General features: G+C 53.8%; 1 protein-coding gene across 1 annotated transcript; it reads left to right on the forward strand.

The window, feature by feature from the left end:
* Positions 1–32,119: 32,119 nt before the first annotated feature.
* LOC141574918 (tensin-3-like) lies at positions 32,120–46,483 on the forward strand. The gene is made up of 8 exons (XM_074352303.1): positions 32,120–35,116; positions 37,998–38,093; positions 38,392–38,469; positions 39,188–39,265; positions 42,800–42,968; positions 44,395–44,463; positions 44,551–44,577; positions 45,783–46,483. The coding sequence occupies exons 1-8, from the start codon at positions 34,993–34,995 to the stop codon at positions 45,859–45,861; spliced, it is 720 nt and encodes a 239-aa protein (XP_074208404.1). The 5' UTR covers positions 32,120–34,992; the 3' UTR covers positions 45,862–46,483.
* The last annotated feature ends 23,908 nt before the right edge of the window (positions 46,484–70,391 follow it).

A 70,391-nucleotide genomic window follows, 5' to 3' on the forward strand; every position in this document is an offset into this window, starting at 1 on the left:
TGCATCCTGCCTTGGCCTACCTGTGCCCCACATACACCCCGATGCTTCCCTCCCCGTTGCCTGACCCCGAGCCTCCCTGCCTGCCTTCGACCATCCCCAGAACCCCCATCGTGCCGTGACCTACCTGCACCTGGGGCTCCATCCTGCTTCCCTGCTGGGGACTGCCCTTCTTGGACATGTGCGTCTCCTGGCAAGCTCTGGAGCCCTGAAGTACCTGAAATAACCTTAAGTTCAGGAAAAGAATAAAGCTCAATGATAAAGAAAATCTCTATCATTTTATTCATTGAATCATGTTGTTTATGTTTACATATAAAATATGCATATCTCTGTGCATATGCATGGCTATATTTTGGGTTTTTATATAATAAAATTACATATTAACATTTTATTTCTTTAAAACGTTGACGCATTGTGGCAAAACGTTAGCATTTAAAAATCTTTCTTTTCAGAAATCAGATCGTATACAAATGCTTGAAGTTTCTTTTTCACCTTTCCTTTATCCCATTCCCTTCTTTGCATCCAAAGAGGTAACCGTTATCCTGAAGTCAGTGTTGTTTTACTTTCCCAGCTGTTTTTTTTTTCGCCAGTCCCGCGGCCTGGGGAGGGTGGGGCTCCGGCGAAAGGACGAGGGGCGGGTTCCCCTCCCGATCTCAGAGAAGCTCCCAAAAGGGCAGCGGCGTGCCCACCTGCCGCCACCTCGGGCGGCCGCGAACCATTCAAATCGCCCGCGCCAAGAGGTACCCGGCGCTCGCGATTGGCTGAGCCGGACCAGCGCCCCTGGGCGGGGCCGGCCCCCTCGCAGCGGCCGCGGGTCCCGCCCCCACGCAGGGGCCGCGGGTCCCGCCCCGCTCGTGCGCATGCGCGCAGTCCCCAGAGGACAGAGTCTGCGCACACCCCCGCCCGGCCTCCGACTCGCGCCGCGGCTCCCTCCCTTGTCCGCGGAGGCTTGTCGGCTGGGCGAGACAGCAAGAGCTGCGGCCGGCAGGGGGCTGTGCGGACCCAAGGCGGCTGCGGTGGCGCCGGCCTGTGGAAAATGCCACCAGGCGGCGCTTCGGTTCGTTGCTCGTGTGACGGCCGTTCCCCGCCCCCCCATCCCTGAACCCCCTGCGACCGCCGGGGAAGAACCGGCCCGCGCAGTGAGTACCGCACCGAGACGCTTCGGCGGGAACGAGGCCGACGGCCGGCTGTGCCGGTTGCGCCCCTGAGGTGAGTGCGGGCGGCGGCGGCGGCGGCGGCGGCGGCGGCGGCGGCGGCGGCGGCAGGGCGCGGGGCGCGGGAAGGACGGGGGTTGCGGCGGCTGCCACCCCGGGTCCCCGCGGCGGAGGGAGGCCGCGCGGGCCTCTGCGGGGCGGGGAGGGCCGGCGCCGTCAGTGTTTAGTCTCAGCTATTCTGATGTCTAGTTTTGTGCCCTTTGCTATGTCCAATCCTATATGAATTTCTGTTTTTATCTGATCGCATGGGACTAGCCCAGTGGTTCTCCAATTGGCTGGACATTCAAATTGCTTGGAAAACTTTTTAAAAACATAGGGGCCTGCAGCCTTCCCCAGACAAGTTAATTCAGAATTTCTGAAGGTGGGGCTGAGGCATTAGTATTTTCTTAAGCTCCCTGTGTGATTATTATGAGTCCAACAATCACTCCCAACTCTAATAAAATGTTCTGACATTTTATAAAACTTGCCGATTGAGAACCTCAGCATGTGTTTCAAATGAGTTCAGAGGAGAGAGTTTCCAGTGTTAGGTGTTGGTGTTTGTTCTATCAGTTGCATTCACAATGTAGGCTGACAAGGGGAAAAAAAAAAAAACAACAACAACAAGAAAAAAAAATTCAAAGGGAAGGTAGACAGGCCGTGCAAAGGAGAGCTCAATCACAGAAGAGCTGTCTCCAGGAGACCAAAGTCATGCTCTTTAACATTCTAAGTGATTGGTTTGTGCAGTGAACCAAATCTGAGCAGTTCCAATGTTTGAAAATGTAATGACTTACATAGAAATACTAATATACCCTTCAAGGTCATGGAACAGTTCCTTGGCCTTAGGAAACGTGTAACTTCTGTGAGCTCATGTAGGTCAATTTGATGGGCCTCTTATAACCTTAAGATTCATCTTGCTCCTTATCTTTCCTCTGCATTAAAATATGTTAATACCAGCTTTGGAATCAAATCAATTCTTTTCTTTTTAAATCTGCCTTTTTAAAAGTTCCTTTGTATTTGCAGAATTACCAAGGAGTTGTTAAAAATTAGCGTATTTTCTACCTCTGAATGAAATTAAGCAAAGACCGAAGTACGAAAAGGTCATCGAAACAAGAGACTATAAAAGAAACCTGAGAATAGCGGTACACTGCTAATGATAGCCTAAAATTTAATTTAAAGTCAGTCCTGAAACTGTGTAATGGTTAAGGATTGAGTTTCTATCCTCATCCACATGTTTAAAGAATCTTCTGTATTGGCTATCTCTAACCAAATTAGTGGGAATGGGAGAGGGCGGGGAACAGCTCACTAAGAATCTACTCATCTATAGTCCTTTTATCTTTTCATTTAGAAGGGTAAGCTACTGAATGTCATATATATAATGCGGTACATAAAATGTGATAAATGCTGCACCTAACACACAAAGTCTACAATAGACCATAGATCTACAAAGGACTATGATCTATGGAGCAGAACTAGCAGAGTTAACATCAACCCAGTTCCTAGCAAACGTTGCTAACTTATGGCCATAGCTATCATTTCAGGCCCAATACCCCCTTTATAAAAGCAAATATTCTGTAGACCCCCTTCCCTTCCAAATGAGGCACTCTATCTTCAACTATAATTTTTAAGTAAATTTAAATCAATTTAGAATAATGGAATATATGTTATTGTACATTCATAACTATACTATATTCCTATTCCTACACCCCGCTTAATTATAATAAGTAAGTTAGGATCAGGGAAAGCAATATGAGAAATTATCCCACACGGGAAGTTCAGGAAAAATGGAAGAGCAAAGGCAGAGATGGACTCTCAGCTACTAGCAGGCCAGTTTTCTCTGTAGACGATCACAGACAAAGGGGGAAAAATACTTAACTGGAGTATGTATAACATGCTAAGATAAATTACAATCTGTCAATGTTGACCAAGAGTGAGGAAGTTTGATATTCTTGTGAATGAGCTATTTATAAACGTACTTATAAAACAATTCAGTGTGTTATGACACGAGTTAAGAGTGCCAAAGAAGTGCCCTGGAAACATTTCATCCCAGAGCCAGCCACATGTCCAAAGATGCATTCAGTCTGTGGTGGGAAAGGAAAGTGGGCCGGGGGCTCCAGATGAGGGGAGCCGTGTAGCAACGTGGGGCAAGGACGCAGATGCCAAAGCTGGGCCTGTCCGACAGGGAGCTCAGGAGGGACTCAGCTGCTGCTTTGGGAGGTGGCAGGAGGTGGGGGGAGGGGATAGCCCGACCCTGGCTCCTGAAGCACCCCTCCCCTCCCTTCCTACTTGGGTCCCACACAGCGCCCCTCACTGCATCCTGCCTTGGCCTACCTGTGCCCCACATACACCCCGATGCTTCCCTCCCCGTTGCCTGACCCCGAGCCTCCCTGCCTGCCTTCGACCATCCCCAGAACCCCCATCGTGCCGTGACCTACCTGCACCTGGGGCTCCATCCTGCTTCCCTGCTGGGGACTGCCCTTCTTGGACATGTGCGTCTCCTGGCAAGCTCTGGAGCCCTGAAGTACCTGAAATAACCTTAAGTTCAGGAAAAGAATAAAGCTCAATGATAAAGAAAATCTCTATCATTTTATTCATTGAATCATGTTGTTTATGTTTACATATAAAATATGCATATCTCTGTGCATATGCATGGCTATATTTTGGGTTTTTATATAATAAAATTACATATTAACATTTTATTTCTTTAAAACGTTGACGCATTGTGGCAAAACGTTAGCATTTAAAAATCTTTCTTTTCAGAAATCAGATCGTATACAAATGCTTGAAGTTTCTTTTTCACCTTTCCTTTATCCCATTCCCTTCTTTGCATCCAAAGAGTTAACCGTTATCCTGAAGTCAGTGTTGTTTTACTTTCCCAGCTGTTTTTTTTTTCGCCAGTCCCGCGGCCTGGGGAGGGTGGGGCTCCGGCGAAAGGACGAGGGGCGGGTTCCCCTCCCGATCTCAGAGAAGCTCCCAAAAGGGCAGCGGCGTGCCCACCTGCCGCCACCTCGGGCGGCCGCGAACCATTCAAATCGCCCGCGCCAAGAGGTACCCGGCGCTCGCGATTGGCTGAGCCGGACCAGCGCCCCTGGGCGGGGCCGGCCCCCTCGCAGCGGCCGCGGGTCCCGCCCCCACGCAGGGGCCGCGGGTCCCGCCCCGCTCGTGCGCATGCGCGCAGTCCCCAGAGGACAGAGTCTGCGCACACCCCCGCCCGGCCTCCGACTCGCGCCGGGGCTCCCTCCCTTGTCCGCGGAGGCTTGTCGGCTGGGCGAGACAGCAAGAGCTGCGGCCGGCAGGGGGCTGTGCGGACCCAAGGCGGCTGCGGTGGCGCCGGCCTGTGGAAAATGCCACCAGGCGGCGCTTCGGTTCGTTGCTCGTGTGACGGCCGTTCCCCGCCCCCCCATCCCTGAACCCCCTGCGACCGCCGGGGAAGAACCGGCCCGCGCAGTGAGTACCGCACCGAGACGCTTCGGCGGGAACGAGGCCGACGGCCGGCTGTGCCGGTTGCGCCCCTGAGGTGAGTGCGGGCGGCGGCGGCGGCGGCGGCGGCGGCAGGGCGCGGGGCGCGGGAAGGACGGGGGTTGCGGCGGCTGCCACCCCGGGTCCCCGCGGCGGAGGGAGGCCGCGCGGGCCTCTGCGGGGCGGGGAGGGCCGGCGCCGTCAGTGTTTAGTCTCAGCTATTCTGATGTCTAGTTTTGTGCCCTTTGCTATGTCCAATCCTATATGAATTTCTGTTTTTATCTGATCGCATGGGACTAGCCCAGTGGTTCTCCAATTGGCTGGACATTCAAATTGCTTGGAAAACTTTTTAAAAACATAGGGGCCTGCAGCCTTCCCCAGACAAGTTAATTCAGAATTTCTGAAGGTGGGGCTGAGGCATTAGTATTTTCTTAAGCTCCCTGTGTGATTATTATGAGTCCAACAATCACTCCCAACTCTAATAAAACGTTCTGACATTTTATAAAACTTGCCGATTGAGAACCTCAGCATGTGTTTCAAATGTGTTCAGAGGAGAGAGTTTCCAGTGTTAGGTGTTGGTGTTTGTTCTATCAGTTGCATTCACAATGTAGGCTGACAAGGGGAAAAAAAAAAAAAACAACAACAACAAGAAAAAAAAATTCAAAGGGAAGGTAGACAGGCCGTGCAAAGGAGAGCTCAATCACAGAAGAGCTGTCTCCAGGAGACCAAAGTCATGCTCTTTAACATTCTAAGTGATTGGTTTGTGCAGTGAACCAAATCTGAGCAGTTCCAATGTTTGAAAATGTAATGACTTACATAGAAATACTAATATACCCTTCAAGGTCATGGAACAGTTCCTTGGCCTTAGGAAACGTGTAACTTCTGTGAGCTCATGTAGGTCAATTTGATGGGCCTCTTATAACCTTAAGATTCATCTTGCTCCTTATCTTTCCTCTGCATTAAAATATGTTAATACCAGCTTTGGAATCAAATCAATTCTTTTCTTTTTAAATCTGCCTTTTTAAAAGTTCCTTTGTATTTGCAGAATTACCAAGGAGTTGTTAAAAATTACCGTATTTTCTACCTCTGAATGAAATTAAGCAAAGACCGAAGTACGAAAAGGTCATCGAAACAAGAGACTATAAAAGAAACCTGAGAATAGCGGTACACTGCTAATGATAGCCTAAAATTTAATTTAAAGTCAGTCCTGAAACTGTGTAATGGTTAAGGATTGAGTTTCTATCCTCATCCACATGTTTAAAGAATCTTCTGTATTGGCTATCTCTAACCAAATTAGTGGGAATGGGAGAGGGCGGGGAACAGCTCACTAAGAATCTACTCATCTATAGTCCTTTTATCTTTTCATTTAGAAGGGTAAGCTACTGAATGTCATATATATAATGCGGTACATAAAATGTGATAAATGCTGCACCTAACACACAAAGTCTACAATAGACCATAGATCTACAAAGGACTATGATCTATGGAGCAGAACTAGCAGAGTTAACATCAACCCAGTTCCTAGCAAACGTTGCTAACTTATGGCCATAGCTATCATTTCAGGCCCAATACCCCCTTTATAAAAGCAAATATTCTGTAGACCCCCTTCCCTTCCAAATGAGGCACTCTATCTTCAACTATAATTTTTAAGTAAATTTAAATCAATTTAGAATAATGGAATATATGTTATTGTACATTCATAACTATACTATATTCCTATTCCTACACCCCGCTTAATTATAATAAGTAAGTTAGGATCAGGGAAAGCAATATGAGAAATTATCCCACACGGGAAGTTCAGGAAAAATGGAAGAGCAAAGGCAGAGATGGACTCTCAGCTACTAGCAGGCCAGTTTTCTCTGTAGACGATCACAGACAAAGGGGGAAAAATACTTAACTGGAGTATGTATAACATGCTAAGATAAATTACAATCTGTCAATGTTGACCAAGAGTGAGGAAGTTTGATATTCTTGTGAATGAGCTATTTATAAACGTACTTATAAAACAATTCAGTGTGTTATGACACGAGTTAAGAGTGCCAAAGAAGTGCCCTGGAAACATTTCATCCCAGAGCCAGCCACATGTCCAAAGATGCATTCAGTCTGTGGTGGGAAAGGAAAGTGGGCCGGGGGCTCCAGATGAGGGGAGCCGTGTAGCAACGTGGGGCAAGGACGCAGATGCCAAAGCTGGGCCTGTCCGACAGGGAGCTCAGGAGGGACTCAGCTGCTGCTTTGGGAGGTGGCAGGAGGTGGGGGGAGGGGATAGCCCGACCCTGGCTCCTGAAGCACCCCTCCCCTCCCTTCCTACTTGGGTCCCACACAGCGCCCCTCACTGCATCCTGCCTTGGCCTACCTGTGCCCCACATACACCCCGATGCTTCCCTCCCCGTTGCCTGACCCCGAGCCTCCCTGCCTGCCTTCGACCATCCCCAGAACCCCCATCGTGCCGTGACCTACCTGCACCTGGGGCTCCATCCTGCTTCCCTGCTGGGGACTGCCCTTCTTGGACATGTGCGTCTCCTGGCAAGCTCTGGAGCCCTGAAGTACCTGAAATAACCTTAAGTTCAGGAAAAGAATAAAGCTCAATGATAAAGAAAATCTCTATCATTTTATTCATTGAATCATGTTGTTTATGTTTACATATAAAATATGCATATCTCTGTGCATATGCATGGCTATATTTTGGGTTTTTATATAATAAAATTACATATTAACATTTTATTTCTTTAAAACGTTGACGCATTGTGGCAAAACGTTAGCATTTAAAAATCTTTCTTTTCAGAAATCAGATCGTATACAAATGCTTGAAGTTTCTTTTTCACCTTTCCTTTATCCCATTCCCTTCTTTGCATCCAAAGAGGTAACCGTTATCCTGAAGTCAGTGTTGTTTTACTTTCCCAGCTGTTTTTTTTTTCGCCAGTCCCGCGGCCTGGGGAGGGTGGGGCTCCGGCGAAAGGACGAGGGGCGGGTTCCCCTCCCGATCTCAGAGAAGCTCCCAAAAGGGCAGCGGCGTGCCCACCTGCCGCCACCTCGGGCGGCCGCGAACCATTCAAATCGCCCGCGCCAAGAGGTACCCGGCGCTCGCGATTGGCTGAGCCGGACCAGCGCCCCTGGGCGGGGCCGGCCCCCTCGCAGCGGCCGCGGGTCCCGCCCCCACGCAGGGGCCGCGGGTCCCGCCCCGCTCGTGCGCATGCGCGCAGTCCCCAGAGGACAGAGTCTGCGCACACCCCCGCCCGGCCTCCGACTCGCGCCGCGGCTCCCTCCCTTGTCCGCGGAGGCTTGTCGGCTGGGCGAGACAGCAAGAGCTGCGGCCGGCAGGGGGCTGTGCGGACCCAAGGCGGCTGCGGTGGCGCCGGCCTGTGGAAAATGCCACCAGGCGGCGCTTCGGTTCGTTGCTCGTGTGACGGCCGTTCCCCGCCCCCCCATCCCTGAACCCCCTGCGACCGCCGGGGAAGAACCGGCCCGCGCAGTGAGTACCGCACCGAGACGCTTCGGCGGGAACGAGGCCGACGGCCGGCTGTGCCGGTTGCGCCCCTGAGGTGAGTGCGGGCGGCGGCGGCGGCGGCGGCGGCGGCGGCGGCGGCGGCGGCGGCAGGGCGCGGGGCGCGGGAAGGACGGGGGTTGCGGCGGCTGCCACCCCGGGTCCCCGCGGCGGAGGGAGGCCGCGCGGGCCTCTGCGGGGCGGGGAGGGCCGGCGCCGTCAGTGTTTAGTCTCAGCTATTCTGATGTCTAGTTTTGTGCCCTTTGCTATGTCCAATCCTATATGAATTTCTGTTTTTATCTGATCGCATGGGACTAGCCCAGTGGTTCTCCAATTGGCTGGACATTCAAATTGCTTGGAAAACTTTTTAAAAACATAGGGGCCTGCAGCCTTCCCCAGACAAGTTAATTCAGAATTTCTGAAGGTGGGGCTGAGGCATTAGTATTTTCTTAAGCTCCCTGTGTGATTATTATGAGTCCAACAATCACTCCCAACTCTAATAAAATGTTCTGACATTTTATAAAACTTGCCGATTGAGAACCTCAGCATGTGTTTCAAATGAGTTCAGAGGAGAGAGTTTCCAGTGTTAGGTGTTGGTGTTTGTTCTATCAGTTGCATTCACAATGTAGGCTGACAAGGGGAAAAAAAAAAAAACAACAACAACAAGAAAAAAAAATTCAAAGGGAAGGTAGACAGGCCGTGCAAAGGAGAGCTCAATCACAGAAGAGCTGTCTCCAGGAGACCAAAGTCATGCTCTTTAACATTCTAAGTGATTGGTTTGTGCAGTGAACCAAATCTGAGCAGTTCCAATGTTTGAAAATGTAATGACTTACATAGAAATACTAATATACCCTTCAAGGTCATGGAACAGTTCCTTGGCCTTAGGAAACGTGTAACTTCTGTGAGCTCATGTAGGTCAATTTGATGGGCCTCTTATAACCTTAAGATTCATCTTGCTCCTTATCTTTCCTCTGCATTAAAATATGTTAATACCAGCTTTGGAATCAAATCAATTCTTTTCTTTTTAAATCTGCCTTTTTAAAAGTTCCTTTGTATTTGCAGAATTACCAAGGAGTTGTTAAAAATTAGCGTATTTTCTACCTCTGAATGAAATTAAGCAAAGACCGAAGTACGAAAAGGTCATCGAAACAAGAGACTATAAAAGAAACCTGAGAATAGCGGTACACTGCTAATGATAGCCTAAAATTTAATTTAAAGTCAGTCCTGAAACTGTGTAATGGTTAAGGATTGAGTTTCTATCCTCATCCACATGTTTAAAGAATCTTCTGTATTGGCTATCTCTAACCAAATTAGTGGGAATGGGAGAGGGCGGGGAACAGCTCACTAAGAATCTACTCATCTATAGTCCTTTTATCTTTTCATTTAGAAGGGTAAGCTACTGAATGTCATATATATAATGCGGTACATAAAATGTGATAAATGCTGCACCTAACACACAAAGTCTACAATAGACCATAGATCTACAAAGGACTATGATCTATGGAGCAGAACTAGCAGAGTTAACATCAACCCAGTTCCTAGCAAACGTTGCTAACTTATGGCCATAGCTATCATTTCAGGCCCAATACCCCCTTTATAAAAGCAAATATTCTGTAGACCCCCTTCCCTTCCAAATGAGGCACTCTATCTTCAACTATAATTTTTAAGTAAATTTAAATCAATTTAGAATAATGGAATATATGTTATTGTACATTCATAACTATACTATATTCCTATTCCTACACCCCGCTTAATTATAATAAGTAAGTTAGGATCAGGGAAAGCAATATGAGAAATTATCCCACACGGGAAGTTCAGGAAAAATGGAAGAGCAAAGGCAGAGATGGACTCTCAGCTACTAGCAGGCCAGTTTTCTCTGTAGACGATCACAGACAAAGGGGGAAAAATACTTAACTGGAGTATGTATAACATGCTAAGATAAATTACAATCTGTCAATGTTGACCAAGAGTGAGGAAGTTTGATATTCTTGTGAATGAGCTATTTATAAACGTACTTATAAAACAATTCAGTGTGTTATGACACGAGTTAAGAGTGCCAAAGAAGTGCCCTGGAAACATTTCATCCCAGAGCCAGCCACATGTCCAAAGATGCATTCAGTCTGTGGTGGGAAAGGAAAGTGGGCCGGGGGCTCCAGATGAGGGGAGCCGTGTAGCAACGTGGGGCAAGGACGCAGATGCCAAAGCTGGGCCTGTCCGACAGGGAGCTCAGGAGGGACTCAGCTGCTGCTTTGGGAGGTGGCAGGAGGTGGGGGGAGGGGATAGCCCGACCCTGGCTCCTGAAGCACCCCTCCCCTCCCTTCCTACTTGGGTCCCACACAGCGCCCCTCACTGCATCCTGCCTTGGCCTACCTGTGCCCCACATACACCCCGATGCTTCCCTCCCCGTTGCCTGACCCCGAGCCTCCCTGCCTGCCTTCGACCATCCCCAGAACCCCCATCGTGCCGTGACCTACCTGCACCTGGGGCTCCATCCTGCTTCCCTGCTGGGGACTGCCCTTCTTGGACATGTGCGTCTCCTGGCAAGCTCTGGAGCCCTGAAGTACCTGAAATAACCTTAAGTTCAGGAAAAGAATAAAGCTCAATGATAAAGAAAATCTCTATCATTTTATTCATTGAATCATGTTGTTTATGTTTACATATAAAATATGCATATCTCTGTGCATATGCATGGCTATATTTTGGGTTTTTATATAATAAAATTACATATTAACATTTTATTTCTTTAAAACGTTGACGCATTGTGGCAAAACGTTAGCATTTAAAAATCTTTCTTTTCAGAAATCAGATCGTATACAAATGCTTGAAGTTTCTTTTTCACCTTTCCTTTATCCCATTCCCTTCTTTGCATCCAAAGAGGTAACCGTTATCCTGAAGTCAGAGTTGTTTTACTTTCCCAGCTGTTTTTTTTTTCGCCAGTCCCGCGGCCTGGGGAGGGTGGGGCTCCGGCGAAAGGACGAGGGGCGGGTTCCCCTCCCGATCTCAGAGAAGCTCCCAAAAGGGCAGCGGCGTGCCCACCTGCCGCCACCTCGGGCGGCCGCGAACCATTCAAATCGCCCGCGCCAAGAGGTACCCGGCGCTCGCGATTGGCTGAGCCGGACCAGCGCCCCTGGGCGGGGCCGGCCCCCTCGCAGCGGCCGCGGGTCCCGCCCCCACGCAGGGGCCGCGGGTCCCGCCCCGCTCGTGCGCATGCGCGCAGTCCCCAGAGGACAGAGTCTGCGCACACCCCCGCCCGGCCTCCGACTCGCGCCGCGGCTCCCTCCCTTGTCCGCGGAGGCTTGTCGGCTGGGCGAGACAGCAAGAGCTGCGGCCGGCAGGGGGCTGTGCGGACCCAAGGCGGCTGCGGTGGCGCCGGCCTGTGGAAAATGCCACCAGGCGGCGCTTCGGTTCGTTGCTCGTGTGACGGCCGTTCCCCGCCCCCCCATCCCTGAACCCCCTGCGACCGCCGGGGAAGAACCGGCCCGCGCAGTGAGTACCGCACCGAGACGCTTCGGCGGGAACGAGGCCGACGGCCGGCTGTGCCGGTTGCGCCCCTGAGGTGAGTGCGGGCGGCGGCGGCGGCGGCGGCGGCGGCGGCAGGGCGCGGGGCGCGGGAAGGACGGGGGTTGCGGCGGCTGCCACCCCGGGTCCCCGCGGCGGAGGGAGGCCGCGCGGGCCTCTGCGGGGCGGGGAGGGCCGGCGCCGTCAGTGTTTAGTCTCAGCTATTCTGATGTCTAGTTTTGTGCCCTTTGCTATGTCCAATCCTATATGAATTTCTGTTTTTATCTGATCGCATGGGACTAGCCCAGTGGTTCTCCAATTGGCTGGACATTCAAATTGCTTGGAAAACTTTTTAAAAACATAGGGGCCTGCAGCCTTCCCCAGACAAGTTAATTCAGAATTTCTGAAGGTGGGGCTGAGGCATTAGTATTTTCTTAAGCTCCCTGTGTGATTATAATGAGTCCAACAATCACTCCCAACTCTAATAAAACGTTCTGACATTTTATAAAACTTGCCGATTGAGAACCTCAGCATGTGTTTCAAATGAGTTCAGAGGAGAGAGTTTCCAGTGTTAGGTGTTGGTGTTTGTTCTATCAGTTGCATTCACAATGTAGGCTGACAAGGGGAAAAAAAAAAAAAACAACAACAACAAGAAAAAAAAATTCAAAGGGAAGGTAGACAGGCCGTGCAAAGGAGAGCTCAATCACAGAAGAGCTGTCTCCAGGAGACCAAAGTCATGCTCTTTAACATTCTAAGTGATTGGTTTGTGCAGTGAACCAAATCTGAGCAGTTCCAATGTTTGAAAATGTAATGACTTGAATAGAAATACTAATATACCCTTCAAGGTCATGGAACAGTTCCTTGGCCTTAGGAAACGTGTAACTTCTGTGAGCTCATGTAGGTCAATTTGATGGGCCTCTTATAACCTTAAGATTCATCTTGCTCCTTATCTTTCCTCTGCATTAAAATATGTTAATACCAGCTTTGGAATCAAATCAATTCTTTTCTTTTTAAATCTGCCTTTTTAAAAGTTCCTTTGTATTTGCAGAATTACCAAGGAGTTGTTAAAAATTAGCGTATTTTCTACCTCTGAATGAAATTAAGCAAAGACCGAAGTACGAAAAGGTCATCGAAACAAGAGACTATAAAAGAAACCTGAGAATAGCGGTACACTGCTAATGATAGCCTAAAATTTAATTTAAAGTCAGTCCTGAAACTGTGTAATGGTTAAGGATTGAGTTTCTATCCTCATCCACATGTTTAAAGAATCTTCTGTATTGGCTATCTCTAACCAAATTAGTGGGAATGGGAGAGGGCGGGGAACAGCTCACTAAGAATCTACTCATCTATAGTCCTTTTATCTTTTCATTTAGAAGGGTAAGCTACTGAATGTCATATATATAATGCGGTACATAAAATGTGATAAATGCTGCACCTAACACACAAAGTCTACAATAGACCATAGATCTACAAAGGACTATGATCTATGGAGCAGAACTAGCAGAGTTAACATCAACCCAGTTCCTAGCAAACGTTGCTAACTTATGGCCATAGCTATCATTTCAGGCCCAATACCCCCTTTATAAAAGCAAATATTCTGTAGACCCCCTTCCCTTCCAAATGAGGCACTCTATCTTCAACTATAATTTTTAAGTAAATTTAAATCAATTTAGAATAATGGAATATATGTTATTGTACATTCATAACTATACTATATTCCTATTCCTACACCCCGCTTAATTATAATAAGTAAGTTAGGATCAGGGAAAGCAATATGAGAAATTATCCCACACGGGAAGTTCAGGAAAAATGGAAGAGCAAAGGCAGAGATGGACTCTCAGCTACTAGCAGGCCAGTTTTCTCTGTAGACGATCACAGACAAAGGGGGAAAAATACTTAACTGGAGTATGTATAACATGCTAAGATAAATTACAATCTGTCAATGTTGACCAAGAGTGAGGAAGTTTGATATTCTTGTGAATGAGCTATTTATAAACGTACTTATAAAACAATTCAGTGTGTTATGACACGAGTTAAGAGTGCCAAAGAAGTGCCCTGGAAACATTTCATCCCAGAGCCAGCCACATGTCCAAAGATGCATTCAGTCTGTGGTGGGAAAGGAAAGTGGGCCGGGGGCTCCAGATGAGGGGAGCCGTGTAGCAACGTGGGGCAAGGACGCAGATGCCAAAGCTGGGCCTGTCCGACAGGGAGCTCAGGAGGGACTCAGCTGCTGCTTTGGGAGGTGGCAGGAGGTGGGGGGAGGGGATAGCCCGACCCTGGCTCCTGAAGCACCCCTCCCCTCCCTTCCTACTTGGGTCCCACACAGCGCCCCTCACTGCATCCTGCCTTGGCCTACCTGTGCCCCACATACACCCCGATGCTTCCCTCCCCGTTGCCTGACCCCGAGCCTCCCTGCCTGCCTTCGACCATCCCCAGAACCCCCATCGTGCCGTGACCTACCTGCACCTGGGGCTCCATCCTGCTTCCCTGCTGGGGACTGCCCTTCTTGGACATGTGCGTCTCCTGGCAAGCTCTGGAGCCCTGAAGTACCTGAAATAACCTTAAGTTCAGGAAAAGAATAAAGCTCAATGATAAATAAAATCTCTATCATTTTATTCATTGAATCATGTTGTTTATGTTTACATATAAAATATGCATATCTCTGTGCATATGCATGGCTATATTTTGGGTTTTTATATAATAAAATTACATATTAACATTTTATTTCTTTAAAACGTTGACGCATTGTGGCAAAACGTTAGCATTTAAAAATCTTTCTTTTCAGAAATCAGATCGTATACAAATGCTTGAAGTTTCTTTTTCACCTTTCCTTTATCCCATTCCCTTCTTTGCATCCAAAGAGGTAACCGTTATGCTGAAGTCAGTGTTGTTTTACTTTCCCAGCTGTTTTTTTTTTTCGCCAGTCCCGCGGCCTGGGGAGGGTGGGGCTCCGGCGAAAGGACGAGGGGCGGGTTCCCCTCCCGATCTCAGAGAAGCTCCCAAAAGGGCAGCGGCGTGCCCACCTGCCGCCACCTCGGGCGGCCGCGAACCATTCAAATCGCCCGCGCCAAGAGGTACCCGGCGCTCGCGATTGGCTGAGCCGGACCAGCGCCCCTGGGCGGGGCCGGCCCCCTCGCAGCGGCCGCGGGTCCCGCCCCCACGCAGGGGCCGCGGGTCCCGCCCCGCTCGTGCGCATGCGCGCAGTCCCCAGAGGACAGAGTCTGCGCACACCCCCGCCCGGCCTCCGACTCGCGCCGCGGCTCCCTCCCTTGTCCGCGGAGGCTTGTCGGCTGGGCGAGACAGCAAGAGCTGTGGCCGGCAGGGGGCTGTGCGGACCCAAGGCGGCTGCGGTGGCGCCGGCCTGTGGAAAATGCCACCAGGCGGCGCTTCGGTTCGTTGCTCGTGTGACGGCCGTTCCCCGCCCCCCCATCCCTGAACCCCCTGCGACCGCCGGGGAAGAACCGGCCCGCGCAGTGAGTACCGCACCGAGACGCTTCGGCGGGAACGAGGCCGACGGCCGGCTGTGCCGGTTGCGCCCCTGAGGTGAGTGCGGGCGGCGGCGGCGGCGGCGGCGGCGGCGGCGGCGGCGGCGGCGGCAGGGCGCGGGGCGCGGGAAGGACGGGGGTTGCGGCGGCTGCCACCCCGGGTCCCCGCGGCGGAGGGAGGCCGCGCGGGCCTCTGCGGGGCGGGGAGGGCCGGCGCCGTCAGTGTTTAGTCTCAGCTATTCTGATGTCTAGTTTTGTGCCCTTTGCTATGTCCAATCCTATATGAATTTCTGTTTTTATCTGATCGCATGGGACTAGCCCAGTGGTTCTCCAATTGGCTGGACATTCAAATTGCTTGGAAAACTTTTTAAAAACATAGGGGCCTGCAGCCTTCCCCAGACAAGTTAATTCAGAATTTCTGAAGGTGGGGCTGAGGCATTAGTATTTTCTTAAGCTCCCTGTGTGATTATTATGAGTCCAACAATCACTCCCAACTCTAATAAAACGTTCTGACATTTTATAAAACTTGCCGATTGAGAACCTCAGCATGTGTTTCAAATGAGTTCAGAGGAGAGAGTTTCCAGTGTTAGGTGTTGGTGTTTGTTCTATCAGTTGCATTCACAATGTAGGCTGACAAGGGGAAAAAAAAAAAAAACAACAACAACAAGAAAAAAAAATTCAAAGGGAAGGTAGACAGGCCGTGCAAAGGAGAGCTCAATCACAGAAGAGCTGTCTCCAGGAGACCAAAGTCATGCTCTTTAACATTCTAAGTGATTGGTTTGTGCAGTGAACCAAATCTGAGCAGTTCCAATGTTTGAAAATGTAATGACTTACATAGAAATACTAATATACCCTTCAAGGTCATGGAACAGTTCCTTGGCCTTAGGAAACGTGTAACTTCTGTGAGCTCATGTAGGTCAATTTGATGGGCCTCTTATAACCTTAAGATTCATCTTGCTCCTTATCTTTCCTCTGCATTAAAATATGTTAATACCAGCTTTGGAATCAAATCAATTCTTTTCTTTTTAAATCTGCCTTTTTAAAAGTTCCTTTGTATTTGCAGAATTACCAAGGAGTTGTTAAAAATTACCGTATTTTCTACCTCTGAATGAAATTAAGCAAAGACCGAAGTACGAAAAGGTCATCGAAACAAGAGACTATAAAAGAAACCTGAGAATAGCGGTACACTGCTAATGATAGCCTAAAATTTAATTTAAAGTCAGTCCTGAAACTGTGTAATGGTTAAGGATTGAGTTTCTATCCTCATCCACATGTTTAAAGAATCTTCTGTATTGGCTATCTCTAACCAAATTAGTGGGAATGGGAGAGGGCGGGGAACAGCTCACTAAGAATCTACTCATCTATAGTCCTTTTATCTTTTCATTTAGAAGGGTAAGCTACTGAATGTCATATATATAATGCGGTACATAAAATGTGATAAATGCTGCACCTAACACACAAAGTCTACAATAGACCATAGATCTACAAAGGACTATGATCTATGGAGCAGAACTAGCAGAGTTAACATCAACCCAGTTCCTAGCAAACGTTGCTAACTTATGGCCATAGCTATCATTTCAGGCCCAATACCCCCTTTATAAAAGCAAATATTCTGTAGACCCCCTTCCCTTCCAAATGAGGCACTCTATCTTCAACTATAATTTTTAAGTAAATTTAAATCAATTTAGAATAATGGAATATATGTTATTGTACATTCATAACTATACTATATTCCTATTCCTACACCCCGCTTAATTATAATAAGTAAGTTAGGATCAGGGAAAGCAATATGAGAAATTATCCCACACGGGAAGTTCAGGAAAAATGGAAGAGCAAAGGCAGAGATGGACTCTCAGCTACTAGCAGGCCAGTTTTCTCTGTAGACGATCACAGACAAAGGGGGAAAAATACTTAACTGGAGTATGTATAACATGCTAAGATAAATTACAATCTGTCAATGTTGACCAAGAGTGAGGAAGTTTGATATTCTTGTGAATGAGCTATTTATAAACGTACTTATAAAACAATTCAGTGTGTTATGACACGAGTTAAGAGTGCCAAAGAAGTGCCCTGGAAACATTTCATCCCAGAGCCAGCCACATGTCCAAAGATGCATTCAGTCTGTGGTGGGAAAGGAAAGTGGGCCGGGGGCTCCAGATGAGGGGAGCCGTGTAGCAACGTGGGGCAAGGACGCAGATGCCAAAGCTGGGCCTGTCCGACAGGGAGCTCAGGAGGGACTCAGCTGCTGCTTTGGGAGGTGGCAGGAGGTGGGGGGAGGGGATAGCCCGACCCTGGCTCCTGAAGCACCCCTCCCCTCCCTTCCTACTTGGGTCCCACACAGCGCCCCTCACTGCATCCTGCCTTGGCCTACCTGTGCCCCACATACACCCCGATGCTTCCCTCCCCGTTGCCTGACCCCGAGCCTCCCTGCCTGCCTTCGACCATCCCCAGAACCCCCATCGTGCCGTGACCTACCTGCACCTGGGGCTCCATCCTGCTTCCCTGCTGGGGACTGCCCTTCTTGGACATGTGCGTCTCCTGGCAAGCTCTGGAGCCCTGAAGTACCTGAAATAACCTTAAGTTCAGGAAAAGAATAAAGCTCAATGATAAAGAAAATCTCTATCATTTTATTCATTGAATCATGTTGTTTATGTTTACATATAAAATATGCATATCTCTGTGCATATGCATGGCTATATTTTGGGTTTTTATATAATAAAATTACATATTAACATTTTATTTCTTTAAAACGTTGACGCATTGTGGCAAAACGTTAGCATTTAAAAATCTTTCTTTTCAGAAATCAGATCGTATACAAATGCTTGAAGTTTCTTTTTCACCTTTCCTTTATCCCATTCCCTTCTTTGCATCCAAAGAGGTAACCGTTATCCTGAAGTCAGTGTTGTTTTACTTTCCCAGCTGTTTTTTTTTTCGCCAGTCCCGCGGCCTGGGGAGGGTGGGGCTCCGGCGAAAGGACGAGGGGCGGGTTCCCCTCCCGATCTCAGAGAAGCTCCCAAAAGGGCAGCGGCGTGCCCACCTGCCGCCACCTCGGGCGGCCGCGAACCATTCAAATCGCCCGCGCCAAGAGGTACCCGGCGCTCGCGATTGGCTGAGCCGGACCAGCGCCCCTGGGCGGGGCCGGCCCCCTCGCAGCGGCCGCGGGTCCCGCCCCCACGCAGGGGCCGCGGGTCCCGCCCCGCTCGTGCGCATGCGCGCAGTCCCCAGAGGACAGAGTCTGCGCACACCCCCGCCCGGCCTCCGACTCGCGCCGGGGCTCCCTCCCTTGTCCGCGGAGGCTTGTCGGCTGGGCGAGACAGCAAGAGCTGCGGCCGGCAGGGGGCTGTGCGGACCCAAGGCGGCTGCGGTGGCGCCGGCCTGTGGAAAATGCCACCAGGCGGCGCTTCGGTTCGTTGCTCGTGTGACGGCCGTTCCCCGCCCCCCCATCCCTGAACCCCCTGCGACCGCCGGGGAAGAACCGGCCCGCGCAGTGAGTACCGCACCGAGACGCTTCGGCGGGAACGAGGCCGACGGCCGGCTGTGCCGGTTGCGCCCCTGAGGTGAGTGCGGGCGGCGGCGGCGGCGGCGGCGGCGGCAGGGCGCGGGGCGCGGGAAGGACGGGGGTTGCGGCGGCTGCCACCCCGGGTCCCCGCGGCGGAGGGAGGCCGCGCGGGCCTCTGCGGGGCGGGGAGGGCCGGCGCCGTCAGTGTTTAGTCTCAGCTATTCTGATGTCTAGTTTTGTGCCCTTTGCTATGTCCAATCCTATATGAATTTCTGTTTTTATCTGATCGCATGGGACTAGCCCAGTGGTTCTCCAATTGGCTGGACATTCAAATTGCTTGGAAAACTTTTTAAAAACATAGGGGCCTGCAGCCTTCCCCAGACAAGTTAATTCAGAATTTCTGAAGGTGGGGCTGAGGCATTAGTATTTTCTTAAGCTCCCTGTGTGATTATAATGAGTCCAACAATCACTCCCAACTCTAATAAAACGTTCTGATATTTTATAAAACTTGCCGATTGAGAACCTCAGCATGTGTTTCAAATGAGTTCAGAGGAGAGAGTTTCCAGTGTTAGGTGTTGGTGTTTGTTCTATCAGTTGCATTCACAATGTAGGCTGACAAGGGAAAAAAAAAAAAAAACAACAACAACAAGAAAAAAAAATTCAAAGGGAAGGTAGACAGGCCGTGCAAAGGAGAGCTCAATCACAGAAGAGCTGTCTCCAGGAGACCAAAGTCATGCTCTTTAACATTCTAAGTGATTGGTTTGTGCAGTGAACCAAATCTGAGCAGTTCCAATGTTTGAAAATGTAATGACTTGAATTGAAATACTAATATACCCTTCAAGGTCATGGAACAGTTCCTTGGCCTTAGGAAACGTGTAACTTCTGTGAGCTCATGTAGGTCAATTTGATGGGCCTCTTATAACCTTAAGATTCATCTTGCTCCTTATCTTTCCTCTGCATTAAAATATGTTAATACCAGCTTTGGAATCAAATCAATTCTTTTCTTTTTAAATCTGCCTTTTTAAAAGTTCCTTTGTATTTGCAGAATTACCAAGGAGTTGTTAAAAATTACCGTATTTTCTACCTCTGAATGAAATTAAGCAAAGACCGAAGTACGAAAAGGTCATCGAAACAAGAGACTATAAAAGAAACCTGAGAATAGCGGTACACTGCTAATGATAGCCTAAAATTTAATTTAAAGTCAGTCCTGAAACTGTGTAATGGTTAAGGATTGAGTTTCTATCCTCATCCACATGTTTAAAGAATCTTCTGTATTGGCTATCTCTAACCAAATTAGTGGGAATGGGAGAGGGCGGGGAACAGCTCACTAAGAATCTACTCATCTATAGTCCTTTTATCTTTTCATTTAGAAGGGTAAGCTACTGAATGTCATATATATAATGCGGTACATAAAATGTGATAAATGCTGCACCTAACACACAAAGTCTACAATAGACCATAGATCTACAAAGGACTATGATCTATGGAGCAGAACTAGCAGAGTTAACATCAACCCAGTTCCTAGCAAACGTTGCTAACTTATGGCCATAGCTATCGTTTCAGACCCAATAGCTCTCCATTTCCTTGCTTAGCCGTGGAAACTACCATTCTACTTTCTGTCTGTATGATTTGACTGTTTTAGGCACCTCATATACATGGAATCATACAATATTTGTCCTTCTGCTTTATTTCACTTAGCACAGTGCCTTTAACACCTGTCCATGTTGTAGCATGTGTCATAATTTCATTCCTTTCTCAGACTGTATAGTAACACTCTACTATATATAATACCACATTTTGCTTATCCAGTCATGTATAGATGGACATTATTTTCATCTTTTGTTTATTATAAATAATGGTGCCATGAAGATTGTTGTACAGATACCTGTTCAAGTCTCTATTTCCAATGCTTTTGTTTACATATGAGAGGTGGAATTACTGAATCATATGGTAATCGTGTGTTTAATTTTTTGAGGATATAAATATTTTAAAATTTTATATTTCAAGTGTTTGTTAGTCTTTAAAAGTAAAATGAATTTTGGGGTGTTGACTTTATACCCTGTGATACTGTTAAATTCACTCACTAGTCCTAACATTTTATAGATTCCTTTGGATTTTCTACACAGAGAGTCATCATCTTTGAAGAAAACAGTTTAACTTCATCTTTGATAATATTAATGCCTTTTTTTCTTTTTGCCTTATTTCATTGGTTCAGACCTCCAGTGCCATATTGAATAGAAATGGTGAGAGTGGATATCCTTGTTAAATTCTTAGCCTTGGGGGAAGGAATGTAATATTTCACTATTAAATGTTACCTTACCTGTAGAATTTTTTTAAAGCTACCTTTGTCTGATTGAGAGAATACTCTAATATTTCTAGTTTTCTAAGGAGTTTTAAAAATATCATGAATGGATATTAAATTCAGTAAATTCTTAGTGGTTTTTGATGATCTGAATATAATAATTGAATGTTATTTGTTCAACAAATATTTATTATCTACTAGCCAGTATACAGAAGTAAACGAAATGTACAAAATCACTACCCTCTTGGAACTTATGTTAAAATATATAGGGATAAAGTATAAACAACAAAAAAATAGATATTATATATTATACTAGAAGGTGGTAGTTGCTGTAAGGAAAACAATTAAACAAGGAAAGGGGATGGGGTGTCATGGTTAGAGGAAGCAGTTGCAATTTTAAACTAGAGTGGTCAGAGAAGGACGTACTGAGTGAGTAAGTATTTGAGCTGAAGGTGGTGAGTGAGGAAGTCCTGCAGATAGCCTGGAAAGGTCTGGATGATATCTGGGAAAAAGGGTGTTCTTGTCAAGGGGAACAGTAAGTGCAGAGTGTAAAGGCAGAACTCCACTTTGTGTGTTTGGGGGCAGCAAGAAAGGTGGTGTGGCTGGAGGGGAGCAAGTGGTGGGTGACAAAACAGTGCTGGGAGTAGCAGTAGCAGTAATGGAAATAATGCTAGTGATAACAGAGCCCGATACCCGTTGTCTAACAGCTGCCTTCTGCCAGACACTGTCCCAAGTTCATGAAACAGTAACAGCAAGAGATGAGGTCAGAGAAGTAAGTGAGATACATGGGACAAGTCACTCTTGTTGGCCAGAGTAAGAACTTGGGATTCTGAATGATGTGGAGCCACTTTTAGGTTTTGAGCAGATAAATGTTGATCTAACTTAAGCATTAGTAGAAGTGCTGAGGCTGCTGTGCTGACAGTAGATGAGGGTTGAACCAGCAAGGCCAGTGAGGAAGCTGTTGTGATAATCTGCACAGTCCCTGGTGGTTTGGAGGTGGTGAGCAGGTGTTGGGATCTGGATCCGGTTTAAGGAGAGAATGGGCAAGATTCTCTGTTGGATTGGAAGTGGGTGAAGGAGAAGGAACATACAAGAATGACTCTGAGGTTTTGGCTGAGGGGCTAAATGTGGAGTTTGAGGTGGAGTGGAGTAGGTTTATCTGAGTGGGGTGAGAACTAGATTTTGACATGGTAAATCTATTCTTTTGCTAAATTTTCAACTATGCTATGAGAAGGAACCATGGAAAGTTAGAAAAATAGGTTAAAAGTAATGGTGTTTAAATTCAGCACTTTTGAAAAAAAAAGTCTTTAGATGGATCATTTCTTTAGGAATCCAGGTTTGACCTTAGGATATTGGCTGCAACTTTTCCCCCCTCTGTTTCCTATGGCAGCTGCTTACTATTCTAATATTAAGTTTATAACTTGCAGATTCAGAGATCTGAATTTCACAAACAAGTATCCTTTAAAAGGGTTTGGAGATTGATACAAGACTGCCAATGTTTTATTTTTCCAACTCCTTTTTTACTAAAAGTTTTATTTGATCTCAACTTCATGTCATGAAAGGAAGGGTTTTTTTTGTTTGTTTGTTTGTTTTTTCCCCCCACCAAAAACTAAAAGACAACAATGGAAGGACAAAGTGTCATACAGCCATTTAACTTTTGTGACTTCTCTTCAACCATATACGTTCAAAAGTACACGCCTTAAAGAGTGTGGGACAGTCTGTCAGCTGTTTTGGTTCCACTTACTGAGCACGTACTCTGGACTGATGAAGGCATGGAAGGTGTGGATCTTCCCTTCTCCTAGCAGGTCTGGGTGTGCAGCGAATCTTCTGTTCCCCTGAGTCTACAGCCCCATGTCCCTCAGCTATGTGCCATTCAGGTCTTTAAGAGGTTTGTTTTTAAAAACATCATGACACTTAAAGGGAGCCCAATTATTTCATCAGATACACTCAACCATAGGATTAGCAATCTATTCCATGCTGTAGGAAAATTAGGCTGTGATTGGCTTGGACTTCATTTGTGTACATTCATAAGAAATTTTGAAGGATAATTTTGGCTGTATGCAACTTTTCCAATAAGGAATCACTTTACTCCATCTTAACATATTGTTGCACTGTGGTCTCAGAACAAAGGATAACCCTTTACATAGACTATTTTAGCCTATGGATAAATGCGTTTTGTTGCCCTTATTTTTCTTATTTTGTTGTAGATGGGTCAAATTTTCATTAGAGATATTCATCAATTCTCAGACCTGCAACTGAAAATCAGTAATTCAAGGAAGTGGATTAGTTTTCATGAATGAAAACACTTGGGATCTGGATGGAGAGAGTTATTTCCTAACCCAAAGTCACAGATAGTGGAAGTATCATCTCCAGCCTCCCTGGTGTTCTTCAGAAGTAGAGTTGAAAGATCTGATGTGTCAGGGCCGGGCCCAGAGCCAGGCACATAGTGGGGGAAAAACAAATGTTAATTCCTTTCTCCAGCTTTATCATCCTTCCCAACTTTATCCCATTTCTAAATGTCACAGTTGGGATTTTTAGCCCTGGCTAGATCAAGAGATGTCAGATGGTAGAGACAGCTGAGTCTTGAGACAAAGCTGAGGTCTCTTTGAGGTATCACAGTGGAGGACAGGCAAGTTCAATTTCTGGAAGGTGAGTTGAGCTGGTGTCCTGAGGCATAAAGGCAAAAGGCAAAAGGCAAGAAAAGTATAAACGATGGGTGGTTGTTGATATTAGGGAAGAATTGGCTATCAGGAAACTGTAGGCCCTGCCTGAAGGCTGTAGAGAAGAAGCCATGGGCTGAACTGATAAACAAGCTGTGAGAAATGTCAGGTAGCTGGCTGGATAAGAGATGGCCTATTCAGTGTGTCCAGCTTGGACGGCTGGCTAGCCAATGACGGGTAAGATCCTCAGAGGAGGACAACCTAAGACAGGCACAGCCGGCTGGACCACAGATGGCCTACTCAGTGTGTCCAGCGTGGACGGATGGCTAGCCAATGACGGGTAATATCCTCAGAGGAGGACAACCTACGGCAGGCACAGCCGGCTGGACCACAGATGGCCTACTCAGTGTGTCCAGCATGGATGGATGGCTAGCCAATGACAGGTAAGATCCTCAGAGGAGGACAACCTAAGACAGGCACAGCCGGCTGGACGAAAAATGGCCTTCTCAGTGTGTCCAGCATGGACAGCTGGCTAGCCAATGACGGGTAAGATCCTCAGAGGAGGACAACCTAAGACAGGCACAGCCGGCTGGACAAGAGACGGCGTACTCACTGTGTCCAGCATGGACGGCTGGCTAGCCAATGACGGGGAAGATCCTCAGAGGAGGACAACCTAAGACAGGCACAGCCGGCTGGACCAGAGACGGCGTAGTCAATGTGTCCAGTATGGATGGCTGGATAGCCTACGACGGGTAAGCTCCAGGGAAGCTCTGGAGCCCTGAAGTACCTGAAATAACCGTAAGTTCAGGAAAAGAATAAAGATCAATGATAAAATCTCTATCATTTTATTCATTGAATCATGTTGTTTATGTTTACATATAAAATATGCATATCTGTGTGCATATGCATGGCTATATTTTGGGTTGTTATGTAATAAAATTACATATTAACATTTTATTTCTTTAAAACATTGACGCATTGTGGCAAAACGTTAGCATTTAAAAATCTTTCTTTTCAGAAATCAGATCGTATACAAATGCTTGAAGTTTCTTTTTCACCTTTCCTTTATCCCATTCCCTTCTTTGCATCCAAAGAGGTAACCGTTATCCTGAAGTCAGTGTTGTTTTACTTTCCCAGCTGTTTTTTTTTTTCGCCAGCCCCGCGGCCTGGGGAGGGTGGGGCTCCGGCGAAAGGACGAGGGGCGGGTTCCCCTCCCGATCTCAGAGAAGCTCCCAAAAGGGCAGCGGCATGCCCACCTGCCGCCACCTCGGGCGGCCGCGAACCATTCAAATCGCCCGCGCCAAGAGGTACCCGGCGCTCGCGATTGGCTGAGCCGGACCAGCGCCCCTGGGCGGGGCCGGCCCCCTCGCAGCGGCCGCGGGTCCCGCCCCCACGCAGGGGCCGCGGGTCCCGCCCCGCTGGTGCGCATGCGCGCAGTCCCCAGAGGAAAGAGTCTGCGCACACCCCCGCCCGGCCTCCGACTCGCGCCGCGGCTCCCTCCCCTGTCCGCGGAGGTTTGTCGGCTCGGCGAGACAGCAAGAGCTGCGGCCGGCAGGGGGCTGTGCGGACCCAAGGCGGCTGCGGTGGCGCCGGCCTGTGGAAAATGCCACCAGGCGTCGCTTCGGTTCGTTGCTCGTGTGACGGCCGTTCCCCGCCCCCCCATCCCTGAACCCCCTGCGACCGCCGGGGAAGAACCGGCCCGCGCAGTGAGTACCGCACCGAGACGCTTCGGCGGGAACGAGGCCGACGGCCGGCTGTGCCGGTTGCGCCCCTGAGGTGAGTGCGGCCGGCGGCGGCGGCGGCGGCGGCGGCGGCGGCGGTAGGGCGCGGGGCGCGGGAAGGACGGGGGTTGCGGCGGCTGCCACCCCGGGTCCCCGCGGCGGAGGGAGGCCGCGCGGGCCTCTGCGGGGCGGGGAGGGCCGGCGCCGTCAGTGTTTAGTCTCAGCTATTCTGATGTCTAGTTTTGTGCCCTTTGCTATGTCCAATCCTATATGAATTTCTGTTTTTATCTGATCGCATGGGACTAGCCCAGTGGTTCTCCAATTGGCTGGACATTCAAATTGCTTGGAAAACTTTTTAAAAACATAGGGGCCTGCAGTCTTCCCCAGACAAGTTAATTCAGAATTTCTGAAGGTGGGGCTGAGGCATTAGTATTTTCTTAAGCTCCCTGTGTGATTATAATGAGTCCAACAATCACTCCCAACTCTAATAAAACGTTGTGACATTTTATAAAACTTGCCGATTGAGAACCTCAGCATGTGTTTCAAATGAGTTCAGAGGAGAGAGTTTCCAGTGTTAGGTGTTGGTGTTTGTTCTATCAGTTGCATTCACAATGTAGGCTGACAAGGGGAAAAAAAAAAACAAAACAACAACAAGAAAAAAAAATTCAAAGGGAAGGTAGACAGGCCGTGCAAAGGAGAGCTCAATCACAGAAGAGCTGTCTCCAGGAGACCAAAGTCATGCTCTTTAACATTCTAAGTGATTGGTTTGTGCAGTGAACCAAATCTGAGCAGTTCCAATGTTTGAAAATGAAATGACTTACATAGAAATACTAATATACCCTTCAAGGTCATGAAACAGTTCCTTGGCCTTAGGAAACGTGTAACTTCTGTGAGCTCATGTAGGTCAATTTGATGGGCCTCTTATAACCTTAAGATTCATCTTGCTCCTTATCTTTCCTCTGCATTAAAATATGTTAATACCAGCTTTGGAATCAAATCAATTCTTTTCTTTTTAAATCTGCCTTTTTAAAAGTTCCTTTGTATTTGCAGAATTACCAAGGAGTTGTTAAAAATTAGCGTATTTTCTACCTCTGCATGAAATTAAGCAAAGACCGAAGTACGAAAAGGTCATCGAAACAAGAGACTATAAAAGAAACCTGAGAATAGCGGTACACTGCTAATGATAGCCTAAAATTTAATTTAAAGTCAGTCCTGAAACTGTGTAATGGTTAAGGATTGAGTTTCTATCCTCATCCACATGTTTAAAGAATCTTCTGTATTGGCTATCTCTAACCAAATTAGTGGGAATGGGAGAGGGCGGGGAACAGCTCACTAAGAATCTACTCATCTATAGTCCTTTTATCTTTTCATTTAGAAGGGTAAGCTACTGAATGTCATATATATAATGCGGTACATAAAATGTGATAAATGCTGCACCTAACACACAAAGTCTACAATAGACCATAGATCTACAAAGGACTGTGATCTATGGATCAGAACTAGCAGAGTTAACATCAACCCAGTTCCTAGCAAACGTTGCTAACTTATGGCCATAGCTATCATTTCAGGCCCAATACCCCCTTTATAAAAGCAAATATTGTGTAGACCCCCTTCCCTTCCAAACGAGGCACTCTATCTTCAACTATAATTTTTAAGTAAATTTAAATCAATTTAGAATAATGGAATATATGTTATTGTACATTCATAACTATACTATATTCCTATTCCTACACCCCTCTTAATTATAATAAATAAGTTAGGATCAGGGAAAGCAATATGAGAAATTATCCCACACGGGAAGTTCAGGAAAAATGAAAGAGCAAAGGCAGAGATGGACTCTCAGCTACTAGCAGGCCAGTTTTCTCTGTAGACGATCACAGACAAAGGGGGAAAAATACTTAACTGGAGTATGTATAACATGCTAAGATAAATTACAATCTGTCAATGTTGACCAAGAGTGAGGAAGTTTGATATTCCTGTGAATGAGCTATTTATAAACGTACTTATAAACCAATTCAGTGTGTTATGACACGAGTTAAGAGTGCCAATGAAGTGCCCTGGAAACATTTCATCCCAGAGCCAGCCACATGTCCAAAGATGCATTCAGTCTGTGGTGGGAAAGAAAAGTGGGCCGGGGGCTCCAGATGAGGGGAGCCGTGTAGCAACTTGGGGCAAGGACGCAGATGCCAAAGCTGGGCCTGTCCGACAGGGAGCTCAGGAGGGACTCAGCTGCTGCTTTGGGAGGTGGCAGGAGGTGGGGGGAGGGGATAGCCCGACCCTGGCTCCTGAAGCACCCCTCCCCTCCCTTCCTACTTGGGTCCCACACAGCGCCCCTCACTGCATCCTGCCTTGGCCTACCTGTGCCCCACATACACCCCGGTGCTTCCCTCCCCGTTGCCTGACCCCGAGCCTCCCTGCCTGCCTTCGACCATCCCCAGTATCCCCATCCTGCCATGACCTACCTGCACCTGGGGCTCCATCCTGCTTCCCTGTTGGGGACTGCCCTTCTTGGACATGTGCGTCTCCTGGCAAGCTCTGGAGCCCTGAAGTACCGGAAATAACCGTAAGTTCAGGAAAAGAATAAAGCTCAATAATAAAGAAAATCTCTATCATTTTATTCATTGAATAATGTTTTTTATGTTTACATATAAAATATGCATATCTGTATGCATATGCATGACTGTATTTTGGGTTTTTATGTAATATAATTACATATTAACATTTTATTTCTTTAAAACATTGAAACATTGTGGCAAAATGTTAGCATTTAAAAATCGTTCTTCTAAGAAATCAAATCATATACAAATGCTTGAAGTTTCTTTTTCAACTTTCCTTTATCCCATTCCCTTCTTTCTATCCAAAGACATAACTGTTATCCTGAAGTCAGTGTTGTTTTACTTTCCCAGCTTTTTTTTTTTTTTTTTTTTTTTTTTTTGCCAGTCCCGCAGCCTGGGGAGGGTGGGTCTCCGGCGAAAGGATGAGGGGCGGGTTCCCCTCCCGATCTCAGAGAAGCTCTCAAAAGGGCAGCGGGCTGCCCATCTGCCCTCACCTCAGGCGGCCGCGAACCATTCAAATGGCCCGCACCAAGAGGTACCCGGCGCTCGCGATTGGCTGAGCCGAACCAGGGCCCCTGGGCGGGGCCGGTCCCCTCGCAGCGGCCGCGTGTCCCGCCCCCACGGAGCGGCCGCGGGTCCCGCCCCGCTGGTGCGCATGCGCGCAGTCCACAGAGGAAAGAGTCTGCGCACACCCCCGCCCGGCCTCCGACTCGCGCCGCGGCCCCCTCCCCTGTCCGCGGAGGCTTGTGGGCTCGGCGAGACAGCAAGAGCCTCGGCCAGCAGAGGGCTGTGCGGACCCAAGGTGGCTGCGGTGGCGCCGGCCTGTGGAAAATGCCACCAGGCGGCGCTTCGGTTCGTGGCTCAAGTGACGGCCGTTCCCCACGCCCCCCACCCCTGAACCCCCTGCGGCCGCCGGGGAAGAACCGGCCCGCGAAGGGAGTACCGCTCCGAGACGCCTCGGCGGGAACGAGGCCGACGGCCGGCTGTGCCGGTTGCGCCACTGAGGTGAGTGCGGGCGGCGGCGGCGGCGGCGGCGGTGTGAGGGGCGCGGGAAGGACGGGGGTTGCGGCGGCTGCCACCCCGTGTCCCCGCGGCGGAGGGAGGCCGCGCGGGCCTCTGCGGGGCGGGGAGGGCCGGCGCCGTCAGTGTTCAGTCTCAGCTATTCTGATGTCTAGTTTTGTGCCCTTTGCTATGCCTAATCCTATATGAATTTCTGTTTTTATCTGATCGAATGGGACTATCCCAGTGGTTCTCCAATTGGCTGCACATTCAAATTGCTTGGAAAACTTTTTAAAAACATAGGGGCCTGCAGTCTTCCCCAGACAAGTTAATTCAGAATTTCTGAAGGTGGGGCTGAGGCATTAGTATTTTCTTAAGCTCCCTGTGTGATTATAATGAGTCCAACAATCACTCCCAACTCTAAAACGTTCTGACATTTTATAAAACTTGCCGATTGAGAACCTCAGTATGTGTTTCAAATGAGTTTAGAGGAGAGAATTTCCAGTGTTAGGTGTTGGTGTTTGTTCTATCAGTTGCATTCACAATGTAGGCTGACAAGGGTGAAAAAAAAAAAAAAACAAGAAAAAAAAATTAACAGGGAAGGTAGACAGGCCGTGGAAACGAGAGCTCAATCACAGAAGAGCTGTCTCCAGGAGACCAAAGTCATGCTCTTTAACATTCTAAGTGATTGGTTTGTGCAGTGAACCAAATCTGAGCAGTTCCAATGTTTGAAAATGTAATGACTTACATAGAAATACTAATATACCCTTCAAGGTCATGAAACAGTTCCTTGGCCTGAGGAAACATGTAACTTCTGTGAGCTCATGTAGGTCAATTTGATGGGCCTCTTATAACCTTAAGATTCATCTTGATCCTTATATGCATTAAAATATGTTATACCAGCTTTGGAATCAAATCAATTCTTTTCTTTTAAATCTGTCTTTTTGAAACTTCCTTTGTATTTGCAGAATTACCAAGGAGTTGTTAAAAATTACCGTATTTTCTACCTCTGAATGAAATTAAGCAAAGACCGAAGTACGAAAGGTCATCGAAACAAGAGACTATAAAAGAAACCTGAGAATAGCGGTACACTGCTAATGATAGCCTAAAATTTAATTTAAAGTCAGTCCTGAAACTGTGTAATGGTTAAGGATTGAGTTTCTATCCTCATCCACATGTTTAAAGAATCTTCTGTATTGGCTATCTCTAACCAAATTAGTGGGAATGGGAGAGGGCGGGGAACAACTCACTAAGAATCTACTCATCTATAGTCCTTTTATCTTTTCATTTAGAAGGCTAAGCTTCTGAATGTCATATATATAATGCGGTACATAAAATGTGATAAATGCTGCACCTAACACACAAAGTCTACAATAGACCATATATCTACAAAGGACTATGATCTATGGATCAGAACTAGCAGAGTTAACATCAACCCAGTTCCTAGCAAACGTTGCTAACTTATGGCCATAGCTATTATTTCAGACCCAATACCCCCTTTATAAAAGCAAATATTCTGTAGACCCTCTTCCCTTCCAAATGAGGCACTCTATCTTCAACTATAATTTTTAAGTAAATTTAAATCACTTTAGAATAATGGAATATATGTTATTGTACATTCATAACTATACTATATTCCTATTCCTACACCCTGCTTAATTATAATAAGTAAGTTAGGATCAGGGAAAGCAATATGAGAAATTATCCCACACGGGAAGTTCAGGAAAAATGAAAGAGCAAGGCAGAGATGGACTCTCAGCTACTAGCAGGCCAGTTTTCTCTGTAGACGATCACAGACAAAGGGGGAAAAATACTTGACTGGAGTATGTATAACATGCTAAGATAAATTACAATCTGTCAATGTTGACCAAGAGTGAGGAAGTTTGATATTCTTGTGAATGAGCTATTTATAAACGTACTTATAAAACAATTCAGTGTGTTATGACACGAGTTAAGAGTGCCAATGAAGTGCCCTGGAAACATTTCATCCCAGAGCCAGCCACATGTCCAAAGATGCATTCAGTCTGTGGTGGGAAAGAAAAGTGGGCCAGGGGCTCCAGATGAGGGGAGCCGTGTAGCAACTTGGGGCAAGGACGCAGATGCCAAAGCTGGGCCTGTCCGACAGGGAGCTCAGGAGGGACTCAGCTGCTGCTTTGGGAGGTGGCAGGAGGTGGGGGGAGGGGATAGCCCGACCCTGGCTCCTGAAGCACCCCTCCCCTCCCTTCCTACTTGGGTCCCACACAGCGCCCCTCACTGCATCCTGCCTTGGCCTACCTGTGCCCCACATACACCCCGATGCTTCCCTCCCCGTTGCCTGAGCCCGAGCCTCCCTGCCTGCCTTCGACCATCCCCAGTACCCCCATCGTGCTGTGACCTACCTGCACCTGAGGCTCCATCCTGCTTCCCTGCTGGGGACTGGCCTTCTTGGACATGTGCGTCTCCTGGCAAGCTCTGGAGCCCTGAAATACCTGAAATAACCGTAAGTTCAGGAAAAGAATAAAACTCAATGATAAAGAAAATCTCTATCATTTTATTCATTGAATCATGTTGTTTATGTTTACATATAAAATATGCATATCTGTGTGCATATGCATGGCTATATTTTGGGGTTTTATGTAATAAAATTACATATTAACATTTTATTTCTTCAAAACATTGAAGCATTGTGGCAAAACGTTAGCATTTAAAAATCTTTCTTTTAAGAAATCAAATCATATACAAATGCTTGAAGTTTCTTTTTCACCTTTCCTTTATCCCATTCCCTTCTTTGCATCCAAAGAGGTAACTCTTATCCTGAAGTCAGTGTTGTTTCACTTTCCCAGCTGTTTTTTTTTTCACCAGTCCCGCGGCCTGGGGAGGGTGGGGCTCCGGCGAAAGGACGAGGGGCGGGTTCCCCTCCCGATCTCAGAGAAGCTCCCAAAAGGGCAGCGGTGTGCCCACCTGCTGCCACCTCGTGCGGCCGCGAACCATTCAAATCGCTGGCGCCAAGAGGTACCCGGCGCTCGCGATTGGCTGAGCCGGACCAGCGCCCCTGGGCGGGGCCGGCCCCCTCGCAGCGGCCGCGTGTCCCGCCCCCACGCAGGGTCCCAGACTGGGACAAGAAGCCTGCCAAGGCCTCGAGCGGCGGGGCCAAAGGCCGGGGTGGGTGGCGTCTCTAATTCTAGTCGTCACACCCCTGCCTTTGTCCATGTGGAAGACCAAGCACCCGAAAGGCGATGGGGCCTGCGGCCAGCTTCTCCCGCGCAGCCCTCACCCCTGCGTGCAGTCTCAGGACAGTGGGAGGAACTGAGAGCAAGTTAGGGTTGTCGGGCGCTGTTTCCCCAGAACCCGAGTGGAAGTGGGGGCTGGCAGCCTGTGGAGCTGTGGGCCCCCTGGGCGGACCCTGGGCAGCGGACTCCCTCCGAGAGCATGCTCTGGCCCTGGCTGGGGGGCTGGCAGGTGCCCGGAAGTATGAAACTCCTCAGGGGCTTCCCGGGGGCTCTGGGCTCAGAAGAGGGTGGCCTGGCTTCCACTGCTGCTCGGAGCCGGCCCTCAGCCTGGGGAGGAAGTCACCAGCTCTCGGGGTTACGTCCCCAAAGTGCCTGGATCTGAGGGGTTAAACAGGCGAGAGAACAGCTCTGTCCAGCTTTTTATTCAAAATTCTTCTACTCAATTAAGGAGATCATAAAAATGCTAAGCATGTCCCTTTCTTCCCGGGAGCTCAATGGACCGACCCATTGTGGTTTCATATGGGGAGCCCGTGGCCTGGGGGGCTGCCGAGGCCCTGAATTGGCCTTTGTGCCAGACTGAGCTCATGGCCGGGCTGCGCTGTGGCCAGATGCCCGGTCCAATCCCCTCCCTGCTCCGTTGGCAAGAGTCCCCGTGACCGTGGCCCTCATCCTGCCCACAGACTCTGCGGAGTGCTTGTCAAGGGCCCTGTTCTGGAACGTTCTCAGCAGACCCTCCTATGGGTCTGCGTGAGCTCAGCCCGTCATCCCAGGGCGGAGGGCTGGCCTGCCCCATTTTGGACTGGCACTCAGAAGAGGCAGGTGTGGCTGGCATTTGCCTGGCGGTTCCTGCCTGGGGGGGCCTGGGGAACAGTCCTGGGCAGAGGGCACCTCCTTGCTAGCCCTGCTGGGCACACAGAGGGTGGTGGAGTTACTGTGGTCGTCATTCTGAGCCACAAATTTAAGAACATTTCTTCTGGGCCGTCCCCCCACCTCAAAATAGCTGATATGCGGCCTGGGCATTGATTTTTTCCAGCTGAACCCCAGGAGCGGAGCTTCCTCTGTTTCCTGGGTGTTTTGTATGGACCCCTACTTGTTCTGTCGGGGGTGCCACTTCTCCCGAGGGAAGAAAGCCACCAGAGGTTCTGTTGTAACCTCTGGAATGTGCCTTTTCCTGGAAAGGCTGCAGTGAAATTTCAGGGAGGTGGAGGAGGGGAAAGGCCCCGGGGCTGTTTTCAGGCACAGCTGGTCACATGACTGTGGCACTTAGGGCCTTGGCATTTTTTAAAGGTGGACATAGAACTGGCGGGAGGTCAGGGCTCTCAGCCTCTGCTCCCCATCCTTAAACGCAGCAGCTGCAGGGAGACAGGTGGTGAGGGAGTGTCTTCTGCAGCCTGGTGGTGCCCTGGTGGGTGTGAGCTCCTGTCTGCTTCAGGAAACAGTGAGTCCAGCCCAGACCTCAGGCTGCCCTCCACATGTGGCCCCCGTGTCCCAGGCGGCCTGGCCTCTGGGGAAGGGGCTGGGAGCCGGGAGCCGCCCGGAGCAGCCCCAGCTGGCCATCTCTGCCCCCCACGAGTCTGGGCTGCTTGTCTCCACCCCCGTGGGGTGGAGTCACGACTTAGAAAGGCAGAGCTAGTGAGGTTGTCACAGTGGAAAAAAATACGACTTCTGTGAGTGAGATTCCCTTACTTAAAGAATAACAGTCATACACGTTCAGCCCCAGATCTGGAAAACAGCCTGTGACCCAGACCCTGCTCCGTCCGGTCCCCAGTGCAGGTGGGAGAGGCTGCCGGTCCCTCCGCCGTGTCAGGGTCACCCCAGGCCCGGTCCCTCCGCCCCTCCCCACATGCTGTGTGCAAGCCCCCACCTGGGGGCCCCGTCCCGCCCGCGGGGCTGGGGGCAGCCCCACGGAGAAGTGCAGAAGGAACCCCGTGTCTCGCCAGGCCAGGAGGTTGGGGCTGGAGTCGGTGCGTACGGGGCTGGGACAGGGCGTTTCCCAAGATGAGACAGGCTTCCTGCTCTCCCGGGTTTGTGTCCCGGGCCCTGACCCGCTGCAGACAGGGCTGCAGGCTCCACAGAAAGGCGGTGTTACAGCTGCCGTTCTGCACTGCATTACGCTTCAGATTGCTAGTTGTCTTTCTATAAAAGGTGCAGGTCTGTGAAGGAAGCTCTGGGCTCTGCTCCTCTCTGGGCACCATCAGGGTTGCCTGAGGTTACCACCGCCCTGACCCATCGCTCTTTCTTCCTGTGTCATCAGTGGAAGGCCTGCGAGAGCCAGGCTTCAACCCAGAGGCAAGGCAGGGAGGGATGTTCTTGTTAAGTGACAGTCAGCGCTCACCTGGGGCGGGTGGAGAGCGCGGGGCCAGGCTCAGCCCTTGGCCCTGACCAACAGGTGACCGCCACACCGAAAAGGGGCTCACAGCCCCACCTAGGTGGGAACCGCTGACCAGAGCAGCCACATCTTCCCCAACCACCGGATGGAGGGCCACCCGTGGCCACATCTTTACCGTTCCCTGGGGCAGAGAGGGAAATTTGTAGTAAACATGCAGTGACTTTGGGGTCACATGCGCAGACTTGGAAAGTGCGATCAGAAACTTCTTTCCTTCTGTTGAAAGTTGACAGTGTCCTTTCTAATATCGCAAGAAATGCCAGGCCGGGAGACGGCCCAGGTGGCCTCCCTTGGTGCTGGGCGCCACTGCTTGTGGGGACATGCGGTCTGGGCGTGTGTGCCTGTTTCCTGGTGGGGGTGTCACGGGGGCTTTGCAGGTGCTGTGGGGTTGACGGGGGTCATATGTGTACTATGTGTGTGTACATGAAAGCCGCACCTCTGTCTGGTGACCCTGCAGACCCCGGCCATCACCGGGTGTGGCCGTCGGAGAGGCAGGCCATGGTCCCCGCTGCGCACACACTCACACCTCTTTCCCTCCTGCAGCCATCGCCATGCTGAAGGACAAGGAGCCCAGGGCCTTCATCGTCAGGGACAGCCACTCCTTCCGGGGCGCCTACGGGCTGGCCATGAAGGTGGCCATGCCCCCGCCCTCCGTCCTGCAGCTGAACAAGAAAGGTGGGTCCCGGACGGCTCTGCTCAGCCCCACCTGCTGCTTAACCTTCCCGCCCATGCGGCCCTGGGGACAGGAACAGCCCTCACGGGTCTTCTCAGCATTTCCTGTCTCGGCTCTGTTTTAGGAAGTGCTGCCCAGCTCAAGAACGGAGGTTAATTGTCAGCTTTATTTTTCTGATTGCTCTGAGCAGGTGACCCAGCCCATGGGTCAGATGCCGGACACGGTGCCCACTCTCAGCCTGTCTGCCTCAGTCCCTCTGACTTCCGAGCGTAAACGTCTAATAAGTTCCCCTGTCTTCTCCCTGGCTCTCTGTCCAGTGCACACAAGCACACGTGTCCTCCCCTCTTACACCAGAGGCGGCTCACCACATGCCTGGCCTTCGTTCCTCCTCCCAGCCGAGCGTTCTGGTGGATTGAACGCGAGCCGGTGCGGGCCTGGTGTCACCAGGTCACCCCTCGGGGGAGAGGACGGAGCCTTCCGCCCTCCGGGCCAGGGCTTCGGCCGGTGCCGAGGGCCAGCGGGTACCACGTGGTTCACTCGGGCCTCTTGCTCTGTAACGGGCGCTCCGTGGCTTGACATCGTCAGGCCCAGGGAAGTGCGTGGTGCCTGCGCACAAGGCGAGCGTTGTCCTGCACCTGGTGGGTGTGCAGTGGACCCAGGCCGCGGGACTGTGGGGAGCCCGCCATGCCCTTCCCTCCCCGGGCATCGTAACCCAGCACCACTGTTCCTTCGGGGCCCCAGGTCCCCCGGCTCCGCCCCGCGAGGCCCGTCCAGCTGGCCCCGTGTCCTGTTGGTGGCCCCCCGGGAGCCTGCAAGCCACCAGCTCCCGGGAACAGCAGACACGCTGTGCTCGGCCTGGCCTCTTCCCAAGAACCCTGGTTCTCTGCCGGGAGCAGTGCCTAGAAACCGAGCTCCAATCACCAGGTTGCCCTTCGCTTCTGACTCTTGGCTTCCCTCCAGACCAGAGCTGGGGAAGACACCATTTTTAAAAATTCCTGAACTAAAGCTGATGCCACCAGCTCGCATACAGGGTCACGAGGTCCTTCCTCGCCTTCTCCCTCGGGGACAGGCTTGGCTTCCAGCAAATCAGTTTACGTCCTCCCTTCTCTGACCCCTAACACTTACTCTCATTTTTCTTTTTCTGTCACCCTCCTCTTTGCCTTTTTTTTTCTTATCGTTATGCTGCAAACGCTAAAGAATGGGAGTTTTTTTTTTTTATGGGAGTTTTTTTTTACCTCTCTTTCCCCCTAAACGGAGATTGTGGATGTCAGCACGTCACATGGCTCTTCCGGGGGGCACCTGGGCTCGCCTGGGGGCAGCGGGCATCAGAATAAGCAGGTTCTGAAGCCCCGGTGTTTAAAAAAGGTGCCGCTGCCCGCTTCCCTCAGACTCATGCCCAGCACCCAGTCCTTGGGTGAACTCTTTGCTTAAAGCTTCCTGGTGGAAAAGCGCCTGGAGTGAGTTACACCCTGCGGAATGTGAGACTCGGTGGCCCAGGGGTTATCAGGACGCAGGTGGTGGATGTGTGCACAGCAGCGGGGAGGGGCTGGGAAGGGGTGAGCCCGGGGCCGTGGTTGGAAGTGAGGGAGGGAGATGCTGTGTGCACACCAGCCAGGAGAGGGGAGCCTGGGACGGGAAGGAAGGAAGGAAGGAGGGACCACCACACACTCACTCCTGAGTGGAAACCAGGGCTTCTGGAGCTCAGGAGCTGCGTCGGCTTGACTGGGGGATGCAGGCGCTGGGCTGCAGGGAAACCCGTGGCTGACAGTTACAGCAGGAGTCTGGAGGCAGGAGTCAGAGCCCCGCAGCTGCCCAGCTCCTCTGTCTCCGCTGAGGCTTTTAAAGCGAGGCCACCTTTACCCCTCCTGCGTGCATCGCCTTTCAGGGAACACAGACGGTGGTGTGTAACTGTCCCCTCCAGGTGTGCAACCCGCCCATCTCTCAGGCTGACCTGCCTCAGCCTTGAGGCAGAGGCCACAAATAGGGGCTCTTGCAGGGGCAGACATCGGGGCTCACCGGCTTCGCCCGGCCCCTGGATGTGGCATTTGGATTTCAGAGCCCAGGGACAGATCTGAGAGGAGAGCTGGCCAAACCCGGAAAGAGGCCCACGGGTCCCCATGCCCCACTGGTTTCCCGGGGAGTGGGCAGCCATGGCCGCACGGCTGGGTTCCCGCAGTCACTTCGTGCCCTGGAACCCTTCCTGCCGGCTACCTGTCCCGTGCAGTGCCAGCACTCAGATGGCTGATGCCGTCTCTGTGTGTAACATGCGTCACGGGAGCCAGCTGGTCCTGCGTCAGAAGCATGAGTGGTCATGCAGGCTCGTCCCCACGGAGGACCAGGAGCGCCGTGCTGGTCAGCGCAGGGCGGCGGCTCCTGTCCCTTCTGCTCATCTGTGCTTTCCCTCCCTGGACCACCTGCCGTTCCCTGGCGTTTCATGCTGTGCTTTCTCTCTGGGCTCGTGGGCCGGGTGAACGCAGGTGTGCGGGGGCCCGCCCTCCGGGGGCTCCTGCAGCTGGCTCGGGGCTCAGTTACCCAGGAGACTGGCACCACCCGGCTCTTTCCCGCAATGAGTTCTGGGGCATCATGCAGGGTCTGGGTCTCCCTGGCCTCCCGCTCAGGAGGGGAAGGAGCTGGAGTCCACATCACTGGCTCTTAGCTGCTTGTCCAGGTCCCTGGGGACGGTTCTGCAGGATGTTGCAAACGGTCCCCCGGGGACTCCCCAGCTCCAGGCATGGTCACTGGAGGCGTTCTGGCCGCCCATCCAGGCCATGACCCCCCCCAGCTCAGCTGCCTCCCGCGGGGCCGAGCTCTCCTTCCCATGTCCCCACCTTCCCAGGCGCTCGGTCTGTAAAACTTCTCTTCCTTTTGAATCTCTTGCCCCAGCTGGAGACTTGGCCAACGAACTGGTCCGGCATTTCTTGATCGAGTGCACCCCGAAGGGAGTGCAGTTGAAAGGATGCCCCAACGAGCCGTATTTCGGTGAGTGGCCGAGAGCCCGTGGTCGGCGTCCTGAACCCACAAGCCCGTTCATAGTGGGAGCTGCCTCGGATCCCGCAGGCGGTGTGGCCAGTCCTTTACAGATGGGCGGGGGGTGTCTCTGCCAAGAACCAGCCGCAGTCCCCTTCCCCCGACCCTTCCCCACCTGCCACGCTCCTCAGTTATTGAGGCTTTGCCCAGAGCCCCCCAGTAACAGAGCGTGCGCGCTGCTGAAGATAGAAGGGCCCCCTTTCAGAAGGTGCAGTGTGCTAATGCCTCTTTTGTCTTTGCCCGTCCGCAGGGAGCCTGACGGACTTGGTGTGCCAGCATTCCATCACGCCCCTGGCTCTGCCCTGCAAACTGCTCATTCCAGACAGAGGTACGCTGCCGGCTGCCCCAGGGCCGCTCTGGTTGGCTGGGTGGGCTCGCCCGCCCGCACAGATGCAGTGAGAACTATCAGACCGGAAGTTCCTTCTGCTCCCACGCTGGGGGTCCGCCCTGAGTAGCCCACCCCAGTCACGTAAGAGGTGGTCCCTCTGCACACACAGCCCTCGGTCGTATCTTCACATCGTGGGCTTTGGGAACAGTTTCAGTGGAGCAGAGACCCGTGGCTCAAAATTACAACATGCCTGGACTCAGGGACCTTCAGGGCCATTTACGTGTGAGTTTTATAATTCTGCACGATCACCAGCTGTTGATATTGTTGGCCAGAGGTGTGGGAAGGGCTCGGCTCTTTCCCTTGGTGTCTGTCTGAAAACACCCACAACACAGATTTAACACAAAGTGGCGTCCACTTCCCCGGATAGCCTCGAGGTCACAAATTGCATCATGGTCCAGAAAGACGATTCGTTTAAAATACAGGCAAAGCTGACTTGCTTTCTAAGATGCAGTTGTTCGTCTCCATTCACCCAGAGACGAGGAGGGTGTTTCACTGGGCTGCACCTGCCCCGGACATGGTGACGGTTTCTCCAGGCTGGGCTGTTTTCGCCTGGGGAGACCCCTCTCTCCGCGAGCTCAGTCACGGGCTTCCCCGCTGTCACGAGGGTTCTTGCCGGCGAGCCGGACCCATGTCTGTGTTTTCTTGCTCCTCCCGGCAGATCCGTTGGAGGATATAACAGAAAGCTCTCCCCAGACCATGGCCAACTCCGCGACGGAGCTGCTGAAGCAGGGGGCAGGTGGGTCCCTGCTGCGTCCCCCAAACCTCCCGGTCCTGGGCACTGCCGGGCTCCTTTCCTCCCCGTGCATCCCGGGAGGTTTCCGTTGGGAAGCTGCACTGGGGCTGGGGGGCCCAGGGGTCGGGGCGGCAGGTCCAGGACTCCGCAGGCTGATCAGGACCAAATTCCGTGGAATCAAGGTCGAGTCCTGGGTTTTGTTCGGGGGGGTGTGGTGAGGCAGGGCGTGATGACCTGCCCCTCCAGCTGCAGGCGTGCAGATGTGCACGTGACCAGTGAGTCCACAGAGGGACTCACGCTGCCCCCAGCCCAGGCTGACCCCAGGCGGCGACTCCCCGGAGCACTGTGTTCTTAGTAACAGGCTTTATTTTTCAGCACAGGTTTAGGTTCACAGCAAACCTGGCAGGAAGGTACAGGGATTTCCCATGTGGCCCTGCCCCCACACGTGCACAGCCTTCATCCCAGTCCCTGAGCCTGCAGGGGCCCGTCATCGTCACCAGCGCCCACAGTTTACACGAGGGCTCCCTCTCGGCTGTGTAAGGACACGTGTCCAGCATTGCTGTCCCACAGAGCAGTGCCTCCGTGCTCCACCCACTCGCCCCCCTCCCTCACCCTGGCCACCCCTGGTCCTTGATGGCCCCGTGGTTTTGCCCTTTCCAGAGTGCCGCATAGTTGGAATCATACAGCACGTAGCTCTTTAGACTGGCTTTCTTCCCTGGGTCATATGCATTCAGGACCCCTCCATGTCCCTTCACGGCTCTGTGGCGTGGTTCTTTTTATCACCAAATGATATCCCATCGTCGGGACGGACCACAGTGTATTTGTCCATTCGCCTGCTGAAGGACATCTTGGTTGTGTCCACGTTTTGGCAGTTGCAAATAAAGCTGCTGTAAACAGCCACATTCAGGTTACGACGTGGACATAATTTTCATCTCCTTTGGGTAAAGACTGGGGAGCCCAAATGCTGGATCGTAGGGTAGGAGTGTGTTCATTCTGTAAGGAGGCACCAAACCGTCTTCCAAAGTGGCCACACCGTTTGCATCCCCACCGGCAGTGCTGAGTGTCCTGTGGCCCCACGTCCTCCCCAGCGTGTGGTGGCGTCTGTGTGCTGGGTCGTGGTCCCTCTTGTTGTTTTGATGGCATCTCGTTGTTTTAATTTCGCATTTCCCTGGCAACATTTGACATGAAGTGTCTTCTCAGGTGCTCATTTGCCATCTGTGTGTGTGTCTTCTTCGCTGAGATGGCTCCGAAGGCTGTTTGTCCATTTTTAAATAAGGTTGTTGTTTTCCTATTGTTGAGTTCCGAGGGCTCTTCGTATGTGCTGAATACAGTTCTCTGTGCGATTTGTCTTTTGCAAATACTTTCTCCCAGGCGGTGGCTGGTCTTCCCGTTCTCTTGACAGTGTCTCTCTTGGGGCAAAAAACGTTTTGTGGGAATGAAATCCATTTTTCAGTACTTCCCTCCATGGATCGTGGCTTTTGTACTGTATCTAAAAATCATCACCAAACCAAAGTCATCGAAATTTTCTCCTTTGTTGTCTTATAAGAGTTATAGTTTTGGGTTTTACACTTAGGTCTACGTTCTATTTTGAGTTAATTTCTGTGAAGGGTGGAAGGTCTGGGTCCAGATTCATGGTTTTGGACGTGGATGTCCGGTTGTTTGAGCCACATTTGCTGAAGAGACTGTCTTTGCTCCTCTGTCAGAGATTGGTTGGCAGTGCTTATGTAGGTCTGTTTCCGGGCTGACCGTCCTGCTCCATTGATCTGTCTGTCTGTTATTTCACGAACACCACACTGTCTTGATTGCTGTAGCTTTTGAGTAAATCCTGAAGGCGGGTAGTGTCAGTCCTCCAACCAAGGTCTTCCCCTTCAGTCCCGTGCTGGCTGCCCTGGGTCTCCTGTCTCTCCGTAGATACTTCAGAACCAGTCTGTTGACGCCCACAGAGTATTGGAATTTCAGTGACTCCACAGATCAGCTTGGGGAGAAACGACACTTTGACTCTGTTGAGTCTCCCTGTCCATGAACATGGGACATCTCTCCATTTATTTAGTTCTTTGATTCCATTAGTGGGACTTTAGCCATTTTCCTCATATAGGTCTTGTACCTATTTTAGCAGATTTACACCTACCTATTTCATTTTGAGCGAGGTGCTAATATACACGGCATTGTGGACTTTTTTTTAATTGAAGTATGCTCAGTTGCAGTGTGTCAATTTCCAGTGCACGGCATCACGTTTCAGTCATACATGTACATAAGTATATTTGTTGTCATGTTTTTGTGCATGATAGGTGTTTATAATTCCACATTCCACTGTCTTCTGCTGGTGTCCAGGAAAGGGACTGACTTGTGTGTGGTCACCTTGTACCATGTTGTGTGTGGTCACCTGCAGCCTTGTGCAGTAGCTCACTCTTCTCAGGCCAGGTCACTCCTGCAGCATTGGGTGCCCAGCTAGTGACCCCAGCTTGAGAGGGTTGTGGATGAGCCAGAGACCACAGGGCTGTTGCGGGTCTGCGGCTCTGAGGGACGGACACGGCTGGAGAGGACTAGGGGCCCCATGACCTGAGATCCCCGGTTGGAGGCCTTTCCCACAAGGTGGACATTGACTCTCAGAAGTGCTGGTGAGGGAATCCCTGTGTCTGTGGGAGGCTGGACTAGGCTGCCCCCGTTCTCCACCTTTCTCTGCCTGTGGAGTTCTTCGTAGCTATGACTCCGGAAACAAAGGAATATGCAGGAAACAGGCATTTTCTTGTTGCTTCCTCTGCCCAATGTGCATCATTCTTCTGTGCCGGTTTTCTCAGCAACGCTGCTCAAGTAAAACCTCTCTGTTTTCAAAGGAGACTTTTAGTGCTGGACTCTCTGTAGACCATCCTTAAAGGATACGCTCTCCGTGGCCAGAACAAAGGTGACAGGAGTTTGCCCAAAATAGCGAACACGCTAGAACCGAGACCCCGAAAGGCAGCAGGGGTCTGTGTCAGTCCCAGTTCTGATCCAGGCCTGCCGCCCCCGCAGGACCCTTGGCCTGCAGACGTCAACATTATCGTGATAATCTCTCCCCAAGTCAGTAGCCACAAAGGCCAGATGAGCAGGTGCCGAAAAGTCCCTCGGGGACCAAAACATGGTCACATGAACCGCCGTGCCCCTGCCGCTCTGCTTTTGTGTAAAAAGGCTTCTCCTGGCCCAAGAGGAATGGCCATCCTCTCTGCAGGGCCCAGTTGAAAGGGCCAGTCCTGGGTGACAGCCCGTGGCAGCTTGGAAGCTGCGTCCCCATGGCAGAGGCCATGAGCTCGCCGCCTGCGCCTTGTTGCCGGGGGTCATCCCCACCCAGGTGCCAGGGCAAATTACGCAGCAGGTGGACAGTCGTCCGGGTCTCCTTGGCCCCAGACAGGGTGACTCTCACACTGGCCTTGGGGCAGGTGTGTCTCTGGGTCGCCACTGTCCAGGCCGGTGGAATTAGGAGCAAAGGGCGTTGGCCTCGGCCGCACCTCACCCGGGCCGCGGGGATGTGCGGTTCACATGCCTCCCCTCCGTGTCTTCCAGCCTGCAACGTGTGGTACCTGAACTCCGTGGAGGTGGAGTCCCTCACCGGACACCAGGCCATTCAGAAGGCCCTGAGCATCACCCTGGTCCAGGAGCCGCCCCCCTTGTGCACGGTCGTGCACTTCAAGGTGTCGGCCCAGGGCATCATGCTGACGGACAACCAGAGGAAGTGCGTGTGCAGGGCGGCAGGGGCGGGCGTGGAAGGTGTCATTTTTGCAAATGCAAACATCTTTCAAGTCGTTTCTGAGAAAGACTCAGACTGTGATAGGAGCCACTCCCCTGCCCTTCAGTGTCACTGCTCCTGGCTGGAGGTCATCCCGTCCAGGCGAGCCTGTGATCTTTACGTCCACGTAACATCAGTGATTATGTAATAACATAGTAACACAAGGATGCTTGATGCTAACAGAAAGCATTCATTTCCTAGACGTGAGAGCGCGTCAGTACCGTCTGAACGCCCAGACGGCAGGCACCACCTCCGCCCCCGGGGCTTCCCTCTGAGCAGGGCTTCCGGCGGGACACCAGGGAGGGACACCGGGGAGCCTGGCCCGAGTGTGGGGGCGCGGACAGAATGGCGGCAGACGCGTTCCTCCCCTGGGCGGGGCCTCGGACCAGGGTCAGAGGCATTTCAGAGGAAGTTGCTCTTTGTTATGCAGATGGCCTTGCTGACCAGGGGGCCATGCCATCAGCCCTAAAGGTGGTGGCAGGAGCTTCATGGGGCAGTGGTGGGTTGGGGGGGGCCGGCAAGGAGCACGGCTTCTTTCTTCAGAGCATCTCTGTTGCTCCCAGCTGCGTGCTCTTCCTGTGTCTCTGGCTTCCCTGTGTCCTGATAAATCTGCGGGGGCAGGCTGCGTCCACTGCACTCAGAGTCCTTCCTGTGGCTAGAGACGGGACTGAACTCACTGGCTGATATGGGCAGAGGGCCTGGGTCCCCGGTGACAGCCAGCCTCGGGGTCCCCAGATGCCTGGGCTCCGCCTGTGCCCTCCCTGACGCTGGCCCCTCCTCTCTTGCCTTCTCCTATGAGAGCACAGCCGCCAGCCTCTGGGGACACCACCATGCTGGACTGTGTCATGGAGCCTCATGACCCCAGGCCCATAGGAGCAGGGCAGGCTGTCAGGGAAATGGGGACCTGGGACCATGGACAGAGGGGTCCCCTGGGGAAACGGGGAGCCAGGACTGAGGACAGAGAGAGGGGTCCCCTGGGGGCTCCCCCGCAGCTGTGCGGGGCCCCTGTTAGCAGCACGTCCCTGGGATTTCCTGAGCACAGCCCTCGACAGTTTGGCCCCTGTCCTGGGGCTGCGGCTGGCTCTTCACATGCTGTTTCACAGGCCAGCATCCAGATTGGAGACCGGGGTGTTCCCCATGGGTGAGGGCAGGCAGTCGGGCGTCACTCCCTGTGACCTGTCCCCCACACGCTCTGCAAAGAGCCCCTCACCCAGGCCCTGCCCACTTTCCTAGAGCGCCAGCTTCAGGTCTGCTCACTTCCAGTGGGTGAAAACGCAGAATACGCTTCTGCCCCGAATCTCCTCGTGGGGGCCCCAGTGCCTCACTGTCCCCGGGACACCCAGTGACGGGCTCGCCCGCCTGTCCCCCACAGGCTCTTCTTCCAAAGGCACTACCCCGTGAGCAGCGTGATCTTCTGCGTGCTGGACCCCCAGGACAGGAAGTAAGGAGTGTGTGTGTGCCAGCCCCGTGCCGCACCCGCCGGGCCAGGGGCCTGAACCTCACTCTCCCTTGCTCTCTGACTTGCCAGGTGGATCACAGATGGCCCCTCCTCAAGGTATGTCGCCAGCGGTCTCCACAGCCTCTTAGTGGATGGTTGCCTCTGAAGCTGAATTCTTTCCCAGATGCCCAAAGAGGAAATGACCCCATAACGCCAACGGGTTGGGGTCTGGCTTTAAACAGAAATGAAAGTGTTCGTAGACAGAAAGTGTCCACAAAGGGTTACCTTTTCTGCTTGCTCTTTGAGCAGTATGTACGTCCAGCCCATAAGATACAGTACAGAGAGCATGGGGCGGTTGGCACAGCATTTCCAGCCTGGCCGCGGGGCCTTAGACCCTCCAGAGCCGTCTGCATCATTCCCCCAAACATGACTGCCACGGCGTCCAACCTCGGGGGTCCCCTTCCAGGATTCCGATTTCACACTCCTCATTTGTCTGGGCATCTGATAAAGTGCCGGGCAGGTGGGGCGTGACCCCCCAGCTCTGGCCAACAGGGTGGACGGCACTCCCCGCTGCGTGGACGGGGCCGCCCCAAGGGGGCCACTTGGCACCATCGGCCAGTCCCTCCCTTGGCATGGAAGCCACTCGGCTTATACAAAAAGATTCCCCATTTCCCTGAGAAGGAGGAGAAGGACTTTTGCCAAGGATTTGGATTCAGATAATGGTAGTTACTGTGTTAAGTCAGGGCTTGAGAAACCCTGTTCAGATAAAGGCTTCAATTCTAAGGAAAATAGTTCGACCGTGCCGTTCTCTCAGTGTCCTCTCCTGTGTGTAGCCTGTAACTCAGGAGCACGCGGCCTGAGAAGGGGGCCCTGCTGTGTTTTCACCCCCCCATCCGCTGGCCCGGGTGTGGGAGGAGTGTGGGCATCGGGCAGAGCCCACCGGCATCCACACCATCTCAGGACCAGAGCTGGGATGTTGTCACTCACGAGGTCTGTGAGGAGAGACCAGGTGGCCCCTTAGGAAGAGCCAGGTCCTCCCCTCCAAGACTCAGGTGAGGCGCTCAGGAGCCGTGCAGCGTCTGGAGGGCTCTGGCCAGGCCTGGGGTAGCCGCTGCAGTGCAAGTCCAAACCCTGTCCCTCGGGCTCCTCCCCTGTGACACCTGGGCTCAGCCCCACCCCCACAGGGTCTGGGAGGTGGAGGGAGGCGGGGCAGGTGGCTGGCGGGCTGGCGCCTGGGATGATGCAGTGGCCGGGAGGGGGAGCAGAGGCTGGCACCCGATGGGACGAGGCCCGCTGCTCGCTGACCCGCGTTCCTTTTGCAGGGTCTTCGGTTTCATGGCCTGGAAGCAGGGCAGCACCACGGACAACGTGTGCCACCTGTTCGCGGAGCATGACCCTTAGCAGCCCGCCAGCGCCATCGTCAACTTCGTGTCCAAGATCATGATCGGCTCCCCGAGGAAGATCTGAGCCTCGCACCGGAAGACCCCAGAGGGGCCGGCTGTGCCCCTGACCTCCCCAGCCCAGGAGGGAAGGGGCCCCTCCAACTTACACACCAGAACGAGCCACCCCACGGCCCAGTGGCCTTCCCGGAAAGACACGTTTCTGCCACCCAGGGCCCCAGCGGAGGAAGACGGGCGCCGGATGGGCTCCCAAAATTGCGTTCTTACATCTACGAGGGGAGGGGAGCCCAGCCCACTTGGCAGTGGCCCGAGTGGCCGCTGTGCCTCGGGGTAGCCGTCTCGGGGGGCTTCTGTCCAGCGGACACCCTGATGCCTCTGTCCTCTGGCGATCACCACGGAGAGGCTGATTGGTGGGCCTGAAAAGGGGTGCATGCCTAATGGAGGTTCGTGCAGGTCAGGCCCTCCGGATCACTGGGGCGTGAACAAGGGGTCGGCGTGATGGGCGGCGAGGCCAGGAGGTCCCTGGGTCCCCGTGGAGGGACTGCCTCTGCCTCCGCTCGCCCAGCTCTGAATGGCACGCTGGGCCATGAGGGGAACACCGTTTCCATAAAAGTTACGTTTTACTTCTGCCAAATTATTTATGGGAACAGTTTGCCAGTGCTGTGCAGTACTGGGGTCCAGTTACTGCCGCCTCCCCAGCTGGGTTCTCGGCGGAGCGTCTGCCCCGGGGCGGGTCACCGAGATTTGGAGGCTGTGGGTCCCCACTGGCGATGCTGTGGGCCGTGGCTGCTGCCCGCAGCCTTTCCGAATTCCTGACCACCCGCGCGTCCTTTCTGGGGAGGACGGTTCCAAGGGGTGGGACGCGCTTAGTTGTAGCCTCAGTCCCCACGCCGCACCGTCGTCTTGGGGTGGAGACTGCCCTGAGGACACTGCCCCGGGGACCTCTCGGTTGTCTTGTCCATGCCTGTTGGCTCCTGCCCGGGTCCTGCGTTCCGGCAGGAGGATGAGACCGGACGAGTCTCGGTCCTTCCAGGGAGCTCTGACTCAGCTCTGCTGCGTGTCCGCGGCCCGGATCAGGTGCGCTGTCTGCGCGGATGTGCGCACTGCAGTGCCGTGGTCCGACCGCCCATCGGGTGGTGGTCCAAGGTCCCGCGGATGCCACGGAGCGAGAGACGGAGCTGGGCACCACCGTCTCCTTCCCCGTCACCTGGGCGCTCGCCCCCAGGCTCTCCCTCAAACAAGGGCCTCCCGGGCGCCTCCGCATCCCCAGTCAAGCACCAGCCCTCAGGTCACCAGGAATCACCGCAGCCAGCGGTCACCGCACAGGGCTTTGGAAATGTGCTTTGTGGACTGTTTCAAAGTGGGCAGAGACAGACTCGGCCGCGGCAGAGGTGGGATGGGCCGAACCGCAGTGGGCATCGAGCGTGTGCGCCTGCACGCGTGGGTGTGCGTGCCTGTGTGACTGTGTGCGCGCGAGTGTGTGAGAGCAGGCACTGAGTCCACTGTGTAGCTCCTATTAATGCACCAAACGCAAGTGCCTCATTTCTGTGCCAAATGTTTGCCTTGGTCTTCGTGGACCACCTTCCCTGCCACGTGGCTGCGTGGCCGGTAAGAAGATTGTACCGGCATCTTCGGAGGCCCGACGCCTTGGTCCTCAGCAGTGGCCTGTCTGGCATTTCCGTTTTCCATTCTCAGCAGGAATTCAGCCCAGGGGGCAGCAGTGTGCGCTGCCCCCAAGACCTGCCCCCCTCCCGAGATGCTCGAGCCCAAAGTCTGACCTAAGGGCCCCAGGCAGGTGCCTCGTCCTTCTGATAAAGCAGGAGCGGGGAGGATTGAGAAGCACGAACCCCGAGTCAGAGAGAGCTGGGCCTCCCTGGCCGAGCTTGTCCAGAGCATGCAAGCCACAGCATTTGCTTTATAGACTGACCAGCCGCTGAGACGCGTGCTCTCAGCACCCAAGGGTGTCGGAACGCTCCCCGCCAGCAAACGGCTCCCTCGGAGGTGACGGACCGAAGGGAGCCAATCCCTGGTTCCCGAGGAGCTGGTACGACAGTGTTACATATGCAGCCGCGAACTCTGCGCTCAGGCCTCGGGGAGCCCCACCCCGGGGCCCACGGGGAGGGAACGGCCCCCAGCATCCAGCCTCCAGGTGCCGGCGGGCACAGGGGCACTGTCCCAGGGCACGCACAAGGCCCGCGCCCCGCAAGTGTCATAGCCAGGGTCCCTTAACCCACCCATTGACCTGTGCTGTGTCCCTCCAATGTTAACCTGTAATCTCCTTGAGTCACACCGCACCTGAGGGCCCCCCACCCGCGCATCCTCTGTGTCTGACCTCACCGTGCCCCCTTATCTGCCCTGCCAAGTAGTGGGTGTTTCTACTTCCGCCTTGTAAAGAGTGTACCCAGTATGTAAATGAACGTTCCACGATAACCCTCTGTATAGCGCTCTGCTCTGCTCTTTAAATATCGCTTCTATTCAGAGTGTGATAAAGTTATAAACTTGGTAAGCCTCGGGGAGGCAGGTGCTTGTTTGTGGTGTCGGATGGAAGCTTCCGGAAGGGTGTCTTGGGGTGTGGACGTGTGTGTGCACGCCTGGGTGTGCCTGCGTGTGTGTTTATTTGGGAGTTTTATTTGGGACTGTTTATGGGTCAGTAAATTCAGTTATACATTCGTGTGTGTTTTGCCTCCAGGATTATAGTCTGAGATTTCTGCCCAGCGACTTCAGAAAATTGTATTTGTAGGTTTTAAGTAGTGAATGATAGTAACTGGTTTTGATCATGGGTTCTGCTATGTTTTAGGGTTTTTTTTTTTTTCTTTTCTTTTCTTTTCTTTTCTTTTCTTTTCTTCTTTTTTTTTTTTTTTTTTTGCTGCTACATTTTTCATGTTGGTATAAAGCTCGCTGTTCCAATGGCTGTGGGAGAAAGGTCCCTGCTTAGACCAGTGTCTGATGGGACTTCCCAGATGTCTGCTGAGTTTGTTGGTGACCCAGAATAGGAAAAGCCTGGTGGGTTCACCTAATCTTTCAACGGATGCTGGTGACAGTCTCAGCCAGCTCTCCTGGGTTAGCAAGGTTCACCCCACAGCGAGGCGGGGGCCCACTGTGCTGGCTTTCTGCCCACTGGGGTCTGGAGCCGTCCTGAGCTTGACCTGCCTCCCCTGTTTGGTGAGGGCACGGGACCCTGCTGCCTGCCCTCCCTCTGTGTTCTGGAGCCTGGAGCTGCTCTGTCCCCGCAGGAGGCCAGGTGACCCCTGGGTGTGCCTGGACCTGGTCTGTGAGGGTGGGCAGTCACTGGGTGGCCCAGGCCCACCTGCCTCTCCTGGTGCAAGCTCTGCCACGGAGTGGGCGCCGTCCTCACCAGGTTCGGGCTGGGGGTGACCCTTCATATGGCTTAGAGCGGGCTGCTTCTGCTCCCACTCAGGAGAGAAACTGCCTGGCCCATGGCAGCCGTGGACAGATGGCAGCTGACCCCACCCGCAAACCTCAGGTCTCCACCCACACTGCATGACTGTGCTGGCATGGCCCTCTGGGCGCAGGCTCCGAGGACACTGTACTGGGGAGGGTGCCCTGCAGTGGTCCCCATGTCAATGCCAAGCATGGAAGGGAGGGCAGGTGGGGAAGGGGGGCTGAGTCTTGTCCACAGGAGGGTTCCACTGGGTCCTGGACCCTGGACCAGTGTCACAGCAGGGCTCTGGGCCTACTGTCTTTATGGGCACACTTTCAAGGACACAGTCTGGATTTGTCACAGTGGCTCCAGGCTGCACAGAGGACCATCGGAGACCCAGTGACCACGAGGCCTTGTGGAAGGACCCCTGCCTCGTGCCAGAGTGTCATGCTCCCTGTTCATCACTGAGCCATCCACCCGTGATGCCCCCGGCCCCGCCCACTCGGGTCTGGATCTCTCAGGGACGGCCGGTCGCTGGCGGGTAAACGTTGGGTTGGACCCTTTATCATGTTTTTTTGTCTGCTAGAGGTTTGTGTGTGGTCTCGTGTCCTGGGATGAGGGGCCCATGGACCTGGGGGTCACATTTCAGAGCAGGGGCGATGGAGCTGGGCTCAGAGCTGAACCGAAGTGTCCAGGTGGACCTGGGCTTCAAGGAAGGGACATTTCATGACGTATCTGAACACACTGGAGCCTCAGGGCTATTGAACAGATAACAAGAAAAATGATTCAAGAGCAAATGTCTTTAAAGTTCCCCAGGAATCAGAGGCCACGGTCCCAGCCTGGGCAGGGGCAGCAGTTCAGGTGGGGTGGACTGTCCCTTGTGGGGATTCTGCCAACTGACCGAGCCCCTGCAGCTTGTCCCCAAGGACCTAAGACACCAGGGTGGTGCTGGGGACTGCCACTCTCTCCCCTACCGAGACCCTGTCTGCCTCTCAGGCAGCCCCACAGGGGCCAGTGGGAGACACAGCCCCAAACTGTGGAAAGACCAGGGCAGCCGACCCGTGTGGGAGCACAGCCCACGGCTGCCTGGATCCTGGGGCTACACCTGCCCAGGGCAAGCCCTGTGGACACCTGACACTTAACTGGGACCCAGAGTCTTCTAACACAACAGCCAGATCCCCAGGATACAACAGAAAAGGACCTGCTGAACCAGGAGTCAGGGAGTTCACAGCCCAAATGAGAAAAGACGGGAGCTGAGGAAGCGGGTGCTGGGATTGCGTGGCCAGGGAGGGGGGCGTTTAAAGCAACCGCAGAATCCATGCTTTAGTGAGCAAGTCTGAATGGAAAAGCAAAAACAGAACCCCAGCACAGTCACGAAGTCACGGAAAAACCGAAGTACGGAACTAAAATGCAGAAAACAAACTAAAAACCCACTGGGAACTCCGTAGCAGAGTGGAGATGCCGGATGAACAAATCCGTGACCTTGAGGACCGATGGATAAAATCCCTGATCTGAACAACAGAGGCTTAAAAAAAAGTGAGGGGACCTGGGGACAATCATGTGAGTCACTGAGTTCCAGGAGGTGGGGAGAAGGGAGGGTTGAGGAGTATCTGAAGAAATGGCCCCAAACTCTCCAAATTCAGCCAAAGACACAAACCTGTAGATTCAAGGAGCTGAGTGAACCCCAAACAGGGGAAACCTCAAAATCCATGCGAGATTCACCGGAATCAAACTTCTGACAAGTAGAGATGAAGGAAGAATCTGGGAAGTAGCCAGAAAGAAGCGATGGTTTCCATGCACTGAGTGAAGGTGGGTTTCTCACATCAAAACACAGAGGCCAGAAGGAAATGACACATTTTTCGAGGCTGAAAGTAAAAGAAATGCCAGCTGTGAGGTCTCTGTCCAGTGAAACCGCCGTCAGGAATGAAGGGGCCATAAGGGGCCATTCTCAGGTGAAGGGAACCTGCAAGAATCGTCTTCAGCTGGCCTGCTCTTAACAATCTGCCTAAAAGACGTTCTTCAAGCAGAAATGAAACGGTGACGGGGAAACCTGGAGGGTCAGGAAGGAAGGAGGAAGGAGGGGGTACAGTGGACGCTGCTTTTCCTGGTGGGGATTACAAATAAGGCATGGCTGGCGATGGCAGCAAGAATTCCAGCTCCAGCCAGCACTCAAGCCTGGGACGTCTCAAAGTGAAGGAGGCAAAGGGACCTCAGTGGAGGTGGCACCTCCACACGTCAGCCCCAGTGCTGAAACCTGCTGACAAGGACAAATGGCATTTGTGTATGTTGTGAGATTCCACTAAATGATTGAATTAGCAATTCATCCCAGCTGGCCGTTCCAGGGCCTGTGTCCTCCCGGTGGCCCTGAGAAGCCGTCCCTGTGCACTGCCCCCCAGGGAGCCATCTCCTGTGAATTGGTCCCCTCCCCCTGCACTGTGACCTCCAATGGGACAGGAAGGCTGTGGCGGAACTGATGCCCGGGTCTCCCAGGACTTGTGCGGGAGGCGGTGGGTGAGCGCTCGCGGGCAGCCCCGCCCCCTGGTGGTCAGTGTGGCTTCACCGCAGCAGGCGGAACGCCGCGGACCCGGCGGAGCGGGAAATAGAGACAGCTGCCTTCATGCTGGAGCGTGGATGCTGCAGCCCAGCTGCGTTCACCTGCAAATCTCGGCTCGCGGGCGTAGTCACCCTGTGCCTTTGACAAGCTACGCGACCAGGCCAGTCTTCTCCTTTATCAGATGGGAACACTGCTTACGTGCTGTATCTTGAGGTCCTCTGTGCTCCCAGGAGCAGGCCGTGTGCGGGGCAGACACCGTATCCTCCTGGCTCTGCGGGAGCAGCCTCTGCCCCAGGAGAGGACTGTGCCCCAGGCTCAGAGGGCTGCTGCCCCGCCCGTATTTCTACCCCCTTGGCCACCAGTGGGCTCAGTCTGCTCTGCAGGGTACCCGTGAATGTGCTGTGCACAAATGTGTATGTGTGCGTGTGGGTGTGTGTGCATCTGAGGCCTTGCACCCTCAAACCCCTGCTGGGTAGTGACTATGTGGGTCCCCAGCGACAGGCACCACGAAGTGTAAGGGCCTCCTGCTCCTCAGCGGCCCGCAGGCTCACCAGGGACCCCAGGGGTTCCCTGCTACTGGGCTGGGGTTTGGCGGGGTGTCAGGAAGGTTCGCAGAGCCCGCACCTCGCAACGACCAGGGGGCTGCAAGGTGAAGCCACATTAGCTTCGCCTTAGAGAAAGTGGGCAGTGCCTTTGCAGAAGCGGGTTGGAAACTGCAAACTCACATCAGCTCCTGGGGTAGGCACGCTGCTGCCCTGCCCGCGGGCCCGTTCCTGTGATGCCGTCGCCAAGTGGGAGCGAAAGATCGTGGAAGGAAGGCTTGAGGGAGGAACACAAAATGGGAACTGTGGTTGTGCCAGAGTGGATTTCCTTTTTTCTCCCTTTTTTCGTAATTTTCAGAATTGGCCATGATGCTAAGATCTTTTATATGAAGGGAAATGTCTGCTGGTAGGTGCCTCGCGGCCGGGTCTGTGCAGGGACCGGGTGGCCAGCAGGGGGAGCGCGCCATCCGGGACTCGTAAGGGGCGGAGGAGGTGGGGGGAGGGAATCTCTGCGCAGGAGGCGGGGCCGGGGGCGGGGGTGAATGCGGGGAGGGGCGGGGGTCCTCAGACAGCCAGGAGGGGTGACCGTGGGGTGGGCGGGGTCTGCACAGGAGGCGGGGCCTAGAGGCAAGGGCAAGGGGGACACAGCGGAGAGGGGCGGGGTCCCAGCGCAGGAAGTGGGGCCTGGAGAGGGAGTCTGCGTGTTGGACACGGGGGTCGGTGGGGGAAAACCGCGGGGAGGGCGGGGGTCCGCAGACCGCCCTTGGGGCCTGGGGGCGGGGGTCTGTGCGTGGGATGCGAGTCAGGCGCGGAGGAAGCCGCCCCGCCCTGCAGGGTCTGTTGGCCCGGGCCAGGGGCTCCCGCAGGGTCCCCAGGGCTGGGGAGGTGGGATACGCTGGGGAGGGAGAGGTGTGTATCCGGGATAGAGGGGGCCCCAGGGGCTAGCCCGAACCCCGCGGGAACCCACCCGAGGCGGGGAGGGGGCAGGGTCCTCCGGGGGGGCGTCCTCGGGCCGGACACGTGGCAGTGCTTTGCATGACCGCCCGGTAAGGATACCACCCCGCGCGGTCCTGGGGGGCGCGGACCCCTCCTGCCGGGCTCCTCCCCAGCGCTGGGAACAAGAGGGACCGGGGTTTAAGAAGAGAACTGTGAGGGAGCGCCCTGAGCGCGGGGGCCGCGTGGCTGTGACGCTGTAGGGCGCTCGCTGCGCCGGGAGACTTCCTCTTTGGCGGAGGTCGTTTGTTGGGACCCACAGCTGAGCTTTCTGGGCACAGAGGCCGGATGCGGGTTGAATGTCAAACAACCAGCAGACTTCCTGGCATTTCTGAGCATCGGGATGGAGGGGAAAAAGGAGGGGAGGGGGGAGGGGGAGGGCCCACCTGCCCTTTCAGAGCATCCAGGGTCGCAGGTTCCAGATGTCCTGAGACAGTGGCCTTTTCCACGCTAAGGACGGGCCACCATGGATTTGCAAGTTTTGTATCAGGCACCACCAAGTCCCCGAAAGGTTGAAACAAGCAGCCTTCCCACGGGTCTCAGAGCTGCGAGTCTGCGATCAGGGTGTCGGCAGGGCTGGTTTCTCCCCAGGCTTCCTCCCGAGGCTTGCGGAGGGCTGCCCTCTCTGTATGCATCTCTGCTGTCGCCCTTCTTATAAGGGTGCCAGCCCCACCCGTGCGATCTCACGTAACCTTAATCACCTCCTTAGAGGCCCTGTATCCAAGTACAGTCCCACTGGGGGCCCGGATTTCTCCCTATGAATTTAGGGGGCATCCAGCAGTGGGGTGCCTGCTGACCTGAGAAAAGCCCAGTGTCCTTGCAGTGGGAGGGAGGGGCTTCCGAGTGGAAGGAAGCTGGAGAGGTGGGACAGCCCAGAGCCCACCTGCAGAGCATGGGGACTCCCCAGGGCGTGGTACCCAATGGCTGGTAACCATCAGCCGGGGGCCCCAGGGTCTCTCTGGGGCCAGAGCACCGTGTGCACCTGCCAGGCAACGGCCAGAGGCAGCCTGTGCTGTGTCTTCACGTGGCTGCAGGAACCACCTCCTCACCATTGTCAACTGGAGCAGGGACCGTGGTTCCCCAGCAGCTTTTCAAGGACTTTGCCCAATGTCCTGAGGCCTTGTGGGAAACCAGGCCTCTCCTCCCTTCCTTTTTTGTAAACAAAGAAATTGCCAGCATGGAAACTGCATCTCCCTTGTTCTTCCTTCAAAGGGCGATGATAACCTGGGTCATCCATCATTTTTATTTCTGAAGGATGGACGTGCCTGCTCCACTGGCCCTGGAACTTTCCTCCCCCTCAGCCGTTGGCTCTGGCCTCTCCCGATGTTTATTTCAACCTCACGATTAAAGAAAAATGTTAAGTGTGCAACAGCTCTTTTCCAAATGCTGGAAAGATCTGGAACCAGGCAGTCCCTTGGGAGAAGCTTCAAAAAGGGGGAAAAAAAAAAACCCCACGTTTACAAATAACACACTTGGAAATAACAGATCATCTCGGTTTGGGACACATGCAACTTTCCTAGACTTTTTTTTTTTTTTTAACGAGGATCTTCTGAAAATCAACAGAAAGAGGTCAACCGTAATAACAATTTCAGAATAACCATTAGAAACCAAACAAAGAAAAACATCTGGAGATGATAAATAGGAAGCTGTGACAATCTGTATAAGGGTCATTTCCTAAAAGTGACTGAGCAGGTACAGAAGTGCAACCGCAGAGCTCTCCCGTGTCCTCACAGGTGCCCAATTAACAGAATTTTAGTGCAGGATTTTAGAGGGAGATTTGTTGCCTGTTATGGCTGCATCGTTTCATTAAACTGCGACAGCCCAGGAAGACCGGGTGTTCTAGCCTTGCTGATAGGGAAGTGCAGGAATTCCCCCGAATTGCAGGGGTGGTGGGTCTGAGACGGGAAGGGGGCAGGGCACAGCTATTCAAGGACTGCTACTGCAATTAACGTCAAACTGATGGAAGATTCAACCCCCAGGAGGCATTGGGGCTCAAGGTGGTGGGAGATTTGCCCTCTAGGAGACCTTGAGCTTCATTATACGCCCACTGTAATATATCAGCATGGTGAATAACACGCCCACAGGCACCATGGAGGACCCGAGGCTATCCACAGAAGGTCAAAGTGTGGGAAAAGGCCAACTTCCTGGGAATCCCAGCCCCTGCCCCAAGCTAGTTACACTGGTCCTTCTACTTCTTTGCATATGAAGCCACCAAGCCCATAAAAATGGGCAACACTGCCCCTCACGGCCTCTGTCTCTGTTTGGAGACGGCCGGCACTCTGTCTATGGAGTGTGCACCTACTTTTACTCTAACCTGAGCCCCCAACCCCCACACCTCATGGCCTTTCTCTTGCCTTTCGATGTATCTCTCTGAATAAATCTACCTTTACTCAATGGTGGCTCACTCCTGAGTTCTTTCCTGCACGAAGCCAAGGACCCACACTTGGCGGGGCATGTCCCAGGGGCTCCACCGAGACCAGGGACATGGCCCCCCTCACACCCCACGTCTGTTTTTCCTGCATCAGTTCCACAGCTCTTTGGAATCCGTCTCTCTTGGCTGCCAAGCAGGTGTCTCCCAGCTGTGCTGCTCTGGCGGGCCAGGCCTTACCAAGCAGGTCACATGCTGAGGGGGTACCTTTGGGCTCTGTGACTCATGAAAGGGGGCACTTGGGGGCTGGTGACGCTCCTCCCTGGGGACCTGGGAGGCGGGCTGTTGTGACGGGGAATATGTAAATGAGACACAGGCAAGGAGGCTGAGCCGTTTCCCACAGTCCACCACGCATCCCTCTGTCTCTTCTATCCCAGGGTATTAGCTTTTCCAGGGGAGAGGGCAAAGGAGCGGTAACTCAACCCTTCACCATCAAAGTGCCCACATGCACGTCCCCAGCCCAGCTGGGAAAGACTGCTCAGATGCCTTCAGTCTGACAAACCCAAGACAGACCCTGGTGGCCCTGTAACCAGAGCACCCCTCCGGAATTGCTGTGGGCGGGACGGCCCTCACGTGGTCAGACACCAGCATCCCCGTGGCAGCTCACTCAGGTCTCCTCCAAGCGGCCACTCCCTTGGGGAAACCTGTGTCTCAAGAAATGGCTTCGTGCTGATGGCTGTCGTGGAACCAAAGGGTGTGAGGTGCCGGGGGCAGAGCAGAGGACGCCAGGGATAGCGTGTCCTTAGGGTGTCCCCAGGTCCGTCAGCAGATGGGGGAAGGAGGGGTGGTGGGGGCACGGGGCCCTGAGCGATTTTCATTTCAGCGCTCAAGGAATGTGACCTCACAGGGTTGGGGATTTGGAGAAACACAATAACTGACGCCGGGGGGTTAGAAATAAGAAAGAAAGACGGACATCTTATCTTCTGTGTGCACAATTCTGACTCAGAAGCCTCAGCCTCATTGCGCCCCAGGGGACAATTTTTTGTGGGGAGAGAGCAGCCCTTGTAATCAAAGCCAATGGCATCAGAGCTGCAGCAAAAGCACAGGGCAGAGCACAGAAAGCTGTCTGCAACACGTCCCAGCGGGAGCTCTCCCGGGCCCCCCCCTCCGGCCTGCGGTTTTGCCCTCTTGCACCATCTGTCTCTCCGAGGCCTCTGCACCTCTCCCCAGCAACACTTACAGGCCGTTCGATCTTAGCAGCAGCCACTTTGCTTGGCCACAAATATACCTCGATGCTTTCAGAGTCCCATGAGAAAAGTGGCTGACCTGGGGGTTCCAGGGATGACTCACCCTGGGGTGTGGATAAGCACCGAGGACCAGTGAAATCACAGGGGTTGAGGAGAGCCACGGGGTGGGGGAGAAGAGGGAGGGACGGGAATGGAAGACAATGCCCACTGGTCCAGAAATACAAAACTTCTGAAAGTATGCATTAATAATGAACTTAACATTTTTTTTTTAACTTTGGTTTTTAAATTTTTTTGAGGGGGTTGTTTTTGAGGGAGAAGTAATTAAGTTTATTTCTTTATTTTAATAGAGGCAGGGGGGATTGACCCAGGACCTCATGCATGCTAGGCCTGTGCCCAACCCACCTCGAATTTCTGAAATGCCAGCATATCTCCTGGTCTCCTTAGAAAAGGCTGGAAGGGGTGACTTCCCAAACACCATGAACAGGAACGTCTCGGGATCGTCTGCTGGGGGTGACGCGTCCCTCACCCGCCCACGGAACCTGACGCCGGGCTTGGAGACTGCTGCGAATTTAGCCCTGTGCTCACAGAATTGCCATCAGACAGAGTCCGCAGAGCGTGTCCTCCGTGACCTTGCCTTTGGCAGTTGTTCTGGGCAGAGTCTTGTCCACCCCTCCTCCAAGTTCATACGTCCAAGTCGTAACCTCCTGGACCTCAGCATGTGACTGTATTTGGAGGCAGGATCCTTAAAGAGGTAACTAAGGGGAAGTGGACCCTGAATCCCACGGGACTGGTGTCCTTGTAAGCACAGGAGCTCAGGATAGAAGGAGACCCTGTGAGGACGCGGGGAGGAGTCGGCATCTGCAGCCAAGGAGAGAGGCCGTGGGAGACACCGGCCCTGCCATGCCAGCACCTCTCGGACTGCAGCCTCCCAGGCACTAAGGCACACAGCCCTCTGTGGCGTTTCTTACAGCAGCCCAGCAAACTCACACAGCAACATAAGGTTGTTAAGAGCCCTTGGCGAGAGGTCTGCTTTTGAAAGCGAGTGCCCCTAAAACCCAGTCCCTCTGCCGAGTCTATGATTAAGCCCTCTGCCCAAACCTCACACCCTTTCTTTCCCTGAACCCATTCCCCAAAAGACTGAGGGGTATCAAAGAAAAGGGCGTGGAAACTACATACAGGGCCCTGGGACCCTGCCCTTTGATGTGAGAGGCTTCTGCTTCAGTTTTCCAGGCCCCCCCTGAGTCTCAAAAGGCTGCTCAGCAGTGAATGACTAGGAAGCGAGAAGATGCAGAAACAAGGACTATTTGTTGGGAAGGAAACTGGTAACAATCCAGACTATAAACTGGCCACACAGCCGAGTCACCAAACTCCCAGTTCCCTGAAGATACAGATAAAGGTCTGGCCCACAGCCCCAAGGTGTTTTTGCAGGAAACAGACCCCCGACCAGAGGAAAACTGCTGGCAACAGGCACGTGCAGCCCGGACCACCTGAGGCCAGAAGGCTGGCTGGTGATGCTTGAGACTGGACCTCGGTGCCAACCTGAGAACTGCGCCCAAGATGATCACGCCCCCTCGGGCCCTCCTAACCCCTTCCCTGAACCCCGTCGGGAAGTCGGGGTGCCCCTCCCCGCTGGGCGTCTGCGGCACACGCTGCCTTTTCCTGCACCACAACCCAGGTCAGGAGACAGGCTTCCCTGCGCGCAGGCATGGTGATGCTTGGATGGGGCTGGGGGTGATGAGAGGTCACGGGGAATCAAGGGGATTCCTCGCCTCGTGGCTGTTTATACAGGTTGGAAGAGGAGGGAGGGGACCTATTCCTGGAGCTTGGCCCCACCTGCTCTCTCTCTCTTTCACCAAATAGGATATTCTTGGTACGTCTTTTGTACCCTCAGCTCCTCGTGAGGGGCCCAGTCTAGGTCCTGACCAGGCGTCTTGAAGGTTCCAGGAAGTGGCCTCGATGTCGGTCCAGGGGCCTCTGTGTCTGGTGCTCACAGGCTCAGCAAGCTCTTCAGGGCTGGGGAGGGCCTCGGGTCAATCACGTCTGCACGAGTCCTGGGGTCATCGTGGCCACAGCCTCACTCGCCCAGTTGCCCGCCCAGGACTGGATGAGAGGACACAGCTCGCGGTGAGGCCGCCCCCAGGAACCTCCTGCAGGCTCCCCGCCTCCCCTGTGGGGCCTGCCACGCCCTGCCCCCCACCCCGGGCCATGAACATGGATGGATGGGAGTTCAGGTCTCAGCTCCTTCCTCGGGGACTCAGACCAGAGGACACCCGTGTCAGCAAGAATGCAATCTTGCTGGTTCAGGATCCCCTCTGCGTGGCCAAGATCTGGAACGTTCTGGAAAAAAGATGCCCATGCTGAGGGCTCTGGAAGGGCCAACACGAGAGGGGCCGAGTGGGGCAGGTAACTTGCAGGAGACGGTGGGGCAGGCAGGACTTTCAAGCAGGGACCACGGATCCAAAGGGCTCAGGGTTTCTGGGCAGGCACGTTATCCAGGCAAGTGCTGTGGAGGTGCTGGTGCAGGAACAGCCGAGTTTGGCATCCTCCCGGAACCCCCCTGAGAAACGCTGCCTCAGCCAGGCCACCTCCATCGTGGTCTCTTCGCCGGCGGGTTTCAAAGCTACGCTTTGCCTATTCCCAGGGGATGTAAATCTGTGACTTTAGAAGAGCACAAAGTATAAAAGACAGAGCAAATTTAAGGTGAAAAAACATAGAAAACACAAAGGCACCTCCTGCCACCGCTCGCACCCTGCCGAGGGTCCGAGTGGAGACCCAGCTGCACGGGAAAGAGGCGGACGGCTGGCCTGTGAGAATAAAGGGAAGAAATAAATGCTAAGAGAGGAACGAAAGCATTGTTGAAGTGAGAAGGCTTTAAAAATTGAGTCCCTGAAAAGAAGACTAAAACACACGATAAAAAGGAAGAAGTGTTTGAACAACAAATTAAAATAAGAATCAGCTATGCAAACAGGTCCACAGAAGAAGGAAATAGCGAAACAGAAAATGGGCCCAGGAAGACATCATGAAGGGGAACATCGACCAGGAGGCTGCGGAGAAGGGAAGACCCCCATGGGGGCTTGAAAAGGAGCTAAATGGGCAGAAAACAAGTATGAACGGAGGCGGGTGAACACGGACAGACCACGGGTCTGCGACTCTCTTCTTTCACAGTCAAAGAAAAACGGGGCAAAGAGGAAACCCAGCAGACTTGAAGGTTGGGACGGTGGGTGGTGGGAAGGCAGAAGGAGAGCCCTGAAAACCAGCATGAGCAGAGGCGTGGGATCTCCGGGACAAGGCAGGGTCATGAGGGCGTCAGCGTTTTGCAAACAGAGTAAATATATCCTCCAAGATCAGGAAACAAAAACAAACAAATTGGAAGGAAAAAAAACCCCCAGAGTTGAAAGCCAGCAAGTGTGGGTGGTGGGGCTGTCCTGGGCTTGTCCCTGAGCGGGGACGGCAGGGCGTGGGGCTCGGAGCAGGGCTGGACCTGCTGAACGAGGCTTGCCCGGGGCTCTCCTGGCCCCTGACACTCGGTGAGTGCCGGTGCTTGTCGGGGAGGGACATCTAGAGCAGAGGAACACTTTCCACCGTGTTGCTCTGTCCTCCGAGTCTGGGAGCAGTGACGGTGACGTCTCCGCATCAGCCTGCCCAGGCCGGCGGGCTCAGTTACTGGCTCAGGCTCCCGTCTAGGTGTTGCTGGAAAGGGCTTTCTCCACGTGATAGACATCGCCAATCAACTGAAGTTGACATAAAACAAATGACCCTTCGTAATGCGGGGGGCGGGGAGTGCTTCATCCATTCAGTTTGACAGGCAACAAGGAGAGGTGCACCCAGTGAAACTGAGGCAGCAGAGGGCGCCCCCAGAACAGGCTGAAGAGGACACGGGAGGAAACCCACAAGCTTTCCTGGGCAGCCACCGTCCCCCTCTGCCGCCCTCACTGTGGCTGCCCCGCCCCCGCTCCTTTCACCGCCCACTGAATGCAGCCGCACCCGCCTCCAGGGAGACAGCCAACAAGGAGATGTGCACCCAGTGAACCTCCAGTAGCAGATGGCGCCCTCAGGGAAGGCTGAGGGGAACAGGGCAAGAAATCCAAAGGCTTTCCTCGGCAGCCACCGCACCCCGCTTCCCCCCTCTATAGAGCCGCCCAGCCCCTGCCCCTTCCACTGCCTCCAGGGCGCACCGACTCCGCCTCTCAGGAGGAAGCCAACAATGAGATGTGCACCCAGGGATTCTGGTGTACCACAGGGTGTCCCCAGAGTAGGCTGAGGGACACACGGGAGGAAATCCACTTGCTTGCCTGCGCAGACACCCCGCCCCCCACGGTACCGCCCTCTCTACAGCCGCCCCACCCACTCACTCGTCCCCGCCCCCTGGGGATACCTCGCTAGCATCCCGGTAGCCGGCCTACACCGGGAAGTGCACCCAGTGAACCTGGGGTAGCATAGGGCGCCCGCAGAGCAGGCTGAGGGTGACACTGGAGGAAATCCAAAGCTTAACTGCGCCGCCCCCGCCCCGCTACCGCACTCTCTGTAGCCGCCCAGCCCCCGTGCCATACACGGACCCTTGAGCACACCGAGCCCTCTTCCAGGGAGCCAGCCAACAAGGAGATATTCACCAAATGAACCTGGGGTAGCAGTGGGAGCCCCAAAGTAGGCTGAGTTGGACAAGGGAAGAAATCATCAGGGTTGCCTGGCCAGCCCCCATCCTTCGGTGCTGCCCTGTCTGCAAGCGCCACGCCCCCTCCCCAGACCCCGCCCCCTGGCAATACCGCGCCGGAATCCTGGGAGCCTGCTACACGGGGAAGTGTAGCATGTGAACCTGCAGAAGCAGGGGGCACCCGCAGATCAGGCTGAGGGGGACAAGTCTGGAAATACCCAGGCTTCCGTGCACAGCCCCCATCCATCCCTGCTGCCCTGTCTTCTACCGCCCCGACCCCTTCCCTGACCCCGCCATTGGACATACTGCACCAGCATCCCGGGAACCAGCCAACACGGGGAAGTTCACCCAGTGAATCTGGGGTAGCAGAGGGCACCTCCAGAGCAGGCTGAGGGAGAAACGGCAGGAATCCGAATCTTACTTGCGCTGACCCCGCCCCTCGCTGCCGCACTCTCTGCAGCCGCCCCTCCCCAGCCCCATAGAGGGACACCTGAGTGCACCGCGCCTGCCTCCAGGGAGCCAGCCAACAACGAGATGTGCACTCAGTGCACCTCAGGCAGCCGAGGGCGCCCTCAGAGCAGGCTGAAGGGGACACGGGAGGAAACCCAAAAGCTTTCCTGGGCAGCCTTCGCCCCCAGCTGGCGCCCTCTCTGTAACAGCCCCGTCCAAAGCATTTCACCGCCCTCTGAGCGCAGCCAACCCTCCCGCCGGGAGTCAGCCAACAAGGAGATATTCAGAAAATGAACCTGGGGTAGCACTGGGCGCCCCAGAGCAGGCTGAGTTGGACATTGAAAGAAATCATCACGGTTGCCTGGGAAGCCCCCATCCTTCGGTGCTGCCCTGTCTGCATCCGCCCTGCCCCCTCCCGCGAACCCGCCCCCTGGGCGAACCGCGCTGGCATCCAGATAGCCAGCCAATACGGGGAATTGTATCCAGTGATCCTGGGGCAGCAGTGGGCGCCCCCACAGCAGGCTGAGGGGAACAGCGTAACAAATATACAGGCTTCCGTTTGCATACCCCATCATTCGCTGATGCCATGTGTGCAAGCGCCACGCCCCCTCCCTGGACCCCGCCCCCTGGCAATACCGCGCCGGAATCCCGGGAGCCGGATACACGGGGAAGTGTAGCATGTGAACCTGCAGAAGCAGGGGGCACCCGCAGATCAGGCTGAGGGGGACAAGTCTGGAAATACCCAGGCTTCTGTGGGCAGCCCCCACCCATCCCTGCTGCCCTGTCTTCTGCCGCCCCGCCCCCTTCCGCGACCCCGCCCATTGGCCATACTGCGCCGGCATCCCGGGAGCCAGCCAACACGAGGAAGTTCACCCAGTGAATCTGTGGTAGCAGAGGTCACCACTAGAGCAGGTTGAGGGAGACACGGAAGAAATCCGAATCTTACCTGCGCTGACCCCGCCCCTCGCTGCCGCACTCTCTGCAGCCACCCCTCCCCCGCCCCATAGACGGACACCTGAGTGCACCGCACCTTCCTCCAGGGAGCCAGCGAATAAGGATATGTGCAGAGAACCTCAGGCAGCAGAGGGCGCCCTCAGAGCAGGCTGAAGGGGACACGGGAGGAAACCCAAAGACTTTCCTGGGCAGCCTTCGCCCCCAGCTGGCGCCCTCTCAGTAACAGCCCTGTCCAAAGCATTTCACCGCCCCCTGAGCGCAGCCGACCCTCCTGCCGGGAGCCAGCCAACAAGGAAATGTTCACAAAACGAACCTGTGGTAGCACTGGGCGCCCTAGAGCAGGCTGAGTAGGACAAGTGAAGAAACCATCAGGGTTGCCTGGGAAGCCCCTATCCTTCTGTGCTACCCTGTCTGCATCCGCCCTGCCCCCTCCCAAGAACCCGCCCCCTGGGCAAACCGTGCCAGCATGCTGGTAGCCAGCCAATACCGGGAAGTGTACACAGTGAACCTGGGGTAGCAGTGGGAGCCCCTACAGTATGCTGAGGGGGACAGTGGAAGAAATATACAGGCTTCCGTTGGCATCCCCCATCCTTCGCTGATGCCATGTCTGCAAGCGCCACGCCCCCTCACCAGACCCCGCCCCCTGGCAATACCGCGCCGGAATCCTGGGAGCCAGATACACGGGGAAGTGTAGCACGTGAACCTGCGGTAGCATGGGGCACCCGTATAGCAGGCTGAGGGGGACACGTTTGGAAATACCCGGGTTTCCGTGGGCAGCCCCCATCCATCCCTGCTGCCATGTCTACTGCTGCCTTGCCCTCTTCCCCGACCCCGCCCATTGGCCATACTGCGCCAGTATCCCAGGAGCCAGCCAACACGGGGAACTTCACCCAGTGAATCTGGGGTAGCAGAGCGCGCCTCCAGAGCAGGCTGAGGGAGACACGGCAGGAATCCGAATCTCACCTGCGCTGACCCCGCCCCTCGCTGCCGCACTCTCTGCAGCCGCCCCTCCCCAGCCCCATAGAGGGACACCTGAGTGCACCGCGCCTGCCTCCAGGGAGCCAGCTCACAAGGAGTTGTGCACCCAGTGAAGCTCAGGCAGCCGAGGGCGCCCTCAGAGCAGACTGAAGGGGACACGGGAGAAAACCCAAAGGCTTTCCTGGGCAGCCTTCGCCCCCAGCTGTCGCCCTCTCTGTAACAGCCCCGTCCAAAGAATTTCACCGCCCCCTCAGCGCAGCCGACCCTCCTGCCGGAATCCAGCCAACAAGAGATATTCACAAACTGAAGTTGGGATAGCACTGGGTGCCCCATTGCAGACTGAGTTGCACAAGGGAAGAAACCATCAGGGTTGCCTGGGAAGCCCCCATCCTTCGGAGCTGCCCTGTCTGCTTCCGCCCTGCCCCATCCCGCGAACCCGTCCCCTTGGGCGAACCGCGCTTGTATCCTGGAAGCCAGCCAATACGGGGAATTGTACCCAGTGTACCTGGGGTAGCACTGGGCACCCCCACAGCAGGCTTAGGAGGATAGTGAAAGAAATATACAGGCTTCAGTATGCATCCCCCATCCTTCGCTAATGCCCTGTCTGCAACTTCCACGCCCTCTCCCCGGACCCCGCCCCCTGGCAATACCGCGCCGGAATCCCGGGTTCCGGCTACACGGGGAAGTGTAGCACGTGAATCTGCGGTAGCAGAGGGCACCCGCAGAGCAGGCTGAGGGGGACAAGTTTGGAAATACGCAGGCTTCCGTGGGCAGCCCCCATTCATCCCTGCTGCCCTGTCTTCTGCCGCCCCGCCCCCTTCCCCGACCCGGCCCATTGGCCATACTGCTCCAGCATCCCGGGATCCAGCCAACACGGGGAAGTTCACCCAGTGAATCTGGCGTAGCAGAGGGCGCCTCCAGAGCAGGCTGACGGAGACACAGGGGGAATCCGAATCTTACTTGCGCTGAACCTGCCCATCGCTGCCGCCCTCTCTGCAGCCGCCCCTCCCCCACCCCATAGACGGACACAAGAGCGCACCCCGCCTGCCTCCAGGGAGCCAGCCAAATAGGAGATGTGCACCCAGTGAACCTTAGGTAGCAGAGAGTGCCCTCAGAGCAGGCTGAAGGGGACACGGGAGGAAACCCAAAGGCTTTCCTGGTTAGTCTTCGCCCCCAGCTGGGGCCGTCTCTGTAACAGCCCCGTCCAAAGCATGTCACCGCCCTCTGAGCGCAGCCGACCCTCCTGCCCGGAGCCAGCTAACAAGGAGATATTCACCAAATGAACCTGGGGTAGCACTGGACGTCCCAGAGCAGGCTGAGTTGGTCAAGGGAAGAAACCATCAGGGTTGCCTAGGAAGCCCCCATCCTTCGGTGCTGCCCTGTCTGCATCCGCCCTGCCCCCTCCCGCGTACCCGCCCCCTGGGCGAATCACGCTAGCATCCTGGTTACAGGTCATTATGGGGAATTGTACCCAGTGAATCGGGGGTAGCAGAGGGCGCCCGCAAAGCAGGCTGAGGGGGACAGTGGAAGAAATATACAGGCTTCCGATTGCATCCCCCATCCTTCGCTGATGCCCTGTCTGCAACCGCCCCGCGCCCTCCCCGGACCCCGCCCCCTGGCAATAAGGCGCCGTAATCCCAGGAGCCGGCTACACGGGGAAGTGTAGCACGTGAACCTGCGGTAGCAGAGGGCACCCGGAGAGCAGGCTGAGGGGGACAAATTTGTAAATACGCAGGATTCCGTGGGCAGCCCCCATCCATCCCTGCTGCCATGTCTACTGCCGCCTTGCCCCCTTCCCCGACCCCGCCCATTGGCCATACTGCACCAGCATCCCGGGAGCCAGCCAACACGGGGAACTTCACCCAGTGAATCTGGTGTAGCAGAGGGCGCCTCCAGAGCAGGCTGAGGGAGACACGGCAGGAATCCGAATCTTACCTGCGCTGACCCCGCCCCTCGCTGCCGCACTCTCTGCAGCCTCCCCGCCCTCGCTAGCGCCACCGCCCTTCAGGGCACAGCGCCCGCCTAGAGGGAGCCAGCCAGCACTTGGATGTGCAGCCAGTGAACCTGGGGTATCAGACGCAGACCCCAGGTCAGGCCAAGGGTGACATGGGAGCAAAGATTCAGGTTTAGTGGTTAGCCCCGCCTTTCCACTGCAGCCCCTGATGGAACCTCGGCAGCCTCCCATGACTTGGCTGACAAGGAGACTTCAATCCCGCAAACCCGGGGTTGCAGAGGCCGTCCCAAGGGCAGGAGAGGGGGAGATCGGAGGAAAATTGCCAACTCGCCAGTGCAGCCCCCTTAGCTGCAGTGCCTCCGCACCCTCCACCGCTATCCTCTTTGACTGAGAGCACCACGCCCGCTCCCAAGAGCAGGCTGATTAAAGGGTTTGAGTCTGGCGAACGTGGGTGAGCGGAGGTCGCCCCCAGGCCAGTCCGTTGAGGACATGGGAGAAAAACCTCTGGCTCTCAAGGGGCACCCCAGTCCCCTCACGCTGTCCCTGACACCGTCCCCTGGCGGCACTCCGCCTCTATTGTGTCTGTCTGTCTGTCTGCCTGCTTGCCTGACAGTCTATCTATCTATTATAGGAGGGGAGAGGATAGTCTTTGTCTGCGTGTTTCTGTGTGTCTATCTAATGGACGAGGAGGAGGCTAGAATGTCGGTCTATCTCTCTGCCTACCTATATCTCTGTCAATCTATCTATGCAAAGAAGGAGGCAGAGGAGGCAAGTGTGTTTCTCTATCTGCATAATTGAGGAGGAGAAGGAGGGTAGTGTGTGTGTGTGTGTATGTATGTGTGTGTGTGTGTGTGTGTGTGTCTGTCCATGACTATACTTTCTATCTAATGGAGGAGGAGGTGGAGGAAGCTAGCGTGACTTTCTGTCTGTCTGTCTGCAGATGCATCTAATGAAGTAGGAGGACGCTAGTGAGTTCGTCTGTCTGTCTATTGGAGGAGTTGAGTGTGTCTGTCTCTCAGTCTGTCTAATTGTTTCTTTATCTACTAGAGGAGGAGGCTAGTGTGCCTATCTATTTAAGCTATTGTAGTAGGAGGTGGAGGGTAGTCTGTCTGTCGCTATTATCTATCTACCTATCTACCTACCTATCAAGTGGAGGCATACGAGCAGGGTAGTGTGTCTTTTCATCTATCTGTGTGTTGGAGGAGGAAGTTAGCGTGTCTATCTACTTACCTACCTTATTGAGGAGGAACAGGAGGCTGGTGTGTGTGTGTATCTGTCTGACAATCTATCTAATGGAGGAGGAGATCAGTGTGTCGATCTACCTACCTAATTGAGGAGTAGAAAGAGGCTTCTCTGTGTGAGTGTGTGTGTGTGTGTTTGTGTGTGTGAGTCTGTCTTTCTATCTATGTATGGGTGTACCTACATAATATAGGAGGGCGAGGAGTTTAGTATAACTATTTGTTAATAAACGAATGAAGAGACTAGTGTGTCTGCCTCTCTATTTATATGTGTGTCTCTCTGTGTATTGGAGGAAGCCTCCCAGGACTCGACTGACCTGAAGGGATGTCAAATGCCACCCTGAAGCAGTAGAAGGACCCCAGAGAGCAGGCTGAGGGGGACTCGGGAGGAAATCCTCAGGTTTTCCTGGGAGGCCCAGTCCTTCGCTGCTGCCCGGTCTGCAGCTGTCCTGCCCCCTGGGCATAGCACGCCATCATCCCTGGAGCAGGCAACCACAGGGAAGGGCACCCAGTGAACCTGGGGTAGCAGATGGCGCCCGCAGAGAAGGCTGAGGGGAACAGGGGAAGAAATTCAAAGTCTTTCCTGGGCAGCCACCGCACCCCGCTGCCACCCTCCGTGTAGCCGTCCAGCCCCTGCCCCTTCCACTGCCTCGAGGGCGCACCGAGCCCACCTCTAGGGAGGAAGACAACAAGGAGATGTGCACCCAGTGAATCTGGTGTAGCAGAGGGCGTCCCCAGAGAAGGCTGAGGGGGACATGGGAGGAAATCCACAGGCTTGCCTGCGCAGACCTCCCCCCCACCGCCCTCTCTGCAACCGCCCCACCCACTCCCCCGCTCCCTGGGCATAACTCGCTAGCATCCTGGGAGACTGCCAACATCGGGAAGTGCACCCAGTGAACCTGGGGTAGCAGAGGGCGCCGCCAGACCAGGCTGAGGGTGACAGTGGAGGAAATCCAAAGCTTACCTGTGCAGCCTCCGTCCCCCGCTGCCGCACTCTCTATAGCCGCCCCGCCCCCGCGCCATAGAAGGACCCTGAGCGCACCGCGCCTTCCTCTGGGGAGCCAGCCATCAAGGAGATGTGCACCCACTGAACCTCAGGCTGCATATGGCGCCCACAGAGCAGGCTGAAGGGGAAACGGGAGGAAACCCACAGGCTTTCCTGGGCAGCCTTGGCCCCCAGCTGGCGCCCTCTCTCTAACAGCCCCGTCCCAAGCATTTCACCGCCCACTGAGCGCAACCGCACCCGCTTACAGGGAGCCAGCCAACAAGGAGATGTTCACCAAGTGAACCTGGGGTAGCAGTGGGCGCCCCAGAGCAGGCTGACGTGCACAAGGCTAGAAACCCACAGGCATGCCTGGGCTGCCCCTATCCATCGCTGCTGCCCTGTCTGCAGACGCCCCGCCCCCTCCCCCGACCCCGCCCCCTGGCCTTACCGCGCCAGTATCCTAGGAGCCAGCCAACACGGGGAATTGCACCCAGTGAAGCTGGGGTAGCAGAGGGCGCCCCCGGAACAGGCTGAGGGGGACAGTGGAAGAAATGCACAGGCTTCCGTGGGCAGCCCCCATCCTTTGCTGCTGCCCTGTCTGCAGACGCCCCGCCCCCTCCCCGACCCCGCCCCCTGTGAATACCACGCCGGCATCTCAGGAGCCGGCCAACACGGTGAAGGGCACCCCGTGAACCTGGGGTAGAAGAGGGCGCCCATGGAGCAGACTGAGGGGAACACAGGAGGAATCCAAAGCTTACCTGCGCAGCCCCCCCCTCGCTGCCTCATTCTCTGCAGACACCCCGCCTCCGCCCCACAGAAGGACCCCTGAGCGCACCGTGCCCGCCTCCAGGGAGCCAGAAAATAAGGTGATGTGCACCCACTGAACTTCAGGCAGCAGAGGGCGCTCTCAGTGCAGGTTGAAGGGGACACGGGAGGAAACCCACAGGATTCCCTGGGCAGTCCCGCCCCCCGATGCCGCACTCTCTGCAGCCTCCCCGCCTTCGCTAACGCCACCACCCTTGAGGGCACAGCGCCCGCCTAGAGGGAGCCAGCCAGCACTTGGATGTGCAGAAGGTGAACCTGGGGTATCAAACGCAGAACCCAGGTCAGGCCAAGGGGGACATGGGAGCAAAGATTCAGGTTTAGTGGGGAGCCCCGCCTTTCCACTGCAGCCCCTGACAGAAACTCTGAACCACGAAACCATCACGACACTCTTACTCTCTATGCTTATTCCTGAAAAAGTGAGCTCTCTACTGGAGTAAAGATGGTTCCCGTCAGAGATGTATGGCTCCCTGTCCCAAGGTCCAGAAGAAGAGAAAAGGAAAGATTCCTGGTTCCGACGGTTCCATTTTGTCACCTTAGAGATCTAGTTCTCCGTGTGGCTGTGGTGGAATCTGCAATATCTTGCCTCAGAGTTCCCTTTTTTTGGCTTACTAGGGGAGCCGCATTAGCTGAGGTCGCCGCGCTCTGGCTCTTGTCAGGATCCCGGTGCTGAGGCAGCCCCTTCCCCCCACCCCCACTCCTTGTTATTTTGATCGTGCAAACTGGGTGCCAGCTGCGTGAACCGTGCACCTGGCGGCCAGGATTGCCCCGCCCCCACGCGATGTGTCCCCAGTCCCTCGGCGTCCCTCACTGCTACCAGCTAGCTCCAGGAAGGGTGCGAGCTGGCTTCCACTGCCGTCCTTCCTCCTTCCTGTCCAGGCGGGCCCTCCTTTGACGCTAGTGGGCCCGAAACCTTCTCTCCTGCGCTGCATACAATGAAGAAATTCCTCAGCGTTTCCAGCCGCTAGAGGGCGCTCTTCTCCTCTCTTTGGTCCCCTTCAGCGCTTACAGTGGAAATGTAGGAGGTGGGAAGGGCTTGGGGGTTCTCCGTATCTAGGGGCTCCGGATCCAGCAGATTCAACTAACTGTGGGTTGAAAATAATCGGGAAAAAAACAAAAAGTTTCAGAAAGCGACACTTGAATTTGCCACACACCGGCAACTGCTTACATAGCATTCACGTTGCCTTCCATACCACGCGTCATCTAGAGATGACTTAAAATACACAGGAGGACACAGCGAAAGAGAATGTGACAATCAACGTATGCGTATGTTCATTTAGAACTGAAAAATTGTGCCCTACATTGGAATTCGACACAACATTGTGAAATGACTATCACTTGGAGAAAAAAAAAAAATGTTTGTATGTAAAAAGTAAAGTACACGGGAGGATGCTTGTAATTCCACATAAGTCC

The sequence above is a fragment of the Camelus bactrianus genome, chromosome 24 (genome assembly GCF_048773025.1).
Source record: "Camelus bactrianus isolate YW-2024 breed Bactrian camel chromosome 24, ASM4877302v1, whole genome shotgun sequence".
In the NCBI taxonomy this organism is placed as follows: Eukaryota; Metazoa; Chordata; class Mammalia; order Artiodactyla; family Camelidae; genus Camelus; species Camelus bactrianus.

Excerpts from the sequence above, each read along its gene's own strand:
- LOC141574918 (XM_074352303.1), top strand. The coding sequence starts at position 34,993 with ATGCTGAAGGACAAGGAGCCCAGGGCCTTCATCGTCAGGGACAGCCAC. Across the intron at positions 38,470-39,187 it reads ACTGCTCATTCCAGACAGAG|ATCCGTTGGAGGATATAACA; the intron begins GTACGCTGCCGG and ends TCCTCCCGGCAG. Across the intron at positions 44,464-44,550 it reads CTGGACCCCCAGGACAGGAA|GTGGATCACAGATGGCCCCT; the intron begins GTAAGGAGTGTG and ends CTGACTTGCCAG.